The 72,089-nt window shown below is 33.2% G+C and overlaps 1 protein-coding gene across 1 annotated transcript; it reads left to right on the forward strand.

Annotated features, from left to right (window-relative positions):
* Window positions 1–20,897: 20,897 nt before the first annotated feature.
* Window positions 20,898–25,066, forward strand: LOC139886071 (sodium/calcium exchanger NCL1-like). Its single transcript, XM_071869813.1, has 9 exons — window positions 20,898–21,415; window positions 21,711–21,920; window positions 22,005–22,189; window positions 23,056–23,201; window positions 23,294–23,558; window positions 23,638–23,783; window positions 23,866–24,121; window positions 24,365–24,640; window positions 24,726–25,066. The coding sequence occupies exons 1-9, from the start codon at window positions 21,022–21,024 to the stop codon at window positions 24,969–24,971; spliced, it is 2,124 nt and encodes a 707-aa protein (XP_071725914.1). The 5' UTR covers window positions 20,898–21,021; the 3' UTR covers window positions 24,972–25,066.
* The last annotated feature ends 47,023 nt before the right edge of the window (window positions 25,067–72,089 follow it).

Consider the following 72,089-nt stretch of genomic DNA (forward strand, 5'->3'; position numbering starts at 1 on the left):
GGGAACCATCATTTGGAAACTAGCATTAAATATCTCATAAAATTACAAAAATATGAGTAATCATTCGTGACTTATTTACATGAAAATAAAATTACATATCCTTTATATCTAATCCATACACCAACGACCAAAAACACCTACAAACACTTTAATTCTTCAATTTTCTTCATCTAATTGATCTCTCTCAAGTTCTATCTTCAAGTTCTAAGTGTTCTTCATAAATTCCAAAAGTTCTAGTTTCATAAAATCAAGAATACTTCCAAGATTGCAAGTTTACTTCCAAGTTTTCTAAATCCATTCCAAGTAATCATCCAAGATCAAGAAACTTTTGTTACTTACAGTATGTTATCTTTCTAATACAAGGTAATAATCATATTCAAACTTTAATTCAATTTCTATAACTATAACAATCTTATTTCGAGTGAAAATCTTACTTGAAATTGTTTTCGTGTCATGATTCTGCTTCAAGAACTTTCAAGCCATCCAAGGATCCTTTGAAGCTAGATCCATTTTTCTCATTTTCAGTAGGTTTATCCAAGGAACTTGGGGTAGTAATGATGTTCATAACATCATTCGATTCATACATAAAAAGCTGTCTTATTCAACGTTATAAACTTGTAATCACTAGAACATAGTTTAGTTAATTCTAAACTTGTTCACAAATAAAGTTAATCCTTCTAACTAGACTTTTAAAATCAACTAAACACATGTTCTATATCTATATGATATGCTAACTTAATGTTTTAAAACCCGAAAACACGATAAACACCATAAAACTGGATATACGCCGTCGTACTAAAACCGGGGGCTGTTTTGGTTGGGATAATTAAAAGCTAAGAAGAACTTTGATTTAAAAGCTATACTTCTGGAAAAATGATTTTTCTTATGAACATGAAACTATATCCAAAAATCATGGTTAAACTCAAAGTGAAAGTATGTTTTTCAAAATGGTCATCAAGATGTCGTTCTTTCGACGGAAATGACTACCTCTTTCAAAAACGACTTGTAACTTGAATTTACAACTATAAACTTATACTTTTTCTGTTTAAATTCATAAAATTAAGTTCAATACGAAACCGTGGCCACTGGAATCACTCAAAACGGATTAAAAACGAAGAAATGGCGAGTAAAACAAGATTGATAAAAACTACTCATTTTACCTACGTGAAAGTTAGTAATAAATCTATTCCAACCATAACCTAATCAACTTATATTGTATATTATGTAATCTTGAGATACCATAGACACGTATACAATGTTTCGACCTATCATGTCGACCCATCTATATATATATATATATATATATTGCGGAACAACCATTGACACTCTATATGTGAATGTTGGAGTTAGCTATACAGGGTTGAGGTTGATTCCAAAATATATATATAGTTTGAGTTGTGATCAATACTGAGATACGTATACACTGGGTCGTGGATTGATTCAAGATAATATTTATCGATTTATTTCTGTACATCTAACTGTGGACAACTAGTTGTAGGTTACTAACGAGGACAGCTGACTTAATAAACTTAAAACATCAAAATGTATTAAAAGTTTTGTAAATATATTTTGAACATACTTTGATATATATGTATATATTGTTATAGGTTTGTGAATCAACCAGTGGCCAAGTCTTACTTCCCGACGAAGTAAAAATCTGTGAAAGTGAGTTATAGTCCCACTTTTAAAATCTAATATTTTTGGGATGAGAATACATGCAGGTTTTATAAATAATTTATAAAATAGACACAAGTACGTGAAACTACATTCTATGGTTGAATTATCGAAATCGAATATGCCCCTTTTTATTAAGTCTGGTAATCTAAGAATTGGGGAACAGACACCCTAATTGACGCGAATCCTAAAGATAGATCTATTAGGCCTAACAAACCCCATCCAAAGTATCAGATGCTTTAGTACTTCAAAATTTATATCATATCCGAAGGGTGTCCCGGAATGATGGGGATATTCTTATATATGCATCTTGTTAATGTCGGTTACCAGGTATTCACCATATGAATGATTTTTATCTCTATGTATGGGATGTGTATTGAAATATGAAATCTTGTGGTCTATTGTTACGATTTGATATATATAGGTTAAACCTATAACTCACCAATATTTTTGTTGACGTTTAAAGCATGTTTATTCTCAGGTGAATACTAAGAGCTTCCGTTGTTGCATACTAAAATAAGGACAAGATTTGGAGTCCATGTTTGTATGATATTGTGTAAAAACTGCATTCAAGAAACTGATTTCGATGTAACATATTTGTATTGTAAACCATTATGTAATGGTCGTGTGTAAACAGGATATTTTAGATTATCATTATTTGATAATCTACGTAAAGCTTTTTAAACCTTTATTTATAAAATAAAGGTTATGGTTTGTTTTAAAAATGAATGCAGTCTTTGAAAAACGTCTCATATAGAGGTCAAAACCTCGCAACGAAATCAATTAATATGGAACGTTTTTAATCAATAAGAACGGAACAATTCATGTGAAAGGCCGATTTAGGGTGACAAGTGGCAAACCGGACTTTCAAAGTCAGGTTTTACTAATTTTGTAAAATTTAATTTGAAATTCCTAGTTTTCTAAAGTACTTTCCTAATACTATATTCTTAAAAAATAATTACAAACTACATACCAATTTATACCAGCTCAAAGGCAATAATTATTAGATGCTTCATATTGCAGGATAATCAGTAGTTGTGAAATAATAGACTTGAGCTCAATTCAACTCCAAAAGTTAACTCAAAGAGATGAAGAACTCAAGCTATTATAAGCACCACAATATTTAAGTGTCTAACCGATGTGGGATGACTAATGAGAATGAAATTACTCTACAGTAGCCATGAAAAGCAGCAACAACGAACAAATATGTTTGATGACTAAATTGCAACAACTTTTGTAACTAAAACAACTTCTAAATCTACATGGCAATGTATCTTTGCACTAGCAAATAATGAAACTAACACTGCAATTACTTCGACGTCTAAAATCATTCGGCTATCAGAACAATATACACCAGCACATACTAGCAATCATCTGTCAAAACGCGCGTACCATACCTGCCTAGTTGATTCTAGATGTGTAATTATTCTTTGAATAGCTATTATTAAATATTTACTTTAGAGGTTTAAATAAAATTTATATTTTGAATAAGTTAAAATGGTTTTATTAATTCTTCTATCTCACTTTATATATTTTTATTGAATCGAGCTTGATAGATAATTTAAAGAGCTTCATAATTTTAAACTTTATTGTTAGAGGTGTCTTCGGTACATGTACAAAATGTGCCATCGAACAGTGCCAGAAATTTTCGAGTGGGCTGGAAATTTTGAAAATTAATATTCCATTTCTATATAGTAGCGAAATATTATTGAAACGAAAATGTCATGTTGTAATTAGCTAGCTTACAATTAAGAACTTAAAAAGATTAGCTAATTATCATTTTTTTTTTATTTTAAGTAAAGAGATATCCCGATGAAACTTTTATTAATAAATAAAAGGATGATTACAATAAGCACAGCTGCTTTAAGAGAGCCTCAAAGCCCAGCAAAAACAACCCAAGAGACCGAGCAACACACACACAAAAACAAAAAACACAAGCTAGACAAACAAAAACTAATCTAACTTCCAAGCGATCCGAAAGAGCTTAATCTTCCTCGACTCTTTAAAGCGGACCGACATGAGCTTCAACCGAACAGTAGCATAAATAACTTCAAACAGACTCTCTGCAGACCGAACCTTTCTTTTAAATAACCTGTTATTCCTTTCCTGCCAAATAAAATAAACCGAAGCTGCGAAAATTAATTTCGTCACTAGAACACCTGCAGACTTCAGAGCAGGTAACTCTGGGATCACCTGTGCAACACTTTACCATTCGAAGGGGATAGCAGATGGAAAGTGCTCCTGGGCCAAACTTCATACACTTCGAGAAAAAGTACATTCAAAAAAGAGATGACTATGTGAATCTGAGCATGTTGAACATAGTGAACACAACAACCCTTGGCCTTCATGAACCTCCCATGATTTGAGTTTGTCTTGAGTTTTTAACTTTTGCCGCATAAGAAGCCAAAGTACGAAAGCATGACGCGGGATACAATTCGAAAACCACACGATATTAAACCAAGGAACACTTGATTTACTCGAGCTCATGTCAGCCCATTTTTAATGTTTATAAGCAGTTCATTTTTATGTTTCGAATAGGGCCTTCAAAACGTGATTATTGTAACGAAAATAAATTCGCATTAGGTTAATTGAGATCATATATATCCTAGTATCCTACCCGAAAGTCTAAAGTATATTCAAGTTTGTATTACTATATTCATCTAAAGACTATTAAACACGTTCGTTTGACTATTAAAATGTTAATTTATATCGCTTGATCCCGAATATCAAATCCATAACTACTTGATATACATATTTTTTTTCTAATTATTTTTGGACGTGTTTGACTTTAGGATCTTTTCCTAGTCATCAAGGTACCAAGTTGTGCTGCCTTCGACATTTACTATTTACTATTTTTAATATATTATACATCAAATGAATACTAACTAACCATCTGTACATAACGAGGTTTATTTTGACTGTTAATTAAGGATCGATATATTTGTTTGTACGGTTGAGTGTTACAAGTAGAAAGATGTGTGTGTGTGTGTGTGTGTGTGTGTGTGTGTGTGTGTGTGTGTGTGTGTGTGTGTGTGTGTGTGTGTGTGTGTGTGTGTCGTATTCACCTAAGTTATTACAACTCCTCCCTAGCCCATTTGAGTACGCGTACATACTGCTACTGGGGGCATTTTAATCATGCTTGTTACATGTTGCTTGCTTTATTTTTATTTAATTTTGATGATTTGGATAAATATATATTATTGAAATTATAGATTGGTCCAATTTGATAACCAAGTGGAATTATAATTTATATATATAATATATAATTTAAATTTTAATACATCAACAAAAAGTCGCTCATGATCAATGGTAGATGCATGTGTTAGGTAGTTGAATGTGTTAGGTACGTGAATGTGAACTTAATTTTTACCAACATGAGTCATGTAATGTTAGCCATTAAAACAAGAAAAACAAAGTTTAGTGACATGCATTTTGCTATTAATACTATCAAAAAAGTGTAAGTAAAGATCCTAAATTTCCATATTGTTTTATGTTCCATTTTTGTGTTGGGAAATTACGGTCTCACTAATTCCCACCACCCAGCCCAACAATAATAGTAAAGAAATAAAAACAATACATAACACAAGATTTAACGTGAAAACTCCAAAACAGGAGAAAAACCACCGGCCCCCAAAGAGAGAAAATACACTATATCACAAATTGTTACAATGATATAGACGACTCTCTTAAGCCAACTACACTCTCCAAAATATTTAACTAATACAACTCTCAAACAAGGGTAAGAAAGAAAGAAATAATCAAATACTTAAAGTGTATTGATTGGTGCGATTTGGAATGAAGACTTAGCCCCTCTTATATAACCAAGTCACTCACCCCTCACATCTTCTGAAATGTCCCGTTCTTATTGATTAAAAACGTTCCATATTAATTGATTTCGTTGCGAGGTTTTGACCTCTATATGAGACGTTTTTCAAAGACTGCATTCATTTTAAAACAAACCATAACCTTTATTTCATCAATAAAGGTTTAAAAAGCTTTAAGTAGATTATCAAATAATGATAATCTAAAATATCCTGTTTACACACGACCATTACATAATGGTTTACAATACAAATATGTTACAACAAAATAAGTTTCTTGAATGCAGTTTTTACACAATATCATACAAGCATGGACTCCAAATCTCGTCCTTATTTAAGTATGCGACAGCGGAAGCTCTTAATAATCACCTGAGAATAAACATGCTTAAAACGTCAACAAAAATGTTGGTGAGTTATAGGTTTAACCTATATATATCAAATCATAATAATAGACCACAAGATTTCATATTTCAATACACATCCCATACATAGAGATAAAAATCATTCATATGGTGAACACCTGGTAACCGACATTAACAAGATGCATATATAAGAATATCCCCATCATTCCGGGACACCCTTCGGATATGATATAAATTTCGAAGTACTAAAGCATCCGGTACTTTGGATGGGGTTTGTTAGGCCCAATAGATCTATCTTTAGGATTCGCGTCAATTAGGGTGTCTGTTCCCTAATTCTCAGATTACCAGACTTAATAAAAAAGGGCATATTCGATTTCGATAATTCAACCATAGAATGTAGTTTCACGTACTTGTGTCTATTTTGTAAATCATTTATAAAACCTGCATGTATTCTCATCCCAAAAATATTAGATTTTAAAAGTGGGACTATAACTCACTTTCACAGATTTTTACTTCGTCGGGAAGTAAGACTTGGCCACTGGTTGATTCACGAACCTATAACAATATATACATATATATCAAAGTATGTTCAAAATATATTTACAACACTTTTAATATATTTTGATGTTTTAAGTTTATTAAGTCAGCTGTCCTCGTTAGTAACCTACAACTAGTTGTCCACAGTTAGATGTACAGAAATAAATCGATAAATATTATCTTGAATCAATCCACGACCCAGTGTATACGTATCTCAGTATTGATCACAACTCAAACTATATATATTTTGGAATCAACCTCAACCCTGTATAGCTAACTCCAACATTCACATATAGAGTGTCTATGGTTGTTCCGAAATATATATAGATGTGTCGACATGATAGGTCGAAACATTGTATACGTGTCTATGGTATCTCAAGATTACATAATATACAATACAAGTTGATTAAGTTATGGTTGGAATAGATTTGTTACCAATTTTCACGTAGCTAAAATGAGAAAAATTATCCAATCTTGTTTTACCCATAACTTCTTCATTTTAAATCCGTTTTGAGTGAATCAAATTGCTATGGTTTCATATTGAACTCTATTTTATGAATCTAAACAGAAAAAGTATAGGTTTATAGTCGGAAAAATAAGTTACAAGTCGTTTTTGTAAAGGTAGTCATTTCAGTCGAAAGAACGACGTCTAGATGACCATTTTAGAAAACATACTTCCACTTTGAGTTTAACCATAATTTTTGGATATAGTTTCATGTTCATAATAAAAATCATTTTCTCAGAATAACAACTTTTAAATCAAAGTTTATCATAGTTTTTAATTAACTAACCCAAAACAGCCCGCGGTGTTACTACGACGGCGTAAATCCGGTTTTACGGTGTTTTTCGTGTTTCCAGGTTTTAAATCATTAAGTTAGCATATCATATAGATATAGAACATGTGTTTAGTTGATTTTAAAAGTCAAGTTAGAAGGATTAACTTTTGTTTGCGAACAAGTTTAGAATTAACTAAACTATGTTCTAGTGATTACAACTTTACACCTTCGAATAAGATAGCTTTATATGTATGAATCGAATGATGTTATGAACATCATTACTACCTTAAGTTCCTTGGATGAACCTACTGGAAAAGAGAAAAATGGATCTAGCTTCAATGGATCCTTGGATGGCTCAAAGTTCTTGAAGCAAAATCATGACACGAAAACAAGTTCAAGTAAGATCATCACTTGAAATAAGATTGTTATAGTTATAGAAATTGAACCAAAGTTTGAATATGATTATTACCTTGTATTAGAATGATAACCTACTGTAAGAAACAAAGATTTCTTGAGGTTGGATGATCACCTTACAAGATTGGAAGTGAGCTAGCAAACTTGAAAGTATTCTTGATTTTATGAAACTAGAACTTTTGGAATTTATGAAGAACACTTAGAACTTGAAGATAGAACTTGAGAGAGTTCAATTAGATGAAGAAAATTGAAGAATGAAAGTGTTTGTAGGTGTTTTTGGTCGTTGGTGTATGGATTAGATATAAAGGATATGTAATTTTGTTTTCATGTAAATAAGTCATGAATGATTACTCATATTTTTGTAATCTTATGAGATATTTCATGCTAGTTGCCAAATGATGGTTCCCACATGTGTTAGGTGACTCACATGGGCTGCTAAGAGCTGATCATTGGAGTGTATATACCAATAGTACATACATCTAAAAGCTGTGTATTGTACGAGTACGAATACGGGTGCATACGAGTAGAATTGTTGATGAAACTGAACGAGAATGTAATTGTAAGCATTTTTGTTAAGTAGAAGTATTTTGATAAGTGTATTGAAGTCTTTCAAAAGTGTATAAATACATATTAAAACACTACATGTATATACATTTTAACTGAGTCGTTAAGTCATCGTTAGTCGTTACATGTAAGTGTTGTTTTGAAACCTTTAGGTTAACGATCTTGTTAAATGTTGTTAACCCAATGTTTATAATAACAAAAGAGATTTTAAATTATTATATTATCATGATATTATGATGTACGAATATCTCTTAATATGATATATATACATTAAATGTCGTTACAACGATAAACGTTACATATATGTCTCGTTTCAAAATCATTAAGTTAGTAGTCTTGTTTTTACATATGTAGTTCATTGTTAATATAATTAATGATATGTTTACTTATCATAATATCATGTTAACTATATATATAACCATATATATGTCATCATATAGTTTTTTTTACAAGTTTTAACGTTCGTGAATCACCGGTCAACTTGGGTGGTCAATTGTCTATATGAAACCTATTTCAATTAATCAAGTCTTAACAAGTTTGATTGCTTAACATGTTGGAAACATTTAATCATGTAAACATCAATCTCAATTAATATATATAAACATGGAAAAGTTCGGGTCACTACAGTACCTACCCGTTAAATAAATTTCGTCCCGAAATTTTAAGCTGTTGAAGGTGTTGACGAATCTTCTGGAAATAGATGCGGGTATTTCTTCTTCATCTGATCTTCACGCTCCCAGGTGAACTCGGGTCCTCTACGAGCATTCCATCGAACCTTAACAATTGGTATCTTGTTTTGCTTAAGTCTTTTAACCTCACGATCCATTATTTCGACGGGTTCTTCGATGAATTGGAGTTTTTCGTTGATTTGGATTTCATCTAACGGAATAGTGAGATCTTCTTTAGCAAAACATTTCTTCAAATTCGAGACGTGGAAAGTGTTATGTACAGCCGCGAGTTGTTGAGGTAACTCAAGTCGGTAAGCTACTGGTCCGACACGATCAATAATCTTGAATGGTCCAATATACCTTGGATTTAATTTCCCTCGTTTACCAAATCGAACAACGCCTTTCCAAGGTGCAACTTTAAGCATGACCATCTCTCCAATTTCAAATTCTATATCTTTTCTTTTAATGTCAGCGTAGCTCTTTTGTCGACTTTGGGCGGTTTTCAACCGTTGTTGAATTTGGATGATCTTCTCGGTAGTTTCTTGTATAATCTCCGGACCCGTAATCTGTCTATCCCCCACTTCACTCCAACAAATCGGAGACCTGCACTTTCTACCATAAAGTGCTTCAAACGGCGCCATCTCAATGCTTGAATGGTAGCTGTTGTTGTAGGAAAATTCTGCTAACGGTAGATGTCGATCCCAACTGTTTCCGAAATCAATAACACATGCTCGTAGCATGTCTTCAAGCGTTTGTATCGTCCTTTCGCTCTGCCCATCAGTTTGTGGATGATAGGCAGTACTCATGTCTAGACGAGTTCCTAATGCTTGCTGTAATGTCTGCCAGAATCTTGAAATAAATCTGCCATCCCTATCAGAGATAATAGAGATTGGTATTCCATGTCTGGAGATGACTTCCTTCAAATACAGTCGTGCTAACTTCTCCATCTTGTCATCTTCTCTTATTGGTAGGAAGTGTGCTGATTTGGTGAGACGATCAACTATTACCCAAATAGTATCAAAACCACTTGCAGTCCTTGGCAATTTAGTGATGAAATCCATGGTAATGTTTTCCCATTTCCATTCTGGGATTTCGGGTTGTTGAAGTAGACCTGATGGTTTCTGATGCTCAGCTTTGACTTTAGAACACGTCAAACATTCTCCTACGTATTTAGCAACATCGGCTTTCATACCCGGCCACCAAAAATGTTTCTTGAGATCCTTGTACATCTTCCCCGTTCCAGGATGTATTGAGTATCTGGTTTTATGAGCTTCTCTAAGTACCATTTCTCTCATATCTCCAAATTTTGGTACCCAAATCCTTTCATCCCTATACCGGGTTCCGTCTTCCCGAATATTAAGATGCTTCTCCGATCCTTTGGGTATTTCATCCTTTAAATTTCCCTCTTTTAAAACTCCTTGTTGCGCCTCCTTTATTTGAGTAGTAAGGTTATTATGAATCATTATATTCATAGATTTTACTCGAATGGGTTCTCTGTCCTTCCTGCTCAAGGCATCGGCTACCACATTTGCCTTCCCCGGGTGGTAACGAATCTCAAAGTCGTAATCATTCAATAATTCAATCCACCTACGCTGCCTCATATTCAGTTGTTTCTGATTAAATATGTGTTGAAGACTTTTGTGGTCGGTATATATAATACTTTTGACCCCATATAAGTAGTGCCTCCAAGTCTTTAATGCAAAAACAACCGCGCCTAATTCCAAATCATGCGTCGTATAATTTTGTTCGTGAATCTTCAATTGTCTAGACGCATAAGCAATCACCTTCGTTCGTTGCATTAATACACAACCGAGACCTTGCTTTGATGCGTCACAATAAATCACAAAATCATCATTCCCTTCAGGCAATGACAATATAGGTGCCGTAGTTAGCTTTTTCTTCAATAACTGAAACGCTTTCTCTTGTTCATCATTCCATTCAAATTTCTTCCCTTTATGCGTTAATGCAGTCAAGGGTTTTGCTATTCTGGAAAAGTCTTGGATGAACCTTCTGTAGTAACCAGCTAGTCCTAAAAACTGGCGTATGTGTTTCGGAGTTTTCGGGGTTTCCCACTTTTCAACAGTTTCTATCTTTGCCGGATCCACCTTAATACCTTCTTTGTTCACTATGTGACCGAGGAATTGAACTTCTTCCAACCAAAATGCACACTTTGAAAACTTAGCGTACAATTCTTCCTTCCTCAATACTTCTAACACCTTTCTCAAATGTTCACCGTGTTCTTGGTCATTCTTTGAGTAAATAAGTATGTCATCAATGAAAACAATGACAAACTTGTCAAGGTATGGTCCACACACTCGGTTCATAAGGTCCATGAACACAGCTGGTGCATTAGTTAAACCAAACGGCATGACCATAAACTCGTAATGACCGTAACGTGTTCTGAAAGCAGTCTTTGGAATATCATCTTCTTTCACCCGCATTTGATGATACCCGGAACGTAAGTCAATCTTTGAATAAACAGACGAGCCTTGTAGTTGATCAAATAAGTCGTCGATTCTCGGTAGTGGGTAGCGGTTCTTGATGGTAAGTTTGTTCAACTCTCGGTAGTCGATACACAACCTGAATGTACCATCTTTCTTCTTGACAAACAAAACAGGAGCTCCCCACGGTGATGTGCTTGGTCGAATGAAACCACGCTCTAAAAGTTCTTGTAATTGGCTTTGTAGTTCTTTCATCTCGCTGGGTGCGAGTCTGTAAGGAGCACGAGCTATTGGTGCAGCTCCTGGTACAAGATCTATTTGAAATTCAACGGATCGATGTGGGGGTAATCCCGGTAATTCTTTCGGAAATACATCAGGAAATTCTTTTGCGACGGGAACATCATTGATGCTCTTTTCTTCAGTTTGTACTTTCTCGACGTGTGCTAGAACAGCATAGTAACCTTTTCTTATTAGTTTTTGTGCCTTCAAATTACTAATAAGATGTAGCTTCGTGTTGCCCTTTTCTCCGTACACCATTAAGGGTTTTCCTTTTTCTCGTATAATGCGAATTGCATTTTTGTAACAAACGATCTCCGCTTTCACTTCTTTCAACCAGTCCATACCGATTATCACATCAAAACTCCCTAACTCTACTGGTATCAAATCAATCTTAAATGTTTCGCTAACCAGTTTAATTTCTCGATTCCGACATATATTATCTGCTGAAATTAATTTACCATTTGCTAATTCGAGTAAAAATTTACTATCCAAAGGCGTCAATGGACAACTTAATTTAGCACAAAAATCTCTACTCATATAGCTTCTATCCGCACCCGAATCAAATAAAACGTAAGCAGATTTATTGTCAATAAGAAACGTACCCGTAACAAGCTCCGGGTCTTCCTGTGCCTCTACCGCATTAATATTGAAAACTCTTCCACGGCCTTGTCCATTCGTGTTCTCCTGGTTCGGGCAATTTCTAATAATGTGGCCTGGTTTTCCACATTTATAACAAACTACATTGGCATAACTTGCTCCGACACTACTTGCTCCGCCATTACTCGTTCCGACACCATTTGTTCCTTTCGTTCTATTAACCCCTGGTCCGTAGACCTCACACTTCGCCGCGCTATGACCATTTCTTTTACACTTGTTGCAAAATTTGGTGCAGAACCCCGAGTGATTCTTTTCACACCTTTGGCATAGCTGCTTCTGATTGTTGTTGTTGTTGCGGTTATTATTGTTGTTGGGATGATTGTTGTAGTTGCTGTTGTTGTTGTTGTTGTTGGGCCGTTTGTTGTAGTTGCGATTGATGTTGCGATTGTTGGGATAATTGTTGCGATTATTGTTGTAATTGTTGTTGTTGTTGTATTGGTGATTCTTATCACCGTTTTCCTCCCACTTTCTTTTGACTTGCTTCACATTGGCCTCTTCAGCAGTCTGTTCTTTAATTCTTTCTTCAATTTGGTTCACGAGTTTGTGAGCCATTCTACATGCCTGTTGTATGGAGGCGGGCTCGTGTGAACTTATATCTTCTTGGATTCTTTCTGGTAATCCTTTCACAAACGCGTCAATCTTCTCTTCCTCATCTTCGAATGCTCCCGGACACAATAGGCACAATTCTGTGAATCGTCTTTCGTATGTGGTAATATCAAATCCTTGGGTTCGTAACCCTCTAAGTTCTGTCTTGAGCTTATTGACCTCGGTTCTGGGACGGTACTTCTCGTTCATCAAGTGCTTGAATGCTGACCACGGTAGTGCGTACGCATCATCTTGTCCCACTTGCTCTAGATAGGTATTCCACCATGTTAACGCAGAACCTGTGAAGGTATGCGTAGCGTACTTCACTTTGTCCTCTTCAGTACACTTACTTATGGCAAACACCGATTCAACCTTCTCGGTCCACCGTTTCAATCCGATCGGTCCTTCGGTTCCATCAAATTCCAAAGGTTTGCAGGCAGTGAATTCTTTGTAGGTGCATCCTACACGATTTCCTGTACTGCTAGATCCAAGGTTATTGTTGGTATGTAGCGCAGCCTGTACTGCGGCTATGTTTGAAGCTAGAAAAGTACGGAATTCCTCTTCATTCATATTCACGGTGTGTCGAGTAGTCGGTGCCATTTCCTTCAAAATAGTTAAATGGAACAAGTTAATCATACAGAATATTAAGAGTAGTTAATAGTATTTCGTAGCATAATATGAACTCGTTTATAAAAGCTTTTTCTTCATATTAGCGTTTTATAAGTTTAAATTCGGGTAGTACCTACCCGTTAAGTTCATACTTAGTAGCTAATATACAATTCAACTACTACAATTCTATATGAAAAACTGATTATAATAATATTTCGCGTTCAAACTTTTATACAATATTTTACAAACTTACAATACCGCTTATTTTACATAAAGCATGAAATATAGCACACAATAACTTTGATACAAGATAGTTGTGAAGACAATTCTAGCTAGTACACAAGTCGTTCAGCAAAGGCAATAAATACACGTAATTCATACGTCCAGAAACAAGTCATGCATTCTGGTTTTACTAGGACTACTTCCCATCCTTGGTCTTGTGCAACATAACCGTTATGGCCGTTGATAAGACAGCGTGTTGTAACGTCATCAAAGGGACGAGGGTTACGTAATGTCCAACAGTCCCGTAATAATCTAAAAACCTCATTTCTTACCCCAATTACCGACTCCGTCACTTGTGGAAACATTTTGTTTAATAGTTGTAGCCCGATGTTCTTGTTCTCACTTTGGTGAGAAGCGAACATTACTAATCCGTAAGCATAACATGCTTCTTTATGTTGCATGTTAGCCGCTTTTTCTAAATCACGAAGTCCAATATTCGGATATATTGAGTCAAAATAATTTCTTAACCCGTTGCGTAAAATAGCATTTGGGTTCCCCTCAATATATGCGTCAAAGTAAACACATCGTAACTTATGGGTTTCCCAATGTGATATCCCCCATCTTTCAAACGAAAGTCTCTTATAAACCAAGACATTCTTGGAACGTTCTTCGAATGTCTTACAAACTGATCTCGCCTTAAATAGTTGTGCCGAAGAATTCTGGCCGACTCTAGACAAGATTTCATCAATCATGTCTCCGGGTAGGTCTCTTAAAATATTGGGTTGTCTATCCATTTTGTGTTTTTAAACTGTAAAATAGACAAGAGTTAGATTCATAAAAAAAAAACTTATTAATACAAGCAATTTTTACATATATCATAAAGCATAAGAACACTATATTCCATATATTACACCACACGAATACAACTATCTTATTCCGACTCGCTCGTTTCTTCTTCTTCGGTTTTGGTTCGTTTTGCCAAGTTTCTAGGGATATATGATGTTCCCCTAATACGAACCGTCGTTGTCCACATTGGTTTAGAAAAACCTGGTGGTTTAGAGGTTCCCGGGTCATTGTTACAACTTAAGGACTTCGGGGGTTGACGATACATATAAAGTTCATCGTGGTTGGAATTAGATTTCTCTATTTTTATGCCCTTTCCCTTATTATTTTCTTTTGCCTTTTTAAATTCAGTTGGGGTAATTTCTATAACATCATCGGAATTCTCGTCGGAATCCGATTCATCGGAGAATTGGTAATCCTCCCAATATTTTGCTTCCTTGGCGGAAACACCATTGACCATAATTAACTTTGGTCGGTTGGTTGAGGATTTTCTTTTACTTAACCGTTTTATTATTTCCCCCACCGGTTCTATTTCTTCATCCGGTTCCGATTCTTCTTCAGGTTCCGATTCTTCTTCCGGTTCCGACTCTTCTTCCGGTTCCTCTTCGGGAACTTGTGAATCAGTCCACAAATCATTCCAATTTACATTTGACTCTTCATTATTATTAGGTGAGTCAATGGGACTTGTTCTAGAGGTAGACATCTATCACATAATATCAAACACGTTAAGAGATTAATATATCACAAAATATTCATATGTTAAAAATATATAGTTTCCAACAAAAATGTTAAGCAATCATTTTTAAAGAAAACACGGTCGAAGTCCAGACTCACTAATGCATCCTAACAAACTCGATAAGACACACTAATGCAAATTTTCTGGTTCTCTAAGACCAACGCTCTGATACCAACTGAAATGTCCCGTTCTTATTGATTAAAAACGTTCCATATTAATTGATTTCGTTGCGAGGTTTTGACCTCTATATGAGACGTTTTTCAAAGACTGCATTCATTTTAAAACAAACCATAACCTTTATTTCATCAATAAAGGTTTAAAAAGCTTTAAGTAGATTATCAAATAATGATAATCTAAAATATCCTGTTTACACACGACCATTACATAATGGTTTACAATACAAATATGTTACAACAAAATAAGTTTCTTGAATGCAGTTTTTACACAATATCATACAAGCATGGACTCCAAATCTCGTCCTTATTTAAGTATGCGACAGCGGAAGCTCTTAATAATCACCTGAGAATAAACATGCTTAAAACGTCAACAAAAATGTTGGTGAGTTATAGGTTTAACCTATATATATCAAATCATAATAATAGACCACAAGATTTCATATTTCAATACACATCCCATACATAGAGATAAAAATCATTCATATGGTGAACACCTGGTAACCGACATTAACAAGATGCATATATAAGAATATCCCCATCATTCCGGGACACCCTTCGGATATGATATAAATTTCGAAGTACTAAAGCATCCGGTACTTTGGATGGGGTTTGTTAGGCCCAATAGATCTATCTTTAGGATTCGCGTCAATTAGGGTGTCTGTTCCCTAATTCTCAGATTACCAGACTTAATAAAAAAGGGCATATTCGATTTCGATAATTCAACCATAGAATGTAGTTTCACGTACTTGTGTCTATTTTGTAAATCATTTATAAAACCTGCATGTATTCTCATCCCAAAAATATTAGATTTTAAAAGTGGGACTATAACTCACTTTCACAGATTTTTACTTCGTCGGGAAGTAAGACTTGGCCACTGGTTGATTCACGAACCTATAACAATATATACATATATATCAAAGTATGTTCAAAATATATTTACAACACTTTTAATATATTTTGATGTTTTAAGTTTATTAAGTCAGCTGTCCTCGTTAGTAACCTACAACTAGTTGTCCACAGTTAGATGTACAGAAATAAATCGATAAATATTATCTTGAATCAATCCACGACCCAGTGTATACGTATCTCAGTATTGATCACAACTCAAACTATATATATTTTGGAATCAACCTCAACCCTGTATAGCTAACTCCAACATTCACATATAGAGTGTCTATGGTTGTTCCGAAATATATATAGATGTGTCGACATGATAGGTCGAAACATTGTATACGTGTCTATGGTATCTCAAGATTACATAATATACAATACAAGTTGATTAAGTTATGGTTGGAATAGATTTGTTACCAATTTTCACGTAGCTAAAATGAGAAAAATTATCCAATCTTGTTTTACCCATAACTTCTTCATTTTAAATCCGTTTTGAGTGAATCAAATTGCTATGGTTTCATATTGAACTCTATTTTATGAATCTAAACAGAAAAAGTATAGGTTTATAGTCGGAAAAATAAGTTACAAGTCGTTTTTGTAAAGGTAGTCATTTCAGTCGAAAGAACGACGTCTAGATGACCATTTTAGAAAACATACTTCCACTTTGAGTTTAACCATAATTTTTGGATATAGTTTCATGTTCATAATAAAAATCATTTTCTCAGAATAACAACTTTTAAATCAAAGTTTATCATAGTTTTTAATTAACTAACCCAAAACAGCCCGCGGTGTTACTACGACGGCGTAAATCCGGTTTTACGGTGTTTTTCGTGTTTCCAGGTTTTAAATCATTAAGTTAGCATATCATATAGATATAGAACATGTGTTTAGTTGATTTTAAAAGTCAAGTTAGAAGGATTAACTTTTGTTTGCGAACAAGTTTAGAATTAACTAAACTATGTTCTAGTGATTACAACTTTACACCTTCGAATAAGATAGCTTTATATGTATGAATCGAATGATGTTATGAACATCATTACTACCTTAAGTTCCTTGGATGAACCTACTGGAAAAGAGAAAAATGGATCTAGCTTCAATGGATCCTTGGATGGCTCAAAGTTCTTGAAGCAAAATCATGACACGAAAACAAGTTCAAGTAAGATCATCACTTGAAATAAGATTGTTATAGTTATAGAAATTGAACCAAAGTTTGAATATGATTATTACCTTGTATTAGAATGATAACCTACTGTAAGAAACAAAGATTTCTTGAGGTTGGATGATCACCTTACAAGATTGGAAGTGAGCTAGCAAACTTGAAAGTATTCTTGATTTTATGAAACTAGAACTTTTGGAATTTATGAAGAACACTTAGAACTTGAAGATAGAACTTGAGAGAGTTCAATTAGATGAAGAAAATTGAAGAATGAAAGTGTTTGTAGGTGTTTTTGGTCGTTGGTGTATGGATTAGATATAAAGGATATGTAATTTTGTTTTCATGTAAATAAGTCATGAATGATTACTCATATTTTTGTAATCTTATGAGATATTTCATGCTAGTTGCCAAATGATGGTTCCCACATGTGTTAGGTGACTCACATGGGCTGCTAAGAGCTGATCATTGGAGTGTATATACCAATAGTACATACATCTAAAAGCTGTGTATTGTACGAGTACGAATACGGGTGCATACGAGTAGAATTGTTGATGAAACTGAACGAGAATGTAATTGTAAGCATTTTTGTTAAGTAGAAGTATTTTGATAAGTGTATTGAAGTCTTTCAAAAGTGTATAAATACATATTAAAACACTACATGTATATACATTTTAACTGAGTCGTTAAGTCATCGTTAGTCGTTACATGTAAGTGTTGTTTTGAAACCTTTAGGTTAACGATCTTGTAAAATGTTGTTAACCCAATGTTTATAATAACAAAAGAGATTTTAAATTATTATATTATCATGATATTATGATGTACGAATATCTCTTAATATGATATATATACATTAAATGTCGTTACAACGATAAACGTTACATATATGTCTCGTTTCAAAATCATTAAGTTAGTAGTCTTGTTTTTACATATGTAGTTCATTGTTAATATAATTAATGATATGTTTACTTATCATAATATCATGTTAACTATATATATAACCATATATATGTCATCATATAGTTTTTTTTACAAGTTTTAACGTTCGTGAATCACCGGTCAACTTGGGTGGTCAATTGTCTATATGAAACCTATTTCAATTAATCAAGTCTTAACAAGTTTGATTGCTTAACATGTTGGAAACATTTAATCATGTAAACATCAATCTCAATTAATATATATAAACATGGAAAAGTTCGGGTCACTACATCTTCCTCCCACCAATGTGGGATAAACATATCTTCTACTAGCCAAAATAAACCAACAAATCTCCACCTTTTGGATAGAAGAAGATAACCATGCTTCCACATTGCAAGGATAACCGATGTAGACGCTTCCTCGACGACAACTTCAAGATCCTCATCTTCATGCCGTTGACATTATCTCCCAAGAGACAAAACTTGCATCTTCATCGAACATTGTCTAAACCGACAATCATTGTCATCACAGACAATCATAACTCTTAACAAGAATTATCATACTCCACCATTAAGAGTATAACACTTAGAATATCACATTCCAAGCATTTCACCTCGGCACATGTTGTTGAACAACCAGCTGAAACTTTATGGTGCAACTTCCTGTTTGGCTTTCCCTGGAAGTTTCATCAGCTACAACATCAGTTTCCACCACACAACCTGCATCAACGCCAAACCAATGCCCATGTGTAATTATGGAACCGCTAACGAACATCCCTTTCCACGGTGGCGCGGACACACCATGAGGATGACGTGACTTCAGAGGAATTCGTCACTCTCCGTAACAACGGAGACAATGTTAGCGTCTTTGGAGCCATTTGCCGGATTAGCTCCACCGGGACAATTAACCCTTACATGTCCAGTCTTCCCGCACTTCCAGCATGTCAGATTCTTTCTAGAGTTTCTCTTCTGCCTATCCGAACACAACACTATCGTATCTCCTGATGACGAGACCCCGTTACCTTCCAGTCTTTTCTCCTCGGATAGGAGCTTGCTAGTAACGTCTTCAAACTTCAGAGTTTTCTTCCCATACATCAAAATAGGGTTCATGTGTTCATAAGACGATGATAAAGATAATATCAACCTCAAAGCTTTATCTTCATCATCCGTTTTAACTCCAATAGCCTCCAGTTCTGAAACAATACCGTTAAGAATACTTAGATGATCTGAAATCTTTGAACCCCCATCCATACGCAGAGTATGAAATTGTTCTTTAAGACACAACCGATTTGAGATGCCCTTGCCCTAGTACAACTGCTCTAGTTTAACCCAAAGCTCCTTTGTCGTTGATAACCCGTGCACATTTGCAAGCACGTTCTTTGCAAGACACAAACGAATCGCACTTGCTGCCCTCAAATCCATATCATCCCATTCTTCTTCATCGAACTTACTGCTAGAATCACTGCCAGGAACAAGGGTGAGTTTACCCTTCAAAGCCTTGTGTAAACCGGACTGAATCAACACATCCTTGACTTGAACCTGCCATAAGCCAAAATTGATCATCCCATCAAATTTCTCTACATCAAACCTCATTGGACTGAACTTCGACATCGTATCCGTATCCTATAGACAACAACTTTCTCTGATTTTGCTCACGTTTCGAATAGCCAAAAGATGTAGCAGGTAGCAAGGACCCTTTAAATCGGAAATCCACAACTAGGCCACTAACAAATCCAACTATTACTACGAATCAGAAAAAATATTGTCTAACCAGATACCCTATACGATCAATAGAACTCGTTTCTGATGTGGACGATCCACTCACGTGGCAACCACAGAGCATACTCCGACTCCTATAACCGAGACCCCCGTCAAACCTGACGCTCTGATACCAGTTGTTGGGAAATTACGGTCTCACTAATTCCCACCACCCAGCCCAACAATAATAGTAAAGAAATAAAAACAATACACAACACAAGATTTAACGTGGAAACTCCAAAACAAGAGAAAAATCACCGGCCCCCAAAGAGAGAAAATACACTATATCACAAATTGTTACAATGATATAGACGACTCTCTTAAGCCAACTACACTCTCCAAAATATTTAACTAATACAACTCTCAAACAAGGGTAAGAAAGAAAGAAATAATCAAATACTTAAAGTGTATTGATTGGTGCGATTTGGAATGAAGACTTAGCCCCTCTTATATAACCAAGTCACTCACCCCTCACATCTTCCTCCCACCAATGTGGGATAAACATATCTTCTACTAGCCAAAATAAACCAACATTTTGTTCGCTTGAATATATGATATTACTTGTAAATGCATCAAATCATAGTACAAACAAAACACACGAATATCAATAAAATGAACAAAAGACTTATTGGAGTAGTTGATCTTTAAAATTAATATGAATCAATATGGATGCGGACAGTGCCACTTTTATAATTTTAATTGTACTTTTAAGTTATTCTAAGGCGGCTTGTACAACTTACAACTCATTTATCAAACAAAAAAACCAAAATAAGTTGAACATGCAAGGAAACACTTAAGTTGACCCTGAAATGGATCAAACTATAATTTTCCTTAATTTAAGCATTTCATTTTTACAAGCAATATCTTCACATACATATACCTTGTCCATGAATCCATGATCAAACCTAGCAAAGTTAACCTATAACAAATTCAAAACCATGATAAAGTTTGTAACTTTTACACACTATGCATCGATTTTGTGTATTCTATTAGCTGTAGAGGTAAGCGGGCGGTTCTTACATAACGATACTTCCGAGTTGCTTTCAGATGGTGTAGATGATCTGTCTCAACAGGAAGGATCATCTTTCTTGCGTCTAAAAGAAGATGATTCTTTGGAAGATAAATGCGAACAAATGTATGGCTTTTTACCATGCTCTGAAACAACATTAGGCCACTTATTTCTCATAGTTGTGTACGAATACTTGTTGTACCATGGCGAATGCTATGTTTCTTCGGGCGGTAAACGGATTTTCAAGATTCTGGGTCCTGGTATCTTCGGTGCAAGTGCTTTTCAAGTCCTTGGTTTTCTTCCCGAGTCCTTAATACTTCTAGGTAATAACATTTTGTTTGGGACCTTACATTTGAAGTATACCCGGCAATCGGGTCGGGCGGGTCGCATTTGGATCAAACCCAACCGGGTTTGGGTCAAAACGGGTCGAACCCAAATGGGTCACCTTTTTAACGGGTCAAACCCAAACAAGTCGGGTCGGGTCGGGTTTGGGTTGTGTCCCACCCATTTTGATGCCAGTTGGTCTTGAATTTTATCATAATAGATAAAGTTCAGTACTTTTTATAAAAATGTTGAAATTATGCCTAGTTGTAGTAATATTTTATGATTTTGTTGCAGTTACTGGACTTTTTAACACGAAAGAGGTAGCGCAAGAGTATGTGCTAACTGGCGTTGGCTTGTTAGCTGGATCGACGATATTTCTACTCACTTTACTCTGGGGAACTTGTGTGATTATTGGAAGACAGGATTTTTCATCAGATTATGATTCATGTGCTTCATTACAACCTACCCAAACACTTTACAAGAAAATTTATTCATTCCTAACAGGTAAAGATTTGATCTTTAATTGATTTCCATAGATGCAACTGTCGTTTGTGAATCGATTTTTTATTTTTGTTTGTGGGTTTTCAGGTTCTGGTGTAACTACAGACCAGGAGACAAGTTCAACAGCTCAAATCATGCTTCTTTCTTTAATACCGTTTTTGTTTCTCTTGATCCCAAAGTTATTTGGAATGGATTATACTAGTCATGGATACATATTTATAATCACACTTACTGTATCGAGTACGTTCTTGCTGGTTTACTTCATTTATCAGGTATTTCTTGATGATCATTTAAATAAAGATGATAAAACTAGATTTAATTTATAGTATTGTTTGTATGTTTACAACATTTTCATTCATTATTGAGACAGGGTTGGACAGACAATATGTTTTTTTCCGTTCTGTTACAAAAAAATAAGAGATGACATAATGGGCGGGTCATATGGGTTGACCCGCGAACAACCTAATGTCCATTGTATATGCATACATTATGCTACTAGATTCATTATCTACTTGTTTGTATGAAGTGATTAGAAGGTACTATCTGTTGGGAAGTTATCCCACATCGGTCATGGATAATTACAAATGTGTGCATATTCCCTCTATCACCAATTGGTTTTAGAAAAAGATGGACTCTTGGACTTATAAGTTTGACATGTTGTTTGGCTATACGAATTATTAATTCTGTCATGGTATCAGAGCTCATCTAAGCGGTTTTACAAAGCGAGTCCGAGTCAGGCCCCCATGTGTGTGCCGCCGTCGCTACAAAGAGATCGAGTCAGGCCGCTATCGCGCCGCCATCGCGACAACCATTCCACGCCTCGATGTGAGGGGGCGTGTTGGGAAGTTATCCCACATCGGTCATGGATAAATACAAATGTGTGCATATTGCCTCTATCACCAATTGATTTTAGAAAAATATGGACTCTTGGACTTATATGTTTGACATGTTGTTTGGCTATACGATTTATTAATTGTATCCCCAAAAAAACGATTTTTTCTTCGACCCGCCTGACATAAATGGGATAAAGCCTAAACTGTTAACATAATTCCATCAATACTTTAATTTAAGTTAATCTTGAATTAAACTTTGTTTGTGTGTTTCTATCATAACTTTTGAATTTGTTCTTGTTGTGTAGGTGTTTGAGCCTTCAATCCAAAAGAGACGATTATCATATGTCAAACATGAGCATTTAGTTTTAGACATACTTAAACATGAGCAAGAGCACACTGTAGATAAAATACTTACTGAAGACGGTTTAGCAAACCCGGTAGCTATAAAAGGGTTCGTTCGTTTCTTAATTCTTATAGTATAGTCCTTTTTTTTTTTTTGCTTTTTACGTTTCTTGTATGATTAATCAAGTTAATGTTTCGCAGTTTGTTTACAAAGATTGATCAAGATGGTGATGCTCAGATATCTTTCCCTGAACTTAAAGTACTTCTTCAAGATATCAAATTTAGACAATTAACTTGGGACAAAGAACAAACGATCGAACAGGTAATGAATGAATTTGATAATGATGGTGATGCGAACGTAACAATAGATGAGTTCACCGATAGATTCACAAAATGGCTTGATGAGACTAAGAGTGCAGTAAATAAACCGTATCGCTCAGTTAGTTCCTGGAAAGACTTATATCAGGTATTCATCTTACTATAAAGTTCTTTTTTGGGTTGCAAATTAAAATGTTACATTAAATCATTAAATATCAAATTTTCAGGTTGTTCAACCGTGGGTTCAAACGCAAAAGAGAGAAAGGGAAATGATGAAATTTCTCGTATCAGAAATTATCAGAAATACTAAAAACTCTCCATTTGGGAAGTTTTATAAAGAAGACGGGACGCCAAATGTATCCGCCATAAAAAGGTAATTGAAGACGGTAATAGTTGATTTGTTGAAAAATAAGTCAATGTTTGGTCAACAAGCTTATTCCTAGTTGTTATTTTAGATTGTTCAAGAGCTTAGATGTCAACAACGATAACTCAATATCGTTATCCGAACTGAAAAAGCTTCTGATGGAAGTCAACTTTGGGGAGACATCATGGAATGTGGATGAAGCAACATCTCATATAATGCAAGATCTTGATAAAAGTGGAGATCAACTAATCGATGAAGTGGAATTTGTTGACGGATTTAAAGATTTGCTCTACATATCTAACGATCAGTTAACACCCAAAACACCCGGGCCTAAAGATTCATCCAGAGTAAGTAATCTCACAATGAATTTGCATGTTGACTTTTAAGGTCAATTAAGTTAATTAGTAACACTAAAATTGCCATAACTTGTTTTAAATTCGTATATAAATTTGATTTTTATCACATAATTATCTTATAAGTATACAAATGAAAAAGCTATATATGAAAATTTTAGAAGCAACCATTTTGTAATTTGATTTTAAAAGTGGAAAGTTTGACCTAAAAAGTCAACATGATATGTGATTATGCAGAAACCAGTGATGAAATGGGAAGATGATAATGTGGATAGATCTGGGTGGGCCTGGACACAGGCTATAATGCTGTTACTGCTCGGTATAGCCATGTTAGCCCTGCTGGCCGAACCACTCATACATAGTGTTCAAAACGTCTCAAACTCAGCAACTGTACCATCGTTTTTCATATCTTTTATTTTAGTCCCATTAGCTACAAATGCTAGAGCAGCTGTTTCTGCAATCAAAACTGCAAGTCAAAGAAAAGAACGAACCACTTCGTTGACTTTTTCTGAGGTTTGTTATCACATTAGTCTCACTCAGCAGTTGTATTATTTGAATATTTGATTAAAAGTTGTTAACTTTTTTATGGTTGATGCAGATATATGATGGAGTATTCATGAACAATGTTCTTGGATTTTCGGTTCTTGTTGCAGTCGTGTATTTTCGAGGATTAGTATGGCATTTCACTGCTGAATTGTTGATTGTGTTCATTGTTTGTGTGATTATGGGCACAGCAGCTGGTTTTAGATCAAAGTTCCCTGTTTGGGCATCAATGGCATCATACTTGTTATATCCGTTGTCATTGATTTTTGTGTATGTTTTTGCTGATTTTAGTTATGAGTAGAAATTTTCTAGTTGATTAAAAGTTAAGAGTGGATTGCTGTATTAAATTCATATTTTTCATGTATATAAAGAAAGAATGTTTCAGTAACAGTTCATTGGGTTGTATTAGTAAATTAACTAGTGTTCGAACCCTCGTTTCGCGTCGGGGGTTCGGTTTTCAATGTATTTTATTGCGTTTAGTTTGTAAAATTATTTCGTGGCTGACGATGATGTCGTTGAAGCGCAACTCGAGTAGAACTAAAAGGTATAATCCGTGAAAGATTTAAATGTTATTTTAAATTAACAATATATGTGCATCTCCACGTTTCGCTATGGAATTGTCGACTTTTAAAAATTTAACGCAAAATCAACGTGTATGAAAAGTACCTCAAATATTTAGCGTTTTTTAAAGAGCGTCCGTTTTGCGTATAGTTAGTGACATTGTGTTCCTAATATTATTTCGAGTTTAACGATGGTGTCGGAAAAATTTAACTCGTTGCGAGTGAGAAGATATGGCCCGTTGAATATTTGGGTGGAGTTTATTTAAGATTTTTTATCAAAATGAGTATTTGACACTTTACCCCCTGTTTGGGGGGTCGATTTTAATATTTGAACAAAGTATGGAGACTTTTTTTTGGAAAAAAGGTGGGGGAAAAAAGTGAAAACGTCCCTGATTACTATTCATTATTTTTGTGTATTAGATAGTGTATAAATTTTGTTGGTGTAAACAACCACCTTTTGTAATTATAATCAATGTCCTTTTGATTTTTCGAATTGTCAAATTATTAGAGCATAATAGTACTATGATTACAAAACGTGTATTTGAGAGCGTTTACAGAAAAAAGAAGACATAATTTCTTCTTTAGTGATAGGATCGTATAACCCAACAACATGTGCTATAATATAAGCCCAAGAGTTCATCATTTTCTAAAACTAATTGATAGTATAAGAAGTTTCCCTTGAACGCATACATTTGTTTTGTCACTAATGTAGGACTTTGGTTTGCACCCTCACATTTTAGTTTAGAAAAGTAAACGGTCTAACGTAAAAAAGTCTACTCGTCTACAAAATTAAGACCTAATAACATAGAGTAAAAAGTAAACGAGAATGTAATGTTTCATAATTAATAAAGTGGGCTTGTTTCATGATGCTAAGAAAGTGGGCTGGTGGAGTAATCATTTAAAAAACAAGTATGTGGGTCTAAGTGACCAAGTGAGGTTCAAACTATATTTGTAAGGAGTGTCCCTAAACAAATATTATACAGGCTATTGGGGGTACAGATGAGGCAATGAGCTCCTTTATTCGGCCTGGTTGGATTCTCACGGGACTTCTAAGCCCTCGACGAGGATATCTATTGGCCAGAAGAAACGGGTTTGTTTGGCATGGATGAATTGGAGTTTGATTTTGTTAATTATGGTGGGTCTGTGTTTGATGCCAGTATGAATTGTCCAGGAAGTTTGGATGACAGATTGGTAAATGATTTAGGTGTTTTGAAGGCCTCTTTTAAAGGTAAAGATGTTATATCTAGTGGCCAAAAAGATGGGGTGTGCAATTCCATGGTGGGTTCATCTTTGGGGTTCTTTGAGTCAGTCACGAAAGATTTTGAATTCGATCGTGTTGATGCTAAACTCACTAACTCGATGCAGTCGTTTAAACATAAAAAGAAAAAGACCGTCCATGGTGTTAAATTGAAGAACTTTTCAGAATTCGTGGAAAGATTTGGTTTTTTCTCCCCATGATGCTATTTGTTTGGCCCTCTTTTGTCCTCGGTGTGTTTTAGGTTTTATCCGTTTTGTTAGTTTTGTTATGATGTTTTCTCGTTTGTTTGTGTAGTTTTGTTTAGTTGATCTTAGTTACATTGGTTTATTCTGTCTTTTCGTTTTTTGGGTGCATGTCTTTTTGACTTTTTATCGTTGTGATGAAATGTAATCCTTGTTATAAAAGTTTATGTTTTCCCGAGCGAAAAATGATTTTTTTTTTATCTTAGTTACATTGGTTTATTCTGTTTTTTTGTCTTTTGGGTGTATGTCTTTTTGGCTTTTTATCGTTGTGATGAAATGTATCCCTTGTTATAAAAGTTTATATTTTCCTGAGAAAAAAATGATTTTTTCAAAAAATATGTTTCATTTTCAGTATACAAAACAGTGTTTGATCAAATTGTGCTTCAAATTTTGATATCAAATTTCATGAGCATGACATATATTTTTTCATCTCTCAACATTGCATAAGTTTGGCAAAAATTTAAGATCAGACATTTAAATCCAGTGTTTTCTTTAAAAACTCACCATGTAAGAATCAGATGCTTGTAAATAACTTCACTGAATACTCATGCAACAGAAGCACATATTATCCTACTTTGTCAAGAATTTTAAATCATCGGTAAGATGAGACTCAAACATGGGTAAGTGTAACAAAGACTTCCACGTGATGATCTTGACTTCTAAGGCCACTTGTAATCGTTCAGTTCTTTCACTAACATTTTCACTGCCACATCAGCGTCACATCAGCACAAACTCTTTAACATTCCTTTCACTAAACACTCACTATCATAAACTCCATTTCTGTGATGACCCGGAAAATTTCGACTTATTTAAACCAATTCTCTATATGATTTAATATTTTCGGCATGATAAGCAATGAATTTTGACAAGTTTTTAAAACTTTTGAAAATGATTTTTTATATAACGGTTGACCACCCTGTTTGTCCAACGATTCACGAACGTCATAACATGTATATATTTTAATAAATATAAGAGTTTTCGATATATACGGAATCATGCGAATAATATTTATATACGAAATGATTAAAAATTTACTATTAAACAATGCTATTTCAAATTAAAAATTTTACGTATTAAGTCATTTTATTTTTATGATATAATTTTTGTATTTTTTTTAAGAAACGAAGTTAAATTAATAATGTACAATTTGTAAAGCACAACGTACAACGTGTAGCTTAAATAGTTGAATTTAAATTAATTCATTTACTATTCACATGAAAACGACATGATAAAAATTATTAATTATAAGTTACATAGAATACCCCTGAAGTATATAATAAATACGACTTTTTAAAATTTTAAATTCGATATGTCGACACACAAAATGTTAAACGAACCTGAGCTGTCAAACCTTCCCATGCGATCGCATGGGATATGGTTTGGGAAGCCATGCGATCGCATGGTACCCTTTTGCTGGCCAACCACTATAAATTCGATCGAATTCTGTTAAGTTATGCACAAAACTCTTCATCTCTATATTACTCTGTATTATTATTATTATTATTATTATTATTATTATTATTATTATTATTATTATTATTATTATTATTATTATTATTATTATTATTATTATTATTATTATTATTATTATTATTAATTAGTATTTTACATAAAATACTACGACGAGGTTATGAGCGTGTCACTTTCAAAAATGGGTTTTCGAGCGGGATAGAACTAAGGAAACTATGGGTTATAGCTATGGAGGTTATGGGTAATGCTCGTAGGTATTGTTTGCAAATCAAACCCAGTGTTTATCATCTCCGTTGTGTCTACGTACTTTCCTACAATATTGAATCACAATATTAATACGTTGAGATCTACGGTTAATTTTGCATTCCGAGTTTCGGTCACTTTTTGGTGAATGATCTTATGTGATGCTAAGGTGAGTTTCATATGATCCCTTTTACTCAATATATTTTTGGGCTGAGAATACATGCGACTGTTTATAAATACTGAAAATACTAGATTTATATTCGTGAGTTTCATTGATCCCTTTTTAATTGCTTTTGCAATATATTTTTGGGCTGAGAATACATGCAATTTATTTTAAACGCAATGGACACAAGTACATACTAAATTCTACACCGAGTTTGAACCGAAAATCCCTTAGCTTTGGTAACTAGTAACTGTCGGTTATAAGAACCGATGGGCGCGAATAGAGGTATATGGATCCATAGGGCTTGATATCCCCGTCCGAGCTAGAGCACTAGCCTTTTAACGGACGTATGCTATTTGAGAAGCGTACACGTTGGTTTGCGTGTATTATTAAGATGATTATACAAAGGGTATAAATTATATATACGTTAAGTTTAGTTACCAGGGTGCTCAATTTCGTAGAATCTTTTGATAAACGTTTCTGGATGAAACAACTGAAATCTTGTGATCTACCTTTATATACAGATTATGCGCAACATTAAAACTATGAACTCACCAACCTTTGTGTTGACACTTGTTAGCATGTTTATTCTCAGGTTCCCTAGAAGTCTTCCGCTGTTTGCTTATATGTTAGACAAGCTATGTGCATGGAGTCTTACATGACATGTTTATCAAGGAAACGTTGCATTCACCAAATCATCACCGTGTATCTTATTTTGACTGCATTGTCAATGGAAGTACTATTGTAAACTATTATTTACGGTGATTGTCTATATGTAGAAATCATCAAATGTCGAAAACCTTTGATTTAAATATTCATTTATGGTGTGCCTTTTCAAAAGAATGCAATGTTTACAAAACGTATAATATAGAGGTCAAATACCTCGCAATGAAATCGATGAATGACGTGTTCGTCCATATGGATTTGGAGCGATCGTCACAGTTGGTATCAGAGCGTTGGTCCTAGCGAATCAGGTCTTGCATGAGTGTGTCTAACTGATAGTTGTTAGGATGCATTAGTAAGTCTGGACTTCGACCGTGTCTGCATGTTAAAATTTTTGCTTATTATTTCTTGTCGAAAATTACATGCTTATCATTCTTAAAGTCTAGACACGTTTTCCTGCATTTATTGCATAAATAGTGTATAGACAAAAATTCATATCTTAGCGTATCTGTTACTGTAAACTTTTCCTGACATCTTCCGAAAATTTCTCCGTGATTTATGGAATTTGGTATTATATATACATATGTAAATTATGTATTGAAGAATACCAAACTAAATTCTATAATCTAATTCATATCAAAAATCATCTCCCTAATTATACAAGATGGATCCCGTATCTAGTTCAAATTCCTTAAATTCTGACAGCTATTCCGATATGGATATTCACCTGAATTCCGAAGACAGTGTAACCGGAATGGATCAACCAGTTAGCCATCATCTATTCTGGATGAATTGGGGATGGGTTCTGTAATGACCCGAAATTTTCCGACCAAATTATACTTATGAGATTAATATTTATATAAATTAAACCATACCAACATGATAAGAAATCCAAATTGTTGAGACTTGTGTTTTTGAAAAGAGTTTTACACAACGTTTGACCGTCCAATATGACCGATGATATCACGAACTATTTAACATACGATAATTATACGTTTGTGTATATATATATATATTTATATATATTTAACATGATCTAAGGATGGTTTAACATCTCATTGTGTACTAATGACAATGAGTTATAAGTATATTTTGAAACTACTAACTTAAATTTTCAAAACGATAACTATACGTAACATTCTTTGATATATATACTTATAATCTATAATGCTTATACATGTATCGTATATATAATGTATTTAATCACTTTTTAAGGACTTAAATACATAAAAAAAAATATAAGTATATTCACAAAAGATAGCTATATTTGAATTCTCGTTCCGTTTCCTCAAAATTTCTATACGTATATCTAGGGTATATGTACCCGTATCATACCCAGCTTCTATACGTATTTACTATTGGTATATACACATCAAATCAACATCCTAATCAACATTATTACTGCCCTAGATATGAGGTAACTAGAATTTGTCAAGTAGTATGAATTATTAGTAAGAAAACAAAATTAGGAATCCTTTTCTTTCTTTATAAACTAAAAACGTTTTTATAAATGAACACCATTTCTTCACTCCATTTTCTCATACCTACACCCTCATTTCTCTCTCAAAATACTCCTAACTTCATACTTGATCATCTCCAAGCATTTTCCCCATCATTTAGCTTCAATTACAAGCCTTAAACACCATAAGAAAACTCTTTCAAGAACATATCAAAATAACCACCCATTTGAAGAAGTTTACTTCCAACCTTTTGATCTAACTCCACCACTCTTTGATTCCAAGATTATTTCTTATCTTTTGCAGTAACTTTGTCCAAGTAACTTGAGGTAGTAACCTTGTTCATAATCTTATTCAATTCATATTCATATAACTATCTTATTTTGTGGTATAAAATTTTAACAACAAGAACATAGTTTGAATGATTTCAAACTTGTTCGCAAACTAAATAGATCCTTCTAACTTAACTTTTGAAAACACTTCAAAACCTGTAATATATCATAATGATATGCTAACCTAACAAGATATAACTTGGTTTTACAAAGAACATCTTAAAAACTGAATCTACGTCGTCGGAGTGCAACCAGGGGCTGTTTTGAGTTGGATAATTAAAAACCATCTTGAACTTTGAATTGGAAGTTCATGTTCTGAAAAAATTATATTTCTTATGAATATGTTAACACATAAAAATTTCATAGTTTAACTCAAAGTGTAAGTATTTTTAGAAAAATGATCATTAAATGTTGTTTTTATGATGGAAAATGATCACTTTCATAAGTTTCACCAAAGTTTGACCTATAACCTATGATTTCGAATACAAACTAAGGTATTTTCAGTTCATATTCTTAAAATTTGACTCGATCCAAGGAAGTAGCAAGTTGAACCAATAAAAACGGAGTTGTAATGAAGAAACTACGACTAAAACAAGATTGGGTATCTGAAGCTAGTTTAGCTACGAAAATATTTGGAGAAAAAGTAAATTAATCATATCTTTTCTAATTAATATGATATTTTATATATAATTACTTATGATTTGATTTTATATATTTCAGGACCACCCGTAAACAACACGAGAAGATTAATCATAAGACCTCATGATTGTACGCAACACGTCATTTGATAACACGGTACTTTATGTACGCAACACGTCATTTGACAACATGGTACCATGGGTCGAGATTAATTCTGATCAATACGAATACGATGGGGTCTTTATTTATTTTATTTAAGCAACTAATTGTGGACCACTAACATCGGACTGCTAACTACGGACTAAGAAAATATTAAAAGTATTAAAAGTATATATATATATATATGTAACGATTACTTAAAAAGAAAATATGTTGATATATTATATATATGGTTAGGTTCGTGATATCTATCGGAGACTAAGTCGAATTAAATACCTTCAAGGCAAAAGTGAGTTTCATTTGCTCCCTTTTTAATTGCTTTTGCAATATATATTTTTGGGCTGAGAATACATGCGCTGCTTTTATAAATGTTTACAAAATAGACACAAGTACTTAAAAATATATTCTACGTTGAGTTGTACCACTGGCATATTTTCCTGTAACTTGGTAACTACTATTTACATGGGTATTGTAAACGCGAATCCTGTTGATAGATCTATCGGGCCTGACAACCCCAACCGGACTGGACGACCAGTATTAAACGGTTGCACAGTACTTCATTTTGGTGACTACACTTGGTACAGTGTAGTGAGATTTCATAATAAAGGGAATATGCGACGTTGATTAAATGTTAAGTATGGTTACCAAGTGCTCAACCCACTTAGAATGCTTTACATACACTTGCAGTGTATTATGTTTATGATTATGAAATCTTGTGGTCTATTAACATATTGAAATGATTGTTATGATAAACCTATGAACTCACCAACCTTTTGGTTGACACTTTAAAGCATGTTTATTCTCAGGTACGAATTATGTCTTCCGCTGTGCATTTTCTCAATATAAGGACAATACTTGGAGCCGATCATCGCAATGGGACCAAATGTTGATGACTTCGTCCAGGTAGATTAGGACGGGTCCTTTCAGTTGGTATCAGAGTGGTGGTCGTAGCGAACCAGGTCTTGCATTAGTGTGTCTAACTAGTAGTTGTTAGGATGCATTACTGAGTCTGGACTTCGACCGTGTCTACATGTCAAAAGTTTTGCTTATCATTTCTAGTCGGAAATCATCTGCTTATTATCCTTAGGAAATTACCTGCTTATCATTCATAAGTCTAGACATGTTTTACTGCATCTACTGCATTGATAGTGTATAGACGAATTCTTATCTTAGCATATCTGTTATTGCGAACTTTGACTGATATCTTTTCAAAGATTCTCCGTAATTTACGAGATTTTGGTATTATATATACATATGTAAATTATGTATTGAAGAGTACCAAATCTAACTCCTATAATCTATTCCATACCAAAAATTCATTTTCCTCATTATACAAGATGTATTCCGCATCTAGTTCGAATTCTTCAGATTCCGACAGTTATGCCGATATGGATTTCCATTCGGGCTCCGAAAGCAGCGTCATCGGAATGGATCAACCAATTTCCCATCATATATTCTGGATGAATTGGGGATGGGTTCGTAATATACTAAATCACTGGAGACAAGAAGAAGGTGATCCATTCCATCCACCAAATTGCCCTCTTGGCGATGAACCTGAAGCACTTACCGGCGAACCTATTCGAAACACCATTTTCTCTCTCATTTCTAGAGTATCTCGTCACGATTATATACTATCCCATATTACAAATCTTGTTCATTCGCTCGCTCCAACCGCCAATCATCCCGGTGTATTAGCAGAAGTTAACGAACTTCGCGCTCGCGTGACGGCTTTGGAGGACATGGTGCGAAGGTTGCAAACACCAGCAGCAGCACCAGTAGCATAATCAGCACCACCATCAATAACATCAATAATACCATCATCACCACTAACAAACAACATTCGCATCACACGTCTCGACATCATAATCTATCCCACAAACATCAACATCATACGCACCATAGATACCAAGGAGTACCAACAATAATGAACGATGAAGTATTGATCCATAACTTCATTGATATTCTGCGAAGAATATGTGGTTTCAAAAAGTTTTAGAGATTTCTTATTCTAGCTCAAACCGAAAAGCAAATGAGATTAATATCATATTAACTCATTAAATTCATGATTTCATCTGAAGAAAATATATATGTATATATGTTTTCATAAAGATTGTAATTAAAAGTTCTTTTGTACAAAATATTAATGGTGAAATTTTTTTTTTTAACGGGTAGGTAATACCCGAGGAATAATTAGATTTCATCTTAATAAGTTACATTGTACATTCGTCGAAGCTGATTCAACAGTCATTTACTATCCTACTTACAACCACCGATATACGTATCCGTTCACCGCAGAATAACCATTTTCATTCAATTTCATATTTGGATTTTGACTTCCCAGAATCCAACAAGTGGCATATGAAGAAAACATATGACAAAATAAAATCTGTTAGAAACAAACAAATTAACTATGAAAAATTTTGTTAAGAATCCACGCTAACTGTTCCAGCTAGCTGTTCCTAGCTAACTGATTACATTTTATTTATCGCAGTTTATTTATCGCAATTTAATTATCGCACTTTTATTTATCGTCATTTAATTTCTATAATTATTTTACGCACTTTAAATATCGGGACACGTATACAATATTTTGACATATCATATCGACGCATCTATATATATTATTTGGAATCACCATAGATACTCTATATGCAGTAATGATCGAGTTCTCTATACAGGGTTGAGGTTGATTCTACAATAATATATATAGTTTGAGTTGTGATCGAGTCTGAGAGGTATACGGGTCACGACACGTATTAATTAATTCGTATATTATATATTAAAATATATATGAATTATTGGACTGTTACTGTGGACTATCGACTGTGGACTAATGACATTGGACAATTAAAATGAATTAAAATATTGATTATAACATATGAAACTAAACATTTCTTCAAGATTGTCACTTGATTTCATCTTAAACCTCATTGTATCTCGACGATTACAATCAGCGTTCAAATATATCATGATTCTTAAAAACACCTCAATCGAGGGGATAAACCAACCGCACTTCATCTACGGAAGAAAAGATTGATGCATATAGTTATGCATCTGGAAAAAAAACCTCAGAAACTGAGTAAACATTTGACACGTATCTGTTCTAGTTCCTTTGACATTGTTATTACCGAAGATCGTTTTGCAATCCCTTTCCAAAGTAGCTAATTTTGTCACAGCTCCAGCAAGTCAACTCCGACTTTTCATCCGAAACAACTTTATTATAATCGCGATATATATGCGTACTCTTTATTGTTACTGGGGAACCTTTTATATTCCACAATATTACCATCAGCGATTAATCATTCTAAAAACACAATTCTCCTGAAACTACCTCGGTTTGATAACCGATGACCCAGATCAGTTAACTTTGAAAATGCTGACGAAGCAGCATGTTGTAGATGATCTTAATGGCCAAAAGTTTGATGATAAAGAAAGGAGTATTAGGAATGCTCGATAGAAAATTTAGTACTGAAAAGCGGATTATGTGAAACTATGAAGAAAGCCGTGGACAAATCACAAAGAATAAGTTTGCCTTCAAAGAATCCAAATGATTCTGTGCCTGCTGAAATCGTTAGCAAATATCTTATTTCTCATTCTAAACCTTCACATACAAATCTTCTTCATCATCCATTGATATTAGAAATTCTATGATATTCTCGTATGTTCTATTATAAATATCCTCCATATTTCTAGCGATATTTTCACAACTATTCTTATCTGAGATCATTTATCTCTCCGTAATATCTGCAACATAAAAGAAACTGTGTTAGTTTCTAAATTCTGAAACCTTCAAGTTTAAAATATGAATGTTTTGAAGTAGTGTTAGGAACTGAAACATGGATTAGTATAATATAATGACACTTGATCAACGTCATTATATTACAGTAAGTCATGCTGAGTTTATAATGAAGCATGATGATTCACAGTACCGTCATCATGTGCCATTTACACGACTCTTACATTCTATCTAATCTCTAAACATATCAAGAGAATATTTTTCTAGATGACTCGGTCTTCTCCAGGGTATTCTGGTAATTTAACAAATCAAAATCGTTCTATTACCATTTTCTTCTTAGAGCATTAGCTATGTTCATTCTGAATTTCATATCTACGAATTCCTGACCATTACTCGGGAAGAGAAAACGAAAGCATGAAGCTCCGAAAAATAATGAAGAATATAAACTTCGATAATAACCTCGAAATTACAAACCGTGTATATCAATGCAGATAGCAATATAGAGACACGGGAGAATTAGAAACACTATAAACACAAGAGTATAGTAGAAGTAAATAGATTCTTCTGGTGGTAGATGAAAAAGAAGAATGACAGATATAAAAGTTAGGAGTATATCAAGAATCAGGACTGGATGGAGCATATTGATGAATGCTTTAAAGTAAGAATCAAGGGAGAAAGAACAGAAGGTGTGAGTCGTGGAAAATAAGGAAACGAAGGGGTGAATTTATAGTGAAATATCCGACAGAGCAATCGAAACAGATTATTGCATATAATCAAAGAAAATCCTGATTTCCTTAATCACCAAAGAACCAAATCTTATTACGTAAGATTCTCTTAAAATCCCTTAAATCCCGGAAATCAATCATAACTACGTCATCGGTTAAGACGAATATATTTTACTCATCTCACTCTTTTACGATAGTCTCATTTATATTCTTCGCATAATCGAATCGTTTTATCTACATTACTCAATGATGATAAAACTCCATTATCACCTTATATTTGTCATGAAAACCTTCTTATTGTTATCCATAACAACCTCTATCAAATTTCGGGGACGAAATTTCTTTAACGGGTAGGTACTGTAATGACCCGGAATTTTCCGACCAAATTATACTTATGAGATTAATATTTATATAAATTATACCATAACAACATGATAAGAAATCCAAATTGTTGAGACTTGTGTTTTTGAAAAGAGTTTTACACAACGTTTGACCGTCCAATATGACCGATGATATCACGAACTATATAACATACGATAATTATACGTTTGTGTATATATATATATATATTTATATATATTTAACATGATCTAAGGATGGTTTAACATCTCATTGTGTACTAATGACAATGAGTTATAAGTATATTTTGAAACTACTAACTTAAATTTTCAAAACGATAACTATACGTAACATTCTTTGATATATATACTTATAATCTATAATGCTTATACATGTATCGTATATATAATGTATTTAATCACTTTTTAAGGACTTAAATACATAAAACAATATAAGTATATTCACAAAAGATAGCTATATTTGAATTCTCGTTCCGTTTCCTCAAAATTTCTATACGTATATCTAGGGTATATGTACCCGTATCATACCCAGCTTCTATACGTATTTACTATTGGTATATACACATCAAATGAAAGGACCCGTTCATATACATTATAAACGATTCACAATAGTTGATTACATCGCGAGGTATTTGACCTCTATATGATACGTTTTACAAACATTGCATTCGTTTTTAAAAGACAAACTTTCTTTACATCAAAAATTGACGGCATGCATACCATTTCATATTACATCCAACTATAATTGACTTAATATTAATCTTGATGAACTCAACGACTCGAATGCAACGTCTTTCAAAGTATGTCATGAATGACTCCAGGTAATATCCTTAAAATGAGCTAATGCACAGCGGAAGATTTCTTTAATACCTGAGAATAAACATGCTTTAAAGTGTCAACCAAAAGGTTGGTGAGTTCATTAGTTTATCATAATCAATCATTTTCGTAATAGTAATAGACTACAAGATTTCAGTTTCCATAAATATCCGTACACTCGCAAGTGTTTAAAAATATTCTATAAGTTGTAGGCACCCGGTAACAAGCCTTAACGCTCATGTTTTACCCTCTGAAGTACACCAGATTAGGTGTGTTTAAAATAACCTCGAAGTACTAAAACATCCCATAGTCAGGATGGGGTTTGTCAGGCCCAATAGATCTATCTTTAGGATTCGCGCCTACCGTACATAGACAAGTAGTTTAATGTTACCAAGCTAAGGGTATATTTCTGGTTTAAACCCACATAGAATTATTTTTAGTACTTGTGCCTATTTCGTAAAACATTTATAAAACAGCGCATGTATTCTCAGCCCAAAAATATATATAAAAAGGGAGTAATGAAACTCACAATACTGTATTTCGTAGTAAAAATACATATAACGTCATTTAACAAGTGCAAGGTTGGCCTCGGATTCACGAACGTAGCAATATTGAGATTCAATATTGCAGAAAAGTACGTAGACGCAACGGAGATGATAAACACTAGATTGACCTCACGAGCATACCCATGAACCATACCCATCACCTCCATAGCTATAACCCATAATTTCCTTAGCTTCGACTCATTCAAAAAAAAACTATTTTGAAATCACTCGGACAGCACTCAGTCGTAATTTTTTATGTATACTAATAATATCTTGAAATAACACAGAGCAAATATATATATATATATATATATATATATATATATATATATATATATATATATATATATATATATATATATATATATATATATATATATATATATATATATATATATATATATATATATATATATATATATATATAATATATATATAAATCGATTGAGAGAGTTTAGAGAAATATATTTTCAAGTTTCTATGAAATAATGAAACCTATTGAATTCTATTTATAATAGATTTTTGAATTATTAAAGTGAATTATTAAAGTATGAATTATTAAAGTGAATTATTAAAGTATGAATTATTAAAGTGAATTATTAAAGTATGAATTATTAAAGTGAATTATTAAAGTTAAAGTAAAGTAAAAGTAAAGTAAAGGTAAAGTTAAAGTATAGTAAAAGTATAAAAACTATGTATATATAATACGCGTATAAAATATATAATATTAATTTAAATCGTTATATATATTTAATGAATTAAAATATAAATATCGTTATATTTATTATACTGGTTAAGTAATGAGTTGTCAAAAGTGATTCTAGATATTTATAATAGTTATATACATTTTAATAATAAAGTTCTTTTTAAACTGAAAACGTCTTTGTACGTTTAAAAATAGATTAATAGAATATTATGATAACCAATTCTCCACTAACTTTTGTCTAACTTTCATAAATGACACTTTTTGTTTTTATTTATAAATAGCTTTACAAATTATTCTGAATATCGTTAAGAGGAATAGATTTTCTCAAATCATAGTGGACCTCTCAACAGAGACTTGTAATCATAATTCAATGTTTCTGATAATTCAATCATTTAATATATATATATATTTTTTTAATTTCGTCGAAAATCATATTGAAACAAATACGTTCGTGTAAAGTATTATACGTTTAATACTTTATTAATATTCTCAAGTTATAATATATATATACATATACATATTTATTTATATATAACGGTTCGTGAATCTTCGGAATTTGGTCGAGGTTATAATGAATGTATGAACACAGTTTAAAATTCTTGAGATTTAACTTAACAAACTTTGCTTATCGTGTCGGAATAATATAAAGATTAAATTTTAAATTTGGTCAGAAATTTCCGGGTCGTCACAGTACCTACCCGTTAAAGAAATTTCGTCCCCGAAATTTGATAGAGGTCGTCATTACTAACAATGAGAATGTTATTATAACGATTATAGAGTTTTATCATGTTCAAGAAGAATGGATAAAATAATTCAATTACTCGAAGCGTGTGAGTGAAGTTATCGTAAATGAATGAAATAAGATAATAGTGATTCGTCGTATCTTTTGATGTCATCACGATTGATCTCCGAAAAGAAAATCTTTGTAATCTATATTGGATTTGATTATTCGGCGATTAAGGAAATTATGATCCTCTTCGAATTAATGCGATAATCCATTTTGATTTCTCTGTCGGATATTTCACTATAAATCCACCTCATTTGTTTTCTTACAACTCACACCTTCTCAACTCATATTTTAAAGTATTTGTCAATATGCTTCATCCAGTGCTGATTCTTGATATACTCCTCACTTTCATATCTGTCACTCTTCTTTTTCATCTGCCTCCGGAAGAATCTATTTACTTCTACTATACTCTTGGTTTTATAGTGTTTTTAGTTCTCCCATGTCTTTATATTGCTATATGCATTGATATATACGGTTTGTGATTTCTGGGTTGTTGTTGGGTTTTATATCTTCCCTTATATTTCAAAGTCCTTGCTTCTTCTATAATCATTGTCATCCACAGTTAATGCTCTCTTCTATTTGCTATGATTTATACTCCCATTTCTAGTTCGGAGCTTTGTCCTTTTGTTTCTTCTTCTTGCGATTAAGCACCGCTTGTAATGGTCCAGAATTCGCAGATATAAATTTCAGAATGAACATTGTTAATGTTCTAGGAAGGAAATGGTAATGGCCCGATCTTGACTTATCAAATTACCAGAATACCTCAGAAAAGGCCGAATCATCAAGAAATATTTTCTTGATATTTAGAGATCAAAGAGAATACAAGAGTCGTGTAACATAGCACATGATGATGTTATGATCTGTGAATCATCATGTTCCATTTAGAAACTCAGCATGAATTACTGTAATATAATCACGTTGATCAAGTATCATTATATTATACTAACTCATGCTTCAGCTCCCAACACTTCTTCAAGAATATTCCTATTTTAAACTCGAATGTTTCAGAATTTAGAAACTAAAATAGTTTCTTTTATGATATAATACAGATAGCGCGAAGAGGTAAATGATTTCAGATAAGAATAATTATAAAAATATCTTCAGAAGTATGGATGATATTTATAATGAAAGATACGATGATATCTTAGAATGTCTAATATCAGAGGATGATGAAGGATATTGTCCGCAGGGGTTTAGAGTCAGGAGCAAGGTATTTGTTAATGGCTTCAGCAAGTACTGAATCATTTGGATTCTTTGAAGGCAGGTTCAGCCTTTGTGATTTGTCCACAGCCTCCTTCATACTTTGCTCAATCCGTTTTCAGTTCCAAAGCTTCTCTTTTTCTGAGCTTTGCCAATATACTATCCTTTATCATCCAACTTTTTACTGTTAAGGTCGTTTACAGTTTTTGCTGCTTCATCAGCATTTTTAAAATTTCGAGAACTGGTTCGCATTTTTGGGTGTTTTTCAGAAATTTCTCATTCAAAGAATGTAAGTCTTGGAGGTAGACGTTGTGTGTATATGTAATTGTTGATGTAGACATGCTGCGAGGTTTCAAAATAATGATTGCTGATTCTCAATAATTGGTATGGAAATTCTTGTTATAAGGTACGAATGAGTATATGATAGGGTTTCGATAATTATAATGATTTTTTTTTTTGGAAAGTCAAAGATCAGTGAAGTTGTTGGTAAGTTTATTGCTAATGTGGTGAATATAAACGATTCCCCAGTAACGTTGGCGAAAGGGTAACGTATCTATCGAGGTTATAATAAGACTGTTTTGATTGAGAAGTCGAAGTTGACTTGCTGGAGCTGTGACAAAACTGTCTATTTTGAAACGGAATTGAAAAGTTATTTTAGCTGATAAATGCCAAAGGGTCTAACACGGATACGTGTCGAACTATGACTTGGGTTTTGAGAGTTTTTCAGGTGTATAACTGTGGGTAACATGTGGTTGGATCATCATCTCGATTGTTCTTTAGTTGAAGTGTCTTCAGGAATTTCGAAGGGTTTGAGCACGTATTGTAATCGTTAATACATATGATGTTCTAACACAGTTTTGAAGTCAAAGTATAGATTTGAAAGATATAGGAATCTAAGAGTGATGATACTGGTTATATTTCGAATTGAATTATGCGATTTCAAAATCAGAATATGTAATTGAATTTGAATGAGTATGATTGTTTTGATTTATATGAAAGAATGGATATTGTTGTTAAAGTAGGGAGTATAGTTGATGATTGCTGAATCAGTTTCGAAAAATGTAATATATTAATTGTGAATTTATATATCTCTCGGGTATTACCTACCCGTTAAAAAAAATTTCACAATTAATATTTTGTACAAAAGAAGTTTATTACAGTCTTTATGAAAATATATGTGTATATTTTCTTTAGATGTAATATAGATTTAATGAGTTAATATTAAATTAAACTCATTTGTTTTACGGTTGGAACTAGAATTGAGTAATCCCTAAAACTTTATAAATTGCATAAGTATTTCTTCAATAATATTGAAATAATGAATCATTACTTTGTTATTTGTTGGTTTTCGTGAAATTATTGTGAACTTCGCAAGGTACGAATGATGTTATTTGAAAAAGTTCGAGTACATCGATGATGAAAGTGTAAAATCAAACATATATTCGAATAATACACTTAATTTATTATGAATTGGATTTTTATTGAATTGAGACAGAGATTGTAATTAACGATGGTTAAGTTGCAGATGAAGGACGTACATCATTGCATATTTGTAATATGAATTAACTGAGTAGTTAAGATTCACACATAATAGCTTAGTACGGGAAGATTTATTATGGTTTAAAAATTTATACATATAAAATATACATATAAATCTTTCAATTGGAAATGAGTTAATACTTCATAACTCGTTGATACAATATATTTGTTGTTGATTCGTAAGGATGTCCACAATGATTCTTGAACTGACAGAGTTTGTGATGTTACAGGTGCTGTTGATTCTGACGATACTGACGGCACTGACTGTGTTGATGATGTTACGGTCCTGTTGATGCTGTTGGTAAAACAATTCTAGCTTGTAAATCGTACACCATTTTCGATCAAAGTTTCTACTCTACCATCTCCGTTCACTCATCCGATTTACGGTCAGAATTAAATAATCTCTAAGATTTTGGAGATTACATAACTGCCTCAGAGATATCTCTTTAATGAAGTTTATGAATTAATACTTCATCGTTTGTTGTTGTTGATATTCCTGGATATTTACAGGGCGTATGACGTTGATGTTTGAGATACAGATTGTGATGTTGCGGTGTGGGATGTGGATGTTGTTATTGGTGGTGGTGATGGTACTGTTGGTGTTAGTGATGGTGGTACTGTTTATGCTGCTGGTGCTGTTGCTGGTGTTTGTAACCTTTGCACCATATTCTCCAAAGCCACTACCCGAGCGCGAAGCTCGTTGACTTCTTCTATTACACCGGGGTGATTGTCGGTTCGGATGAGCGGATAAATAAAATCTAGAATTTGGTGTAGTATATAATCATGACGAGATACTCTGGAAATGAGAGAGAAAATGGGGTTTCGAACAGGTTCGCCAGTAAGTGCTTCAGGTTCATTGCCAAGAGGGCAATGTGGTGGATGGAAAGGATCGCCTTCTTCTTGTCTCCAATGATTAAGGAGGCTACGAACCCATCCCCAATTCATCCAGAATAGATGATGGCTGATTGGTTGATCCATTCCAGTCACACTACTTTCGGAGCTTGAGTGGGATTCCATTTCGGAATCCGAGGAACTTGAACTGATGATGAATTCCATTTCGTACGATTTGATAAAGGATTTTTTCGATACGAAATGATTTTCTGGCTATCGGGTGGTATTCTAACTACATAGAATATCTATATATATAGATCAAAAGATTTCATAGATTACGGAGGAATTTACGGAATATGTCAGGCAAAGTTTACGGTAATAGATACGATAAGATATGATTTAGCAGATACGCTAAGATATGAATTTTGTCGATACACTATTCATGTAATCAATGCAATAAGATGTGTCTAGACTAAGAATGATAAGCAGGTAATTTCCTAAGGATGGTAAGTAGATGATTTTCGACTAAAAATGATAAACAAAACTTTTGACATGCAGACACGGTCGAAGTCCAGACTCACTAATGCATCTTAACAACTATCAGTTAGACACACTAATGCAAGACCTGGTTCGCGAAGACCATCGCTCTGATACCAACTGAAAGGACCCGTTCATATACATTATAAACGATTCACAATAGTTGATTACATCGCGAGGTATTTGACCTCTATATGATACGTTTTACAAACATTGCATTCGTTTTTAAAAGACAAACTTTCTTTACATCAAAAATTGACGGCATGCATACCATTTCATATTACATCCAACTATAATTGACTTAATATTAATCTTGATGAACTCAACGACTCGAATGCAACGTCTTTCAAAGTATGTCATGAATGACTCCAGGTAATATCCTTAAAATGAGCTAATGCACAACGGAAGATTTCTTTAATACCTGAGAATAAACATGCTTTAAAGTGTCAACCAAAAGGTTGGTGAGTTCATTAGTTTATCATAATCAATCATTTTTGTAATAGTAATAGACTACAAGATTTCAGTTTCCATAAATATCCGTACACTCGCAAGTGTTTAAAAATATTCTATAAGTTGTAGGCACCCGGTAACAAGCCTTAACGTTCATGTTTTACCCTCTGAAGTACACCAGATCAGGTGTGTTTAAAATAACCTCGAAGTACTAAAGCATCCCATAGTCAGGATGGGGTTTGTCAGGCCCAATAGATCTATCTTTAGGATTCGCGCCTACCGTACATATACAAGTAGTTTAATGTTACCAAGCTAAGGGTATATTTCTGGTTTAAACCCACATAGAATTAGTTTTAGTACTTGTGCCTATTTCGTAAAACATTTATAAAACAGCGCATGTATTCTCAGCCCAAAAATATATATAAAAAGGGAGTAATGAAACTCACAATACTGTATTTCGTAGTAAAAATACATATAACGTCATTTAACAAGTGCAAGGTTGGCCTCGGATTCACGAACGTATCAATATTGAGATTCAATATTGCAGGAAAGTACGTAGATGCAACGGAGATGATAAACACTAGATTGACCTCACGAGCATACCCATGAACCATACCCATCACCTCCATAGCTATAACCCATAATTTCCTTAGCTTCGACTCATTCAAAAAAACTATTTTGAAATCACTCGGACAGCACTCAGTCGTAATTTTTTATGTATACTAATAATATCTTGAAATAATACAGAGCAAATATATATATATATATATATATATATATATATATATATATATATATATATATATATATATATATATATATATAAATTGATTGAGAGAGTTTAGAGAAATATATTTTCAAGTTTCTATGAAATAATGAAACCTATTGAATTCTATTTATAATATATTTTTGAATTATTAAAGTGAATTATTAAAGTATAAATTATTAAAGTGAATTATTAAAGTATGAATTATTAAAGTGAATTATTAAAGTATGAGTTATTAAAGTGAATTATTAAAGTTAAAGCAAAGTAAAAGTAAAGTAAAGGTAAAGTTAAAGTATAGTAAAAGTATAAAAACTATGTATGTATAATACGCGTATAAAATATATAATATTAATTTAAATCGTTATATATATTTAATGAATTAAAATATAAATATCGTTATATTTATTATACTGGTTAAGTAATGAGTTGTCAAAAGTGATTCTAGATATTTATAATAGTTATATACATTTTAATAATAAAGTTCTTTTTAAACTGAAAACGTCTTTGTACGTTTGAAAATAGATTAATAGAATATTATGAAAACCAATTCTCCACTAACTTTCGTAAATGACACTTTTTGTTTTTATTTATAAATAGCTTTACAAATTATTCTGAATATCGTTAAGAGGAATAGATTTTCTCAAATCATAGTGGACCTCTCAACAGAGACTTGTAATCATAATTCAATGTTTCTGATAATTCAATCATTTAATATATATATATATATATATTTTTAATTTCGTCAAAAATCATATTGAAACAAATACATTCGTGTAAAGTATTATACGTTTAATACTTTATTAATATTCTCAAGTTATAATATATATATACATATACATATTTATTTATATATAACGGTTCGTGAATCGTCGGAATTTGGTCGAGGTTATAATGAATGTATGAACACAGTTTAAAATTCTTGAGATTTAACTTAACAAACTTTGCTTATCGTGTCGGAATAATATAAAGATTAAATTTTAAATTTGGTCGAAAATTTCCGGGTCGTCACAGCACCTACCCGTTAAAGAAATTTCGTCCCCGAAATTTGATAGAGGTCGTCATTACTAACAATGAGAATGTTATTATAACGATTATAGAGTTTTATCATGTTCAAGAAGAATGGATAAAATAATTCAATTACTCGAAGCGTGTGAGTGAAGTTATCGTAAATGAATGAAATAAGATAATAGTGATTCGTCGTATCTTTTGACGTCATCGCGATTGATCTCCGAAAAGAAAATCTTTGTAATCTATATTGGATTTGATTATTCGGCAATTAAGGAAATTATGATCTTCTTCGAATTAATGCGATAATCCATTTTGATTTCTCTGTCGGATATTTCACTATAAATCCACCTCATTTGTTTTCTTACAACTCACACTTTCTCAACTCATATTTTAAAGTATTTGTCAATATGCTTTATCCAGTGCTGATTCTTGATATACTCCTCACTTACATATCTATTTATATATAACGGTTCGTGAATCGTCGGAATTTGGTCGAGGTTATAATGAATGTATGAACACAGTTTAAAATTCTTGAGATTTAACTTAACAAACTTTGCTTTTCGTGTCGGAATAATATAAAGATTAAATTTTAAATTTGGTCAGAAATTTCCGGGTCGTCACATCAAATCAACATCCTAATCAACATTATTAGTGCCCTAGATATCAGGTAACTAGAATTTTTCAAGTAGTATGAATTATTAGTAAGAAAACAAAATTAGGAATCCTTTTCTTTCTTTATAAACTAAAAACGTTTTTATAAATGAACACCATTTCTTCACTCCATTTTCTCATACCTACACCCTCATTTCTCTCTCAAAATACTCCTAACTTCATACTTTATCATCTCCAAGCATTTTCCCCATCATTTAGCTTCAATTACAAGCCTTAAACACCGTAAGAAAACTCTTTCAAGAACATATCAAAATAACCACCCATTTGAAGAAGTTTACTTCCAACCTTTTGATCTAACTCCACCACTCTTTGATTCCAAGATTATTTCTTATCTTTTGCAGTAACTTTGTCCAAGTAACTTGAGGTAGTAACCTTGTTCATAATCTTATTCAATTTATATTCATATAGCTATCTTATTTTGTGGTATAAAATTTTAACAACAAAAACATAGTTTGAATGATTTCAAACTTGTTCGCAAACTAAATAGATCCTTCTAACTTAACTTTTGAAAACACTTAAAGACCTGTAATATATCATAATGATATGCTAACCTAACAAGATATAACTTGGTTTTACAAAGAACATCTTAAAAACTGAATCTACGTCGTCGGAGTGCAACCAGGGGGCTGTTTTGGGTTGGATAATTAAAAACCATCTTGAACTTTGAATTGGAAGTTCATGTTCTGGAAAAATGATATTTCTTATGAATATGTTAACACATAAAAATTTCATAGTTTAACTCAAAGTGTAAGTATTTTTAGAAAAATGATCATTAAATGTTGTTTTTATGATGGAAAATGATCACTTTAATAAGTTTCACCAAAGTTTGACCTATAACCTATGATTTTGAATACAAACTAAGGTATTTTCAGTTCATATTCTTAAAATTTGACTCGATCCAAGGAAGTGGCAAGTTGAACCAACAAAAACGGAGTTGTAATGAAGAAACTACGACTAAAACAAGATTGGGTATCCGAAGCTAGTTTAGCTACGAAAATATTTGGAGAAAAAGTAAATTAATCATATATTTTCTAATTAATATGATATTTTATATATAATTACTTATGATTTGATTTTATATATTTCAGGACCACCCGTAAACAACACGAGAAGATTAATCATAAGACCTCATGATTGTACGCAACACGTCATTTGACAACACGGTACTTTATGTACGCAACACGTCATTTGACAACATGGTACCATGGGTCGAGATTAATTCTGATCAATACGAATACGATGGGGTCTTTATTTATTTTATTTAAGCAACTAATTGTGGACCACTAACATCGGACTGCTAACTACGGACTAAGAAAATATTAAAAGTATTAAAAGTATATATATATGTAACGATTACTTAAAAAGAAAATATGTTGATATATTATATATATGGTTAGGTTCGTGATATCTATCAGAGACTAAGTCGAATTAAATACCTTCAAGGCAAAAGTGAGTTTCATTTGCTCCATTTTTAATTGCTTTTGCAATATATATTTTTGGGCTGAGAATACATGCGCTGCTTTTATAAATGTTTACAAAATAGACACAAGTACTTAAAAATATATTCTACGTTGAGTTGTACCACTGGCATATTTCCCTGTAGCGTGGTAACTACTATTTACATGGGTATTGTAAACGCGAATCCTGTTGATAGATCTATCGGGCCTGACAACCCCAACCGGACTGGACGACCAGTATTCAACGGTTGCACAGTACTTCGTTTTGGTGACTACACTTGGTACGGTGTAGTGAGATTTCATAATAAAGGGAATATGCGACGTTGATTAAATGTTAAGTATGGTTACCAAGTGCTCAACCACTTAGAATGCTTTACATACACTTGCGAGTGTATTATGTTTATGATTATGAAATCTTGTGGTCTATTAACATATTGAAATGATTGTTATGATAAACCTATGAACTCACCAACCTTTTGGTTGACACTTTAAAGCATATTTATTCTCAGGTACGAATTAAGTCTTCCGCTGTGCATTTTCTCAATATAAGGACAATACTTGGAGCCGATCATCGCAATGGGACCAAATGTTGATGACTTCGTCCAGGTGGATTAGGACGGGTCCTTTCAGGTTCGTAGCTTACTTAATTATTGGAGACAAGAAGAAGGCGATCCCTTCCATCCACCACATTGCCCTCTTAGTGAAGAACCTGAAGCACTTACCGGCGAACCTGTTCGAGACACCATTTTCTCTCTCATCTCCAGAATATCTCGTCATGATCATATACTCTCTCAAATTCTGGATCTTATTCATCCGCTCGTCCGAACCGCCAATCATCCCGGTGTAGTAGAAGAAGTCAACGAGCTTTGCGCTTGGGTAGTGGCTTTGGAGAATACGGTGCAAAGGTTACAAGCACCAGCATCATCACCGGCATCAACAGTACCATCGACAACAACACCAACAGTACCATTACCACCACCAACAACATCCGCATCGCAAACCTCAACTTCACAATCTATTCCACGAGCATCAACGTCATACGCACAGTAGTTACCAAGAAATACCATCAACAATAACCGATGAAGTACTAACTCATTTTCCCTGAAGAAATTTTATGTATATTTAGTATATATGAATTTTGAAATCAAATAAATCTTTTCGTACTAAGCTATTACGTGTGAAACTTAACTGGTAGGTACTACTCGGTTAGTTCATATTACTAATATGCAATGATGTACATCCTTCCTTAACAACTTAACCATTGTTAACTACAATCTCTGTTTCAACCCAATGAATTCCATTTCATAATAAACCAAGTGTACTATTCAATTACATAATTGATTTTACATTTTCATTTTCGATATACTCGAAACTTTCCAGAAAATATCATTTGTACCTTGCGAAGTTAGCAAGGGTTCCATAAGCACCAACATGATTCACTGAGGAAATATCAATAAAACTGAATAACGAAGTATTGATTACATTAGTAAAATACTCCACAAAGATTATGAAATTTTTAATGTTTTAGAGATTATTCATTTCTAATCCAGCCAAAAATTAAATGAGCTTAATATGATATTAACTCATTAAATCTGTGTTACATCTGAAGAAAATATACATACATATATTTTCATAAAGACGGTAATAAAAATTCTTTTGTACAAAATATTACTTGTGAAATCTTTAACGGGTAGGTAATACTCGGGAAATATATAAGTTCACAATTAATATGTTACACTGTACATTCTTCAACTTTGATTCAAAAATTATTAACAATGCTCACAACGATATACAATCGTTTTCATACAAATTCAATTACATATTCTGATATTGACAGATCAGAAACCAAGTCATAACTCTGAACCGGTGAAATCATTCTTAGATCTCTACATCTTTCAAAGCTATACTTTGACTTCAAAAATGTGAAAGATCCTTTAGCATTGTTATTACTGAAAATAATATTGCAATCCATTTTCAAAGTATCTAGTTTTACCACACTTTCAACCAGTCAACTTCGACTTTTTAAATTAACCTTATTATAACCTTGACATATACGTTCTTGTTACTGGGGAACCTTTCATGTTTCACCACATTAGCAGTAAATTTACCAACAACTTCATTGATCTGTGACCTTCCGAAAAATCATTATACTCATTGAAACCCCATCATGTACTCACCTACATCTTGTAACAATAATTGCTATACCAACTACCGGGAATTAGCAATCAGTATTTCGAATTTTGCAGCAATTCTACGCCAACAGTTATATATATATATACATATAATGTCTATTTTATAGACTTACATACTTCAAATGTGAAGTTTCTGAAAAACACCCCAAACTGCGAAACTAGTTCTCCGAATTTTGGAACAATGCTGATGAAATAGCAAAAACTGTAAACGACCTTAACAGTCAAAAGTTTGATGATAAAGAATAGTATGGTGGTAAAGCTGAGAAAAATAGAAGGTTTGGAACTGGAAAACGGATTAAGCAAAGTATGAAGGAGGCTGTGGATAAATCACAAAGAATAAACCTGCCTTTAAAGAATCCAAATGATTCAGTATCTGCTGAAGCCATTAACGAATACCTTGCCTTCGAATCTAAACCCTTGCAGACAATATTCTTCATCATCCTCTGATATTAGAAATTCTAAGATATCATCGTATCTTTCATTATAAATATCCTCCATATTTCTGGAGATAATTCCATAGTCATTCTTATCGGAAATCAATTTTCTCCTTGCGATATCTGTGTAACATCATAAAAGAAACTATTTTAGTTTCTAAATTTTGAAACCTTCGAGTTTAAATATGAATATTTTTGAAGTGGTGTTGGGAGCTGAAGCATGAGTTAGTATAATATAATGACACTTGATCAACGTGATTATATTACAGTAAGTCATGCTGAGTTTCTAATGGAACGTGATAAAGGTTCACAGATCCCACCCTCATCATGAACCATGTTACATAACTCTTTCATTCTATATAATCTCTAAATATATCAAGAAAATATATTTCTTGATGATTCGGTCTTTTCCGAATATTCTGGTAATTTGACAAATCAAGATCGTGCCATTATGATTACCATCTCAGAACATTAACCATGTTCATCCAAAACTCCATACCTACGAATTCTGGACCATTATTCACTTGACTTAAGGTCGGGAAGAGAAAACGAAAGCATGAAGCTCCGAAATATAATGGAGAATATAAAGCCCGATAACAACCCCGAAATTACAAACCGTGTATATCAATGCGTATAGCAATATAAAGACACGGGAGAATGAAAAACACTATAACCCCAAGGTAATGGTAGAAGAAAATAACTTCCTCTGGTGGTAGATGAAAAAGAAGAATGACAGATATAAAAGTTAGGAGTATATCAAGAATCAGAACTGGATTAAGCATTTCACAATCTTTTGGAAGTATGAAATAAGGAAGAAGATGTAGGAGTGGTGAAAATAATGAAACGGAAGTGGTTAATTTATAGCGAAATATCAGACATAGCAATCGAGGCAGATTACGCATTTAATGAAAGGAAATCTTAATTTCCGCAATTACCGAAGAATCAAATCTTATTTAGATTATGAAGATTTTCTATTCTTTAAATTTCGGAAATCAATCGTTACTACGTCAAGAGATAAGACGCATCTCTATTCTCCATTTCACTCTTTTACGATAACTTCCCTCATACGCGTCGAGTAATTGGATTGTTTTATCCATATTATTCAACGGTGATAGAAATTCTATTTATCAACTCATATTCATCATAAAAACATTTTTATTGTTAACCATGACGACCTCACTCAAATTTCGGAACGAAATTTCTTTAACGGGGAGGTAGTGTGATGACCCGGAAAATTTCGACTTATTTAAACCAATTCTCTATATGATTTAATATTTTCGGCATGATAAGCAATGAATTTTGACAAGTTTTTAAAACTTTTGAAAATGATTTTTTATATAACGGTTGACCAACCTGTTTGTCCAACGATTCACGAACGTCATAACATGTACATATTTTAATAAATATAAGAGTTTTCGATATATACGGAATCATGCGAATAATATTTATATATGAAATGATTAAAAATTTACTATTAAACAATGCTATTTCAAATTAAAATTTTTACGTATTAAGTCATTTTATTTTTATGATATAATTTTTGTATTTTTTTTTAAGAAACGAAGTTAAATTAATAATGTACAATTTGTAAAGCACAACGTACAACGTGTAGCTTAAATAGTTGAATTTAAATTAATTCATTTACTATTCACATGAAAACGACATGATGGAAATTATTAATTATAAGTTACATAGAATACCCCTGAAGTATTTAATAAATACGACTTTTTAAAATTTTAAATTCGATTACGTATTATATTATTATGTCGACACACAAAATGTTAAACGAACCTGAGCTGTCAAACCTTCCCATGCGATCGCATGGGATATGGTTTGGGAAGCCATGCGATCGCATGGCACCCTTTTGCTGGCCAACCACTATAAATTCGATCGAATTCTGTTAAGTTATGCACAAAACTCTTCATCTCTATATTACTCTGTATTATTATTATTATTATTATTATTATTATTATTATTATTATTATTATTATTATTATTATTATTATTAATCTTATTATTATTATTATTAGTATTATTAATTAGTATTTTACATAAAATACTACGACGAGGTTATGAGCGTGTCACTTTCAAAAATGGGTTTTCGAGCGGGATAGAACTAAGGAAACTTTGGGTTATAGCTATGGAGGTTATGGGTAATGCTCGTAGGTATTGTTTGCAAATTAAACCTAGTGTTTATCATCTCTGTTGTGTCTACGTACTTTCCTACAATATTGAATCACAATATTAATACGTTGAGATCTACGGTTAATTTTGCATTCCGAGTTTCGGTCACTTTTTGGTGAATGATCTTATGTGCTGCTAAGGTGAGTTTCATATGATCCCTTTTACTCAATATATTTTTGGGCTGAGAATACATGCGACTGTTTATAAATACTGAAAATACTAGATTTATATTAGTGAGTTTCATTGATCCCTTTTTAATTGCTTTTGCAATATATTTTTGGGCTGAGAATACATGCAATTTATTTTAAACGCAATGGACACAAGTACATACTAAATTCTACACCGAGTTTGAACCGAAAATCCCTTAGCTTTGGTAACTAGTAACTGTCGGTTATAAGAACCGATGGGCGCGAATAGAGGTATATGGATCCGTAGGGCTTGATATTCCCGTCCGAGCTAGAGCACTAGCCTTTTAACGGACGTATGCTATTTGAGAAGCGTACACGTTGGTTTGCGTGTATTATTAAGATGATTATACAAAGGGTATAAATTATATATACGTTAAGTTTAGTTACCAGGGTGCTCAATTTCGTAGAATCTTTTGATAAACGTTTCTGGATGAAACAACTGAAATCTTGTGATCTACCTTTATATACAGATTATGCGCAACATTAAAACTATGAACTCACCAACCTTTGTGTTGACACTTGTTAGCATGTTTATTCTCAGGTTCCCTAGAAGTCTTCCGCTATTTGCTTATATGTTAAACAAGCTATGTGCATGGAGTCTTACATGACATGTTTATCAAGGAAACGTTGCATTCACCAAATCATCACCGTGTATCTTATTTTGACTGCATTCTCAATGGAAGTACTATTGTAAACTATTATTTACGGTGATTGTCTATATGTAGAAATCATCAAATGTCGAAAACCTTTGATTTAAATATTCATTTATGGTGTGCCTTTTCAAAAGAATGCAATGTTTACAAAACGTATAATATAGATGAAAGGACCCGTTCATATACATTATAAACGATTCACAATAGTTGATTACATCGCAAGGTATTTGACCTCTATATGATACATTTTACAAACATTGCATTCGTTTTTAAAAGACAAACTTTCTTTACAACGAAAGTTGACGGCATGCACACCATTTCATAATACATCCAATTATAATTGGCTTAATAATAATCTTGATGAACTCAATGACTCGAATGCAACGTCTTTCAAAATATGCCATGAATGACTCCAAGTAATATCCTTAAAATGAGCTAATGCACAGCGGAAGATTTCTTTAATACCTGAGAATAAACATGCTTTAAAGTGTCAACCAAAAGGTTGGTGAGTTCATAGGTTTATCATAACAATCATTTCAATATATTAATAGACCACAAGATTTCTGTTTATAAATATATGTACACTCGCAAGTGTATAAAAGTATTCTATAAGTTGTAGGCACCCGGTAACAAGCCTTAATGTTCATGTTTTACCCTCTGAAGTACACCAGATCAGGTGTGTTTAAAATAACCTCGAAGTACTAAAGCATCCCATAGTCAGGATGGGGTTTGTCAGGCCCAATAGATCTATCTTTAGGCCTACCGTACATAGACAAGTAGTTTAATGTTACCAAGCTAAGGGTATATTTCTGGTTTAAACTCACGTAGAATTAGTTTTAGTACTTGTGCCTATTTCGTAAAACATTTATAAAAACAGCGCATGTATTCTCAGTCCCAAAAATATATATAAAAGGGAGCAAATGAAACTCACCATACTGTATTTCGTAGTAAAAATACATATAACGTCATTTAACAAGTGCAAGGTTGGCCTCGGATTCACGAACCTATATTAATTATATATATATTTATATGTTGGTCAATATTTGTCTAACAATTTTTGGTCAAGTCATAGTGTATCACAATCCTAATGCTCGAGACTAATATGCAAAAGTCAACAAAAGTCAACTTGACCCAAAATGACTTCTAAAATTTATACGTGTTTATTATATAACTTAACTATAGTCGTTTTATATATTTAAATATATTTATTAGATTTTATAATAATAAAAGTCATTTATTAATAAAAATTTATATTAACATTTATATATGATAAAATATACTTTTATATATCTTAAGTAGTAAAATTTATAAAGTTCACTTAATATCGTAAAACTATAGTGGTAAGTATTATTAATGTAATTATATTACGCGTGGTGAAAAATATCTTTGTATCCCCTATTTATTTGATAAAATAATATTGATCATAATAATATTAAGTAAAAGTTGTATTATTTTGTAATAATAATTATTATTATTCTATAAAAAAATAACAATATTTATATTTACTAAAAATGGTATTATGATAAAATGATAATACTAACATAATAGTAATAATGATATTTTATAATAACAATGATATTTCTATTAAAATAATAACGACGATAGTAATAATAATCATTTTTACAATAATACTAATACTTAGTTGACTATAACTTCTAATCCGTTCATCGAAACCATTCGATATCTAAATGAAAAGTTCTTAATTTTTCGCTAGCTTTCCAATGACATGCATATCATATACCCTATCTCAGTAGCATATGTATCTAATTCAGGATTCAACAAACCTATCTAAGGACAATATCGAATGTACAAGCATACATAATCCTATATACTCGAGCACTAGTTGAAATGTCCCGTTCTTAATGATTAAAAACGTTCCATATTAATTGATTTCGTTGCGAGGTTTTGACCTCTATATGAGACGTTTTTCAAAGACTGCATTCATTTTTAAAACAAACCATAACCTTTATTTCATAAATAAAGGTTTAAAAAGCTTTACGTAGATTATCAAATAATGATAATCTTAAATATCCTGTTTACACACGACCATTACATAATGGTTTACAATACAAATATGTTACATCGAAATCAGTTTCTTGAATGCAGTTTTTACACAATATCATACAAACATGGACTCCAAATCTTGTCCTTATTTTAGTATGCAACAGCGGAAGCTCTTAATATTCACCTGAGAATAAACATGCTTTAAACGTCAACAAAAATGTTGGTGAGTTATAGGTTTAACCTATATATATCAAATCGTAACAATAGACCACAAGATTTCATATTTCAATACACATCCCATACATAGAGATAAAAATCATTCATATGGTGAACACCTGGTAACCGACAATAACAAGATGCATATATAAGAATATCCCCATCATTCCGGGACACCCTTCGGATATGATATAAATTTCGAAGTACTAAAGCATCCGGTACTTTGGATGGGGTTTGTTAGGCCCAATAGATCTATCTTTAGGATTCGCGTCAATTAGGGTGTCTGTTCCCTAATTCTTAGATTACCAGACTTAATAAAAAGGGGTATATTCGATTTCGATAATTCAACCATAGAATGTAGTTTCACGTACTTGTGTCTATTTTGTAAATCATTTATAAAACCTGCATGTATTCTCATCCCAAAAATATTAGATTTTAAAAGTGGGACTATAACTCACTTTCACAGATTTTTACTTCGTCGGGAAGTAAGACTTGGCCACTGTTGATTCACGAACCTATAACAATATATACATATATATTAAAGTATGTTCAAAATATATTTACAACACTTTTAATATATTTTGATGTTTTAAGTTTATTAAGTCAGCTGTCCTCGTTAGTAACCTATAACTAGTTGTCCACAGTTAGATGTACAGAAATAAATCGATAAATATTATCTTGAATCAATCCACGACCCAGTGTATACGTATCTCAGTATTGATCACAACTCAAACTATATATATTTTGGAATCAACCTCAACCCTGTATAGCTAACTCCAACATTCACATATAGAGTGTCTATGGTTGTTCCGAAATATATATAGATGTGTCGACATGATAGGTCGAAACATTGTATACGTGTCTATGGTATCTCAAGATTACATAATATACAATACAAGTTGATTAAGTTATGGTTGGAATAGATTTGTTACCAATTTTCACGTAGCTAAAATGAGAAAAATTATCCAATCTTGTTTTACCCATAACTTCTTCATTTTAAATCCGTTTTGAGTGAATCAAATTGCTATGATTTCATATTGAACTCTATTTTATGAATCTAAACAGAAAAAGTATAGGTTTATAGTCGGAAAAATAAGTTACAAGTCGTTTTTGTAAAGGTAGTCATTTCAGTCGAAAGAACGACGTCTAGATGACCATTTTAGAAAACATACTTCCACTTTGAGTTTAACCATAATTTTTGGATATAGTTTCATGTTCATAATAAAAATCATTTTCTCAGAATAACAAATTTTAAATCAAAGTTTATCATAGTTTTTAATTAACTAACCCAAAACAGCCCGCGGTGTTACTACGACGGCGTAAATCCGGTTTTACGGTGTTTTTCGTGTTTCCAGGTTTTAAATCATTAAGTTAGCATATCATATAGATATAGAACATGTGTTTAGTTGATTTTAAAAGTCAAGTTAGAAGGATTAACTTTTGTTTGCGAACAAGTTTAGAATTAACTAAACTATGTTCTAGTGATTACAAGTTTAAACCTTCGAATAAGATAGCTTTATATGTATGAATCGAATGATGTTATGAACATCATTACTACCTTAAGTTCCTTGGATGAACCTACTGGAAAAGAGAAAAATGGATCTAGCTTCAATGGATCCTTGGATGGCTCAAAGTTCTTGAAGCAGAATCATGACACGAAAACAAGTTCAAGTAAGATCATCACTTGAAATAAGATTGTTATAGTTATAGAAATTGAACCAAAGTTTGAATATGATTATTACCTTGTATTAGAATGATAACCTACTGTAAGAAACAAAGATTTCTTGAGGTTGGATGATCACCTTACAAGATTGGAAGTGAGCTAGCAAACTTGAAAGTATTCTTGATTTTATGAAACTAGAACTTTTGGAATTTATGAAGAACACTTAGAACTTGAAGATAGAACTTGAGAGAGTTTAATTAGATGAAGAAAATTGAAGAATGAAAGTGTTTGTAGGTGTTTTTGGTCGTTGGTGTATGGATTAGATATAAAGGATATGTAATTTTGTTTTCATGTAAATAAGTCATGAATGATTACTCATATTTTTGTAATTTTATGAGATATTTCATGCTAGTTTCCAAATGATGGTTCCCACATGTGTTAGGTGACTCACATGGGCTGCTAAGAGCTGATCATTGGAGTGTATATACCAATAGTACATACATCTAAAAGCTGTGTATTGTACGAGTACGAATACGGGTGCATACGAGTAGAATTGTTGATGAAACTGAACGAGGATGTAATTGTAAGCATTTTTGTTAAGTAGAAGTATTTTGATAAGTGTATTGAAGTCTTCCAAAAGTGTATAAATACATATTAAAACACTACATGTATATACATTTTAACTGAGTCGTTAAGTCATCGTTAGTCGTTACATGTAAGTGTTGTTTTGAAACCTTTAGGTTAACGATCTTGTTAAATGTTGTTAACCCAATGTTTATAATATCAAAAGAGATTTTAAATTATTATATTATCATGATATTATGATGTACGAATATCTCTTAATATGATATATGTACATTAAATGTCGTTACAACGATAATCGTTACATATATGTCTCGTTTCAAAATCATTAAGTTAGTAGTCTTGTTTTTACATATGTAGTTCATTGTTAATATACTTAATGATATGTTTACTTATCATAATATCATTTTAACTATATATATAACCATATATATGTCGTCATATAGTTTTTACAAGTTTTAACGTTCGTGAATCACCGGTCAACTTGGGTGGTCAATTGTCTATATGAAACATATTTCAATTAATCAAGTCTTAACAAGTTTGATTGCTTAACATGTTGGAAACATTTAATCATGTAAATATAAATCTCAATTAATATATATAAACATGGAAAAGTTCGGGTCACTACAGTACCTACCCGTTAAATAAATTTCGTCCCGAAATTTTAAGCTGTTGAAGGTGTTGACGAATCTTCTAGAAATAAATGCGGGTATTTCTTCTTCATCTGATCTTCACGCTCCCAGGTGAACTCGGGTCCTCTACGAGCATTCCATCGAACCTTAACAATTGGTATCTTGTTTTGCTTAAGTCTTTTAACCTCACGATCCATTATTTCGACGGGTTCTTCGATGATTTGAAGTTTTTCGTTGATTTGGATTTCATCTAACGGAATAGTGAGATCTTCTTTAGCAAAACATTTCTTTAAATTCGAGACGTGGAAAGTGTTATGTACAGCCGCGAGTTGTTGAGGTAACTCTAGTCGGTAAGCTACTAGTCCGACACGATCAATAATCTTGAATGGTCCAATATACCTTGGATTTAATTTCCCTCGTTTACCAAATCGAACAACGCCTTTCCAAGGTGCAACTTTAAGCATGACCATCTCTCCAATTTCAAATACTATATCTTTTCTTTTAATGTCAGCGTAGCTCTTTTGTCGACTTTGGGCGGTTTTCAACCGTTGTTGAATTTGGATGATCTTCTCGGTAGTTTCTTGTATAATCTCCGGACCCGTAATCTGTCTATCCCCCACTTCACTCCAACAAATCGGAGACCTGCACTTTCTACCATAAAGTGCTTCAAACGGCGCCATCTCAATGCTTGAATGGTAGCTGTTGTTGTAGGAAAATTCTGCTAACGGTAGATGTCGATCCCAACTGTTTCCGAAATCAATAACACATGCTCGTAGCATGTCTTCAAGCGTTTGTATCGTCCTTTCGCTCTGCCCATCAGTTTGTGGATGATAGGCAGTACTCATGTCTAGACGAGTTCCTAATGCTTGCTGTAATGTCTGCCAAAATCTTGAAATAAATCTGCCATCCCTATCAGAGATAATAGAGATTGGTATTCCATGTCTGGAGACGACTTCCTTCAAATACAGTCGTGCTAACTTCTCCATCTTGTCATCTTCTCTTATTGGTAGGAAGTGTGCTGATTTGGTGAGACGATCAACTATTACCCAAATAGTATCAAAACCACTTGCAGTCCTTGGCAATTTAGTGATGAAATACATGGTAATGTTTTCCCATTTCCATTCCGGGATTTCGGGTTGTTGAAGTAGACCTGATGGTTTCTGATGCTCAGCTTTGACCTTAGAACACGTCAAACATTCTCCTACGTATTTAGCAACATCGGCTTTCATACCCGGCCACCAAAAATGTTTCTTGAGATCCTTGTACATCTTCCCCGTTCCAGGATGTATTGAGTATCTGGTTTTATGAGCTTCTCTAAGTACCATTTCTCTCATATCTCCAAATTTTGGTACCCAAATCCTTTCAGCCCTAAACCGGGTTCCGTCTTCCCGAATATTAAGATGCTTCTCCGATCCTTTGGGTATTTCATCCTTTAAATTTCCCTCTTTTAAAACTCCTTGTTGCGCCTCCTTTATTTGAGTAGTAATGTTATTATGAATCATTATATTCATAGATTTTACTCGAATGGGTTCTCTGTCCTTCCTGCTCAAGGCATCGGCTACCACATTTGCCTTCCCCGGATGGTAACGAATCTCAAAGTCGTAATCATTCAATAATTCAATCCACCTACGCTGCCTCATATTCAGTTGTTTCTGATTAAGTATGTGTTGAAGACTTTTGTGGTCGGTATATATAATACTTTTGACCCCATATAAGTAGTGCCTCCAAGTCTTTAATGCAAAAACAACCGCGCCTAATTCCAAATCATGCGTCGTATAATTTTGTTCGTGAATCTTCAATTGTCTAGACGCATAAGCAATCACCTTCGTTCGTTGCATTAATACACAACCGAGACCTTGCTTTGATGCATCACAATAAATCACAAAATCATCATTCCCTTCAGGCAATGACAATATAGGTGCCGTAGTTAGCTTTTTCTTCAATAACTGAAACGCTTTCTCTTGTTCATCATTCCATTCAAATTTATTCCCTTTATGCGTTAATGCAGTCAAGGGTTTTGCTATTCTGGAAAAGTCTTGGATGAACCTTCTGTAGTAACCAGCTAGTCCTAAAAACTGGCGTATGTGTTTCGGAGTTTTCGGGGTTTCCCACTTTTCAACAGTTTCTATCTTTGCTGGATCCACCTTAATACCTTCTTTGTTCACTATGTGACCGAGGAATTGAACTTCTTCCAACCAAAATGCACACTTTGAAAACTTAGCGTACAATTCTTCCTTCCTCAATACTTCTAACACCTTTCTCAAATGTTCACCGTGTTCTTGGTCATTCTTTGAGTAAATAAGTATGTCATCAATGAAAACAATGACAAACTTGTCAAGGTATGGTCCACACACTCGGTTCATAAGGTCCATGAACACAGCTGGTGCATTAGTTAAACCAAACGGCATGACCATAAACTCGTAATGACCGTAACGTGTTCTGAAAGCAGTCTTTGGAATATCATCTTCTTTCACCCGCATTTGATGATACCCGGAACGTAAGTCAATCTTTGAATAAACAGACGAGCCTTGTAGTTGATCAAATAAGTCGTCGATTCTCGGTAGTGGGTAGCGGTTCTTGATGGTAAGTTTGTTCAACTCTCGGTAGTCGATACACAACCTGAATGTACCATCTTTCTTCTTGACAAACAAAACAGGAGCTCCCCACGGTGATGTGCTTGGTCGAATGAAACCACGCTCTAAAAGTTCTTGTAATTGGCTTTGCAGTTCTTTCATCTCGCTGGGTGCGAGTCTGTAAGGAGCACGAGCTATTGGTGCAGCTCCTGGTACAAGATCTATTTGAAATTCAACGGATCGATGTGGGGGTAATCCCGGTAATTCTTTCGGAAATACATCGGGAAATTCTTTTGCAATGGGAACATCATTGATGCTCTTTTCTTCAGTTTGTACTTTCTCGACGTGTGCTAGAACAGCATAGCAACCTTTTCTTATTAGTTTTTGTGCCTTCAAATTACTAATAAGATGTAGCTTCGTGTTGCCCTTTTCTCCGTACACCATTAAGGGTTTTCCTTTTTCTCGTATAATGCGAATTGCATTTTTGTAACAAACGATCTCCGCTTTCACTTCTTTCAACCAGTCCATACCGATTATCACATCAAAACTCCCTAACTCTACTGGTATCAAATCAATCTTAAATGTTTCGCTAACCAGTTTAATTTCTCGATTCCGACATATATTATCTGCTGAAATTAATTTACCATTTGCTAATTCGAGTAAAAATTTACTATCCAAAGGCGTCAATGGACAACTTAATTTAGCACAAAAATCTCTACTCATATAGCTTCTATCCGCACCCGAATCAAATAAAACGTAAGCAGATTTATTGTCAATAAGAAACGTACCCGTAACAAGCTCCGGGTCTTCCTGTGCCTCTACCGCATTAATATTGAAAACTCTTCCACGGCCTTGTCCATTCGTGTTCTCCTGGTTCGGGCAATTTCTAATAATGTGGCCCGGTTTTCCACATTTATAACAAACTACATTGGCATAGCTTGCTCCGACACTACTTGCTCCGCCATTACTCGTTCCGACACCATTTGTTCCTTTTGTTCTATTAACCCCTGGTCCGTAGACCTCACACTTCGCCGCGCTATGACCATTTCTTTTACACTTGTTGCAAAATTTGGTGCAGAACCCCGAGTGATACTTTTCACACCTTTGGCATAGCTGCTTCTGATTGTTGTTGTTGTTGCGGTTATTATTGTTGTTGGGATGATTGTTGTAGTTGCTGTTGTTGTTGTTGTTGTTGTTGTTGTTGTTGGGCCGTTTGTTGTAGTTGCGATTGATGTTGCGATTGTTGGGATAATTGTTGCGATTATTGTTGTAATTGCTGTTGTTGTTGTATTGGTGATTCTTATCACCGTTTTCCTCCCACTTTCTTTTGACTTGCTTCACATTGGCCTCTTCAGCAGTCTGTTCTTTAATTCTTTCTTCAATCTGGTTCACTAGTTTGTGAGCCATTCTACATGCCTGTTGTATGGAGGCGGGCTCGTGTGAACTTATATCTTCTTGGATTCTTTCCGGTAATCCTTTCACAAACGCGTCGATCTTCTCTTCCTCATCTTCGAATGCTCCCGGACACAATAGGCACAATTCTGTGAATCGTCTTTCGTACGTGGTAATATCAAATCCTTGGGTTCGTAACCCTCTAAGTTCTGTCTTGAGCTTATTGACCTCGGTTCTGGGACGGTACTTCTCGTTCATCAAGTGCTTGAATGCTGACCACGGTAGTGCGTACGCATCGTCTTGTCCCACTTGCTCTAGATAGGTATTCCACCATGTTAACGCAGAACCTGTGAAGGTATGCGTAGCGTACTTTACTTTGTCCTCTTCAGTACACTTACTTATGGCAAACACCGATTCGACCTTCTCGGTCCACCGTTTCAATCCGATCGGTCCTTCGGTTCCATCAAATTCCAAAGGTTTGCAGGCAGTGAATTCTTTGTAGGTGCATCCTACACGATTTCCTGTACTGCTAGATCCAAGGTTATTGTTGGTATGTAGCGCAGCCTGTACCGCGGCTATGTTTGAAGCTAGAAAAGTACGGAATTCCTCTTCATTCATATTCACGGTGTGTCGAGTAGTCGGTGCCATTTCCTTCAAAATAGTTAAATGGAACAAGTTAATCATACAGAATATTAAGAGTAGTTAATAGTATTTCGTAGCATAATATGAACTCATTTATAAAAGCTTTTTCTTCATATTAGCGTTTTATAAGTTTAAATTCGGGTAGTACCTACCCGTTAAGTTCATACTTAGTAGCTAATATACAATTCAACTACTACAATTCTATATGAAAAACTGATTATAATAATATTTCGCGTTCAAACTTTTATACAATATTTTACAAACTTACAATACCGCTTATTTTACATAAAGCATGAAATATAGCACACAATAACTTTGATACAAGATAGTTGTGAAGATAATTCTAGCTAGTACACAAGTCGTTCAGCAAAGGCAATAAAGACACGTAATTCATACGTCCAGAAACAAGTCATGCATTCTGGTTTTACTAGGACTACTTCCCATCCTTGGTCTTGTGCAACATAACCGTTATGGCCGTTGATAAGACAGCGTGTTGTAACGTCGTCAAAGGGACGAGGGTTACGTAATGTCCAACAGTCCCGTAATAATCTAAAAACCTCATTTCTTACCCCAATTACAGACTCCGTCACTTGTGGAAACGTTTTGTTTAATAGTTGTAGCCCGATGTTCTTGTTCTCACTTTGGTGAGAAGCGAACATTACTAATCCGTAAGCATAACATGCTTCTTTATGTTGCATGTTAGCCGCTTTTTCTAAATCACGAAGTCCAATATTCGGATATATTGAGTCAAAATAATTTCTTAACCCTTTGCGTAAAATAGCATTTGGGTTCCCCGCAATATATGCGTCAAAGTAAACACATCGTAACTTATGGGTTTCCCAATGTGATATCCCCCATCTTTCAAACGAAAGTCTCTTATAAACCAAGACATTCTTGGAACGTTCTTCGAATGTCTTACAAACTGATCTCGCCTTAAATAGTTGTGCCGAAGAATTCTGGCCGACTCTAGACAAGATTTCATCAATCATGTCTCCGGGTAGGTCTCTTAAAATATTGGGTTGTCTATCCATTTTGTATTTTTAAACTGTAAAATAGACAAGAGTTAGTTTCATAAAAAAAATACTTATTAATACAAGCAATTTTTACATATATCATAAAGCATAAGAACACTATATTACATATATTACACCACACGAATACAACTATCTTATTCCGACTCGCTCGTTTCTTCTTCTTCGGTTTTGGTTCGTTTTGCCAAGTTTCTAGGGATATATGATGTTCCCCTAATACGAGCCGTCGTTGTCCACATTGGTTTAGAAAAACCTGGTGGTTTAGAGGTTCCCGGGTCATTGTTACAACTTAAGGACTTCGGGGGTTGACGATACATATAAAGTTCATCGGGGTTGGAATTAGATTTCTCTATTTTTATGCCCTTTCCCTTATTATTTTCTTTTGCCTTTTTAAATTCAGTTGGGGTAATTTCTATAACATCATCGGAATTCTCGTCGGAATCCGATTCATCGGAGAATTGGTAATCCTCCCAATATTTTGCTTCCTTGGCGGAAACACCATTGACCATAATTAACTTTGGTCGGTTGGTTGAGGATTTTCTTTTACTTAACCGTTTTATTATTTCCCCCACCGGTTCTATTTCTTCATCCGGTTCCGATTCTTCTTCCGGTTCCGATTCTTCTTCCGGTTCCGACTCTTCTTCCGGTTCCTCTTCGGGAACTTGTGAATCAGTCCACAAATCATTCCAATTTACATTTGACTCTTCATTATTATTAGGTGAGTCAATGGGACTTGTTCTAGAGGTAGACATCTATCACATAATATCAAACACGTTAAGAGATTAATATATCACATAATATTTATATGTTAAAAATATATAGTTTCCAACAAAAATGTTAAGCAATCATTTTTAAAGAAAACACGGTCGAAGTCCAGACTCACTAATGCATCCTAACAAACTCGATAAGACACACTAATGCAAATTTTCTGGTTCTCTAAGACCAACGCTCGGATACCAACTGAAATGTCCCGTTCTTAATGATTAAAAACGTTCCATATTAATTGATTTCGTTGCGAGGTTTTGACCTCTATATGAGACGTTTTTCAAAGACTGCATTCATTTTTAAAACAAACCATAACCTTTATTTCATAAATAAAGGTTTAAAAAGCTTTACGTAGATTATCAAATAATGATAATCTTAAATATCCTGTTTACACACGACCATTACATAATGGTTTACAATACAAATATGTTACATCGAAATCAGTTTCTTGAATGCAGTTTTTACACAATATCATACAAACATGGACTCCAAATCTTGTCCTTATTTTAGTATGCAACAGCGGAAGCTCTTAATATTCACCTGAGAATAAACATGCTTTAAACGTCAACAAAAATGTTGGTGAGTTATAGGTTTAACCTATATATATCAAATCGTAACAATAGACCACAAGATTTCATATTTCAATACACATCCCATACATAGAGATAAAAATCATTCATATGGTGAACACCTGGTAACCGACAATAACAAGATGCATATATAAGAATATCCCCATCATTCCGGGACACCCTTCGGATATGATATAAATTTCGAAGTACTAAAGCATCCGGTACTTTGGATGGGGTTTGTTAGGCCCAATAGATCTATCTTTAGGATTCGCGTCAATTAGGGTGTCTGTTCCCTAATTCTTAGATTACCAGACTTAATAAAAAGGGGCATATTCGATTTCGATAATTCAACCATAGAATGTAGTTTCACGTACTTGTGTCTATTTTGTAAATCATTTATAAAACCTGCATGTATTCTCATCCCAAAAATATTAGATTTTAAAAGTGGGACTATAACTCACTTTCACAGATTTTTACTTCGTCGGGAAGTAAGACTTGGCCACTGTTGATTCACGAACCTATAACAATATATACATATATATTAAAGTATGTTCAAAATATATTTACAACACTTTTAATATATTTTGATGTTTTAAGTTTATTAAGTCAGCTGTCCTCGTTAGTAACCTATAACTAGTTGTCCACAGTTAGATGTACAGAAATAAATCGATAAATATTATCTTGAATCAATCCACGACCCAGTGTATACGTATCTCAGTATTGATCACAACTCAAACTATATATATTTTGGAATCAACCTCAACCCTGTATAGCTAACTCCAACATTCACATATAGAGTGTCTATGGTTGTTCCGAAATATATATAGATGTGTCGACATGATAGGTCGAAACATTGTATACGTGTCTATGGTATCTCAAGATTACATAATATACAATACAAGTTGATTAAGTTATGGTTGGAATAGATTTGTTACCAATTTTCACGTAGCTAAAATGAGAAAAATTATCCAATCTTGTTTTACCCATAACTTCTTCATTTTAAATCCGTTTTGAGTGAATCAAATTGCTATGATTTCATATTGAACTCTATTTTATGAATCTAAACAGAAAAAGTATAGGTTTATAGTCGGAAAAATAAGTTACAAGTCGTTTTTGTAAAGGTAGTCATTTCAGTCGAAAGAACGACGTCTAGATGACCATTTTAGAAAACATACTTCCACTTTGAGTTTAACCATAATTTTTGGATATAGTTTCATGTTCATAATAAAAATCATTTTCTCAGAATAACAACTTTTAAATCAAAGTTTATCATAGTTTTTAATTAACTAACCCAAAACAGCCCGCGGTGTTACTACGACGGCGTAAATCCGGTTTTACGGTGTTTTTCGTGTTTCCAGGTTTTAAATCATTAAGTTAGCATATCATATAGATATAGAACATGTGTTTAGTTGATTTTAAAAGTCAAGTTAGAAGGATTAACTTTTGTTTGCGAACAAGTTTAGAATTAACTAAACTATGTTCTAGTGATTACAAGTTTAAACCTTCGAATAAGATAGCTTTATATGTATGAATCGAATGATGTTATGAACATCATTACTACCTTAAGTTCCTTGGATGAACCTACTGGAAAAGAGAAAAATGGATCTAGCTTCAATGGATCCTTGGATGGCTCAAAGTTCTTGAAGCAGAATCATGACACGAAAACAAGTTCAAGTAAGATCATCACTTGAAATAAGATTGTTATAGTTATAGAAATTGAACCAAAGTTTGAATATGATTATTACCTTGTATTAGAATGATAACCTACTGTAAGAAACAAAGATTTCTTGAGGTTGGATGATCACCTTACAAGATTGGAAGTGAGCTAGCAAACTTGAAAGTATTCTTGATTTTATGAAACTAGAACTTTTGGAATTTATGAAGAACACTTAGAACTTGAAGATAGAACTTGAGAGAGTTTAATTAGATGAAGAAAATTGAAGAATGAAAGTGTTTGTAGGTGTTTTTGGTCGTTGGTGTATGGATTAGATATAAAGGATATGTAATTTTGTTTTCATGTAAATAAGTCATGAATGATTACTCATATTTTTGTAATTTTATGAGATATTTCATGCTAGTTTCCAAATGATGGTTCCCACATGTGTTAGGTGACTCACATGGGCTGCTAAGAGCTGATCATTGGAGTGTATATACCAATAGTACATACATCTAAAAGCTGTGTATTGTACGAGTACGAATACGGGTGCATACGAGTAGAATTGTTGATGAAACTGAACGAGGATGTAATTGTAAGCATTTTTGTTAAGTAGAAGTATTTTGATAAGTGTATTGAAGTCTTCCAAAAGTGTATAAATACATATTAAAACACTACATGTATATACATTTTAACTGAGTCGTTAAGTCATCGTTAGTCGTTACATGTAAGTGTTGTTTTGAAACCTTTAGGTTAACGATCTTGTTAAATGTTGTTAACCCAATGTTTATAATATCAAAAGAGATTTTAAATTATTATATTATCATGATATTATGATGTACGAATATCTCTTAATATGATATATGTACATTAAATGTCGTTACAACGATAATCGTTACATATATGTCTCGTTTCAAAATCATTAAGTTAGTAGTCTTGTTTTTACATATGTAGTTCATTGTTAATATACTTAATGATATGTTTACTTATCATAATATCATTTTAACTATATATATAACCATATATATGTCGTCATATAGTTTTTACAAGTTTTAACGTTCGTGAATCACCGGTCAACTTGGGTGGTCAATTGTCTATATGAAACATATTTCAATTAATCAAGTCTTAACAAGTTTGATTGCTTAACATGTTGGAAACATTTAATCATGTAAATATAAATCTCAATTAATATATATAAACATGGAAAAGTTCGGGTCACTACAGTACCTACCCGTTAAATAAATTTCGTCCCGAAATTTTAAGCTGTTGAAGGTGTTGACGAATCTTCTAGAAATAAATGCGGGTATTTCTTCTTCATCTGATCTTCACGCTCCCAGGTGAACTCGGGTCCTCTACGAGCATTCCATCGAACCTTAACAATTGGTATCTTGTTTTGCTTAAGTCTTTTAACCTCACGATCCATTATTTCGACGGGTTCTTCGATGATTTGAAGTTTTTCGTTGATTTGGATTTCATCTAACGGAATAGTGAGATCTTCTTTAGCAAAACATTTCTTTAAATTCGAGACGTGGAAAGTGTTATGTACAGCCGCGAGTTGTTGAGGTAACTCTAGTCGGTAAGCTACTAGTCCGACACGATCAATAATCTTGAATGGTCCAATATACCTTGGATTTAATTTCCCTCGTTTACCAAATCGAACAACGCCTTTCCAAGGTGCAACTTTAAGCATGACCAAATCGTAATATTTTATGTATACTAATAATATCTTGAAATAATACAGAGCATATATATATATATATATATATATATATATGTATATATATATATATATATATATATAAATCGATTGAGAGAGTTTAGAGAAATATATTTTCAAGTTTCTATGAAATAATGAAACCTATTGAATTCTATTTATAATAGATTTTTGAATTATTAAAGTGAATTATTAAAGTATGAATTATTAAAGTGAATTATTAAAGTTTGAATTATTAAAGTGAATTATTAAAGTATGAATTATTAAAGTGAATTATTAAAGTATGAATTATTAAAGTGAATTATTAAAGTTAAAGTAAAGTAAAAGTAAAGTAAAGGTAAAGTTAAAGTATAGTAAAAGTATAAAAACTATGTATGTATAATACGAGTATAAATATATATAATATTAATTTAAATCGTTATATATATTTAATAAAATAAAATATAAATATCGTTATATTTATTATACTGGTTAAGTAATGAGTTGTCAAAAGTGATTCTAGATATTTATAAAAGTTATATACGTTTTAATAATAAAGTTCTTTTTAAACTGAAAACGTTTTAGTACGTTTGAAAATAGATTAATAGAATATTATGGAAACCAATTCTCCACTAGCTTTTGTCTAACTTTCGTAAATGACACTTTTTATTTTTATTTATAAATAGCTTTACAAATTATTCCGAATATCGTTAAGAGGACTAGATTTTCTCAAATCATAGTGGACCTCTCAACAGAGACTTGTAATCATAATTCAATGTTTCTGATAATTCAATCATTTAATATATTTTTTTTAATTTCGTCGATAATCATATTGAAACAAATACGTTCATATAAAGCATTATATGTTTAAATACTTTGTTGACATTTTCAATTTATAACATATACACATATACATACATATTCATATATGTTCATTTAATGGTTCGTGAATCATTGGAATTTGGTCAAGGTTTAAATGAATGTATAAACATAGTTTAAAATCCTTGAGATTTAACTTAACAAACATTGTTTATCGTGTCAGAATAATATAAAGATAAAGTTTAAATTTAGTCGAAAATTTCCGAGTCGTCACAGTACCTACCCATTAAAGAAATTTCGTCCCCGAAATTTGATAGAGGTCGTTATGGCTAACAATGAGAATGTTATTATGACGTAACGATTATGAAGTTTTATCATGTCTAATAAGTATGGATAAAATAATTCGATTACTCGAAGCGTATGAGGGAAGTTATCGTAAATGAAGGAAATAAGATTATAGTGATTCGTCATATCTTTTGACATCATCACAATTGATCTCTGAATTTAAAGAAAATCTTTGTAATCTATGTTGGAGTTGATGCTTCGGTGATTAAGGAGATTATGATTCTCTTCGAATTAATACGATAATCCATCTTGATTTCTCTGTCGGGTATTTCACTATAAATCTACCTCCTTCGTTTCCTTACAACTCACACCTTCTATTCTTTCTCCCTCAACTCATATTTTAAAGTATTTGTCAATATGCTTCATCCAGTACTGATTCTCGATATACTCCTCACTTTCATATCTGTCATTCTTCTTTTTCATCTGCCTCCAGAAGAATCTATTTACTTCTACTATACTCTCGGTTTTATAGTGTTTTTAGTTCTTCCGTATCTTTATATTGCTATATGCATCGATAAATACGGTTTATAATTTTTGGGTGGTTGTTGGGTTTTATATCTTCCCTATATTTCAAAGCCCCTGCTTTTGTCTTCTATAATCATTGACATCCATAGTTAATGCTCCCTTCTATTTGCTGCGATTTATACTCCAATTTCTATTTTGGAGTTTTGTCCTTTCGTTTCTTTTTCTTGCGATTAAGCAACGTTTGTAATGGTCCAGTATTCGCAGATATGAATTTCAGAATGAACATAGTTAATGTTCTAAGAAGAAAATGGTAATAGCACGATCTTGATTTGTTAATTTACCAGAATACCCTGAAAAGACCGAATAATCAAGAAAATATATTCTTGATATTTTTAGAGATTAAATAGAATACAAGAGTCGTGTAACATAGCACATGATGACGTTATAATCTGTGAATCATCATGTTCCATTTAGAAACTCAGCATGAATTACTGTAATATAATCATGTTGATCAAGTGTCATTATATTATACTAACTCATGCTTCAGCTCCCAACACTTCTTCAAGAATATTCCTATTTTAAACTCGAATGTTTCAGAATTTAGAAACTAAAATAGTTTCTTTTATGATATAATACAGATAGCGCGATGAGGTAAATGATTTCAGATAAGAATAATTATAAAAATATCTTCAGAAGTATGGATGATATTTATAATGAAAGATACGATGATATCTTAGAATGTCTAATATCAGAGGATGATGAAGGATATTGTCCGCAGGGGTTTAGAGTCAGGAGCAAGGTATTTGTTAATGGCTTCAGCAAGTACTGAATCATTTGGATTCTTTGAAGGCAGATTCAGCCTTTGTGATTTGTCCACAGCCTCCTTCATACTTTGCTCAATCCGTTTTCAGTTCCAAAGCTTCTCTTTTTCTGAGCTTTGCCAATATACTATCCTTTATCATCCAACTTTTTACTGTTAAGGTCGTTTACAGTTTTTGCTGCTTCATCAGCATTTTTAAAATTTCGAGAACTGGTTCGCAGTTTTGGGTGTTTTTCAGAAATTTCTCATTCAAAGAATGTAAGTCTTGGAGGTAGACGTTGTGTGTATATGTAATTGTTGATGTAGACATGCTGCGAGATTTCAAAATACTGATTGCTGATTCCCAACAATTGGTATGGCAATTCTTGTTATAAGGTACGAATGAGTATATGATAGGGTTTCGATAATTATAATGATTTTTTTTTTTTTGGAAAGTGAAAGATCAGTGAAGTTGTTGGTAAGTTTATTGCTAATGTGGTGAATATAAACGATTCCCTGGTAACGTTGGCGAAAGGGCCACGTATCTATCAGGTTATAATAAGACAGTTTTGATTGAGAAGTCGAAGTTGACTTGCTGGAGCTG

This window comes from Rutidosis leptorrhynchoides, chromosome 1 (assembly GCF_046630445.1).
Source record: "Rutidosis leptorrhynchoides isolate AG116_Rl617_1_P2 chromosome 1, CSIRO_AGI_Rlap_v1, whole genome shotgun sequence".
In the NCBI taxonomy this organism is placed as follows: Eukaryota; Viridiplantae; Streptophyta; class Magnoliopsida; order Asterales; family Asteraceae; genus Rutidosis; species Rutidosis leptorrhynchoides.

Coding starts and splice junctions, on each gene's coding strand:
- LOC139886071 (XM_071869813.1), top strand. CDS start 21,022: ATGATAAAGTTTGTAACTTTTACACACTATGCATCGATTTTGTGTATT. Junction 21,416..21,710: donor CGAGTCCTTAATACTTCTAG/GTAATAACATTT, acceptor ATTTTGTTGCAG/TTACTGGACTTTTTAACACG. Junction 23,559..23,637: donor CCTGGAAAGACTTATATCAG/GTATTCATCTTA, acceptor TCAAATTTTCAG/GTTGTTCAACCGTGGGTTCA.